At 42.7% G+C, this 60,948-nt stretch overlaps 1 protein-coding gene and 1 long non-coding RNA gene across 4 annotated transcripts; one reads left to right on the top strand and one right to left on the bottom strand.

Annotated features, from left to right (window-relative positions):
* Positions 1–6,870: 6,870 nt before the first annotated feature.
* Positions 6,871–27,857, bottom strand: LAPTM4A (lysosomal protein transmembrane 4 alpha). 3 transcript variants are annotated; one of them, XM_054546659.1, is made up of 8 exons: positions 27,732–27,857; positions 25,460–26,301; positions 15,139–15,259; positions 11,770–11,846; positions 11,548–11,670; positions 9,194–9,289; positions 8,545–8,643; positions 6,871–7,501 (listed from the first exon to the last, which is right to left on the bottom strand). In XM_054546659.1, the coding sequence occupies exons 2-8, from the start codon at positions 25,568–25,570 to the stop codon at positions 7,427–7,429; spliced, it is 702 nt and encodes a 233-aa protein (XP_054402634.1). In that variant the 5' UTR covers positions 25,571–26,301; positions 27,732–27,857; the 3' UTR covers positions 6,871–7,426.
* Positions 27,858–34,014: 6,157 nt separating this feature from the next.
* LOC129057747 (uncharacterized) lies at positions 34,015–46,974 on the top strand. The gene is made up of 5 exons (XR_008522495.1): positions 34,015–36,055; positions 40,453–40,592; positions 45,738–45,835; positions 46,374–46,446; positions 46,849–46,974. It is a non-coding gene; the product is annotated as an uncharacterized LOC129057747 (long non-coding RNA).
* The last annotated feature ends 13,974 nt before the right edge of the window (positions 46,975–60,948 follow it).

Below are 60,948 nucleotides of genomic sequence, written 5' to 3'. Positions count from 1 at the left end.
AATGTTCATTACCCGAAGAAAAAAAATGTTCCATACAGAGAAAGAAAGTCAAGGATGACAGTAAATTTCTCATTAGAAACAATGTGTTCAAGAAGACAGTGAAGCAATATCTTTAAAGTACTGAAAGAAAAAAAAATAAACCAAAAAAAGGTCCACTTAGAATTCTATATCCAGGGAAGATAGCTTTTGAAAAACAAAGGTAATTTTTTTTTTTTTTTTTTGAGACAGTGTCTTGCTTTGTTGCCCAGGCTGGAGTGCAGTGGAGCGATCTTGGCTCACTGCAACCTCTGCCTCCCGGGTTCAAGCAATTCTCCTGCCTCAGCCTCCTGAGTAGCTGGGATTACAGGCCCGCATCACCATGCCCGGCTAATTTTTGTATTTTTAGTAGAGACGGGGTTTCACCACGTTGGTCAGTCTGGTCTCAAACTCCTGACCTCGTGATCTGCCCACCTCAGCCTCCCAAAGTGAGTAAAAATATTTTTAGATATACAAAACCCAAAAGAACTTATCACCAGCAGAACCACACTGTAAAAAATGTTAGTCTTTCTGACAGAAGAAAAATTATACCAGATGGAAATATGGATCTACACAAAGGAATGACGAACACCAAAAATGGTAACTAAGAGGGTACCTATGCAGTTTTTTAAATTATCTTTTTACTTTTATCTTTAAAAGATCATGAACTGGCTGGATGTGGTGGCTCACACTTGTAATCTCAGCACTTTGGGAGACCAAGGAGGGAGGATTGCTTGAGGACAGGAAATTGGGGCTGCAGTGAGCTATAATTGCACCATTGCACTACATCTTGGGTGATAGAGAAAGACCCTGTCTCTTAAAAATAATAATAAAAGAGAATTAACTGTTTAACCAAAAGTGAGAGTCAAAGAAGGTCAGAGGAAGAAGGAATGTACAATCTCATTTGCAATCTGACTTACTGAATTCATATAATTGGTGGGAGGGCCAGGAATATAAATCAAGTTCTCTGATGCAACCTAACCAAATGATGACAGATATACTAGTCCCCGCTTATCTGTGATTTTACTCTCCAAAGTTTCAGTTATCTGTGGGGGACTACAGTCCAAAAATACTAAATGGAAAATTCCAGAAGTAAATAATCCATAGGCTTAAAAAATAATTTATAAGTTTTAAATTGCATGCCATTGTGAGTAGCATGATAAACTCTCACACTGTCCTGCTCTGTACTGCCCTGGATGTGACTCACTCTTTTGTCCAGTGCATCCACGCTGCCTGCATGTGTTACCCACCTATTGGGCACTTAGTAATCATCTTGGTTATCAGATCAACAGATCACAAAAAGGCAGGTACAGTATAAGATGTTTTGAGAGAGATACAGAGAGGGAAACCACATTCAGATAAGTTTTATTAAATTGTAATTGTTCTATTTTCTTATTATTGCTTTTAATCTCTTACTCTAATTTATAAATTAAACTTTATCATAGGTATGTATTATAGGAAAAAGCATAGTATATACAGGGTACTGTGCTATCCATGGTTTCGGGCACCCACTGGGGTTCTTAGAGTATATCCCCCACACATAAGGGGGGACTACTGTACAAAGCTCCTAACAGACAAGAAACAAAGTCACTCTTTTTCTGGTTTCCAGGTCAAATACTTTTCTTCTCCCTCTCCAGCCCTTCCTCCAGCTATTCCTTGCTCTCATACACCCTCATAATATTTGCACAGTGATTTATGGTCTGCCAACACTTCCAGGTCTGTTACCTCACTTGATCCTAAGAACAACTCCGAGTACATAGGTCAGTTATTTGCATCTTTCTGATTTTATAGATGCAAAAACTGAAGCTCAGATCCTAGTTAAATTTCCCAGGGTCAGAGTGTAATCGCTGGGTGAAGACACGAATTGAATTTCAACCTTCTGATGTCAAACTTTGTGTTCATTCCACCATCCCAGTGTTGCCTCTCGTGTGCCTGGAATTCCACATTATTTGGCAACACTCATCTTATTTCTAAATTATTTTCTCATAACCAAAGTCATGACATTTATAGAAAAAGCAACCTCAGAAAAGCAAAGGTACAGCTTTTTCTTTCAGTCAACTCTTGGGCTTATTTATAACACATTCCTTCTTTAAAAGCAGGAGTTCTGAAAATAGCACATCTATCCTTTGCCTATTAAGGGATAGTGGAACAATTAGGCTCAGAACAAAGCTAAGTCCACGATAACTGTGAACAAATTAGCCACAGACTGAAAAACAGCACGAGTCACCAAACAGAGGGAAGAAAATGTACAATTTACCAGTGAAAGATCTCTTGGTTTCCTATTGCCAGAAACTTTAAATGTAAGTGTAGTATGTGTACCGGTATGTACCCAATTATATTGAAAATGATCTATTAGTAGTATAAAATCTGTGGAGGGGAGAGAAATTCTTTCATTCAGAAAACATTTAATTCCCTCCCCTCAGCTTTTTGTGGGTCACTGTGCTAAATATAGATGGGAAAAGAGAGTAAGAGATCCTCATCTCCAACTTGTTCCTTAACAGGGACACAGGACACATGAGCTGTAGTGGGGTTGCATCCTAGGTACTGAAAAGGATTTTATTTCTTTTTTGATTATGAAGCTTGGTTTGGCTGGATATGAAATTCTTGGTTGGAATTTTTAAGAATGCTGAATATAGGTCTCCAATCTCTTCTGGCTTGTAGGGTTTCTGCTGAAAGGTCTGCTGTTAACCTGATGTAGCTGACCTGCCCCTTCTCTCTAGCTGCTTTTAACATTTTTTCTTTCACATTGACCTTGTATTTTTAGTAGAGACAGGGTTTTACCATATTGTCCAGGCAGGTCTCGAACTCCTGGCCTCAAGCAATCCACCCGCCTTGGCCTCCCAAAGTGCTGGGATTACAGGCATGAACCACTGTGTCCAGCCTGAGTTCTGAAATTGAATCAGTAATAATAATACTCCTACCAACTGGAAAAAGTCCCAAACAGATTCACAGCCAAATTCTACCAGACATATAAAGAGCTGGTACCAATCCTACAGAAACTATTCCAAAAACTTGAGAATTCCTCCCCAACTCATCCTATGAGGCCAGCATCATTCTCATACCAAAACCTGGCAGAGACACAACAAAAAAAGAAAACTTCAGGCCAATATCCCTGATGAACATAAATAAGGAGACCTGAAAATGTGGAATCGACTTTGGAACTGGGTAATAGGCAACAGAGTGTGTGCAGGGGAACTGCCTTCTATGAACCAAAACCCAACAACACATCAAAAACCCAATCCACTGTGATCAAGTGGGCTTTATTCCTAGGATCCAAGGTTGGTTCAATATATGGAAATCAATGCATGTAATTCATCACATAAATAGAACTAAAAACAAAACCACATGATCATCTCGATAGACACAGAAAATGCTTTCAATAAAATTCAACATCCCTTCATGGCAAAAAGTCTTAAAAAACTATGAGGCATCAAAGGAACATAACCTCAAAACAATAAGAATTATCTATGACAAATCCACAGCCAACATTACACTGAATTGGCAAAAGCTGGAAGCATTCTGCTTGAGAACTGGAACAAGACAAGGATGCCCACTCTCACCACTCCCATTCAACACAGTACTGGAAGTCCTAGTGAGAACAATCAGGCAAGAGAAAAAAATAAAAAGCATCCAAATAGGAAGAGAGGGAGTCAAAATATCCCTTTTCACAGAAAATGTGATTCTAAACTTAGAAAACCCCATAGTCTCTGCCTCAAAGCTCCTAGATAGAAACTTCAGCAGTCTCAGGATATAAAATCCATACACAAAAATCAGTAGCATTTCTATACAATAACATCCAAGCTGAGAGTCAAATCAAGAATGCAATCCCATTCACAATAGCCACAAAAGACTTAAGTAGCTAGGAATACAGCTAACCAGGAAGGTGAAAGATCTCTATAATGAGAATTACAAAACACTGCTGACAGAAATCAGAGACAACATAAACAACTGGAATCAAGATTCCATGCTCACAGACAGGAAGAATCAATACTGTTCAAATGGTCATACTGCCCAAAGCAGTTTACAGATTCAATGCTATTCCTATTAAACTACCAATGGCATTTTCACAGAATTAGAAAAAACTATTTTAAAATTCATATGGAAGCAAAAAAAAAGCCCGAATAGCCAAGGCAATCCTAAGCAAAAAGAACAAAGCTGAAGGCATCACACTATCCAACTTCAAACTATACTACAAGACTACAGTAATCAAAACAGCATGGTACTGGTACAAAAACAGACAGACCAATGGAACCAAATACAGAACCCAGAAATAAAGCCATACAACCTACAGCCATCTGATCTTCAATAAAGTTGACAAAAATAAGTAAAGGACTCTATTCAATAAATGGTGCTGGGATAACTGGTTAGCCAAATGCAGATTAGAACTGGACATCTTCACCATATATAAAAATAACTTAAGATGGATTAAAGACTTCTATTAGTCTGTTCTTGCACTGCTATAAAGAAATAGCTGAGACTGAATAATTTATAAAGAACAGAGGTTTAACCGGCTCACTCCACAGGCTGTACAGGAAGCATCAGCTTCTGGGGAGGCATTAGGGAGATTTCAATCATGGCAGAAGGCAAAGGGGGAGCCAGGCATCTTACGTTGCAGGAGCGGGAGCAAGAGAGAGAAGGGGGAGGTGCTACACACACAGATCTCACAATAACTCACTATCACGAGAACAGCAGCAAGAAGGATGATGTTAAACCATGAGAAACCACTCCCATGATCCAATCACCTCCCACCAGGCACCACCTCCAATGCTGGGGATTACAATTCAACATAAGATTCGGATGGGGACACAAATCCAAACCCATATCAAGACTTACATGTAAAACCTAACTGAAAAAACAAAACAAACAAAACCCCTAGAAGGACACCTAAGAAATACCATTCTGGATGTAGGTCCTGGCAAAGATTTCATGAGGAAGACACCAAAAGCAATGGCAACAAAAACAAAAATTGACAAATGGGACCTAATTAAACTAAAGAGCTTCTCTGCTCAGCTAAAGAAACTATCAACAGAGTAACCAGACAACCTACAGAATGGAAGAAAATATTTGCAAACTATGGATATGACAAAGGTCTAATATTCAGAATCTAAGGAACTTAAGCAAAAAACAAAACAACAACAATGAAACATTAAAAGTGGGCAAAGGAGGCCGGGTGTAGTGGCTCACACCTGTAATCTCAGCACTTTGGGAGGCTGAGGGTGGAACACTTGGCGTCAGGAGTTCCAGACCAGCCTGGCTAACACGGTGAAACCCCATCTCTACTAAAAATATGAAAATTAGCTGGGTATGGTGGCATGCACCTGTAGTCCCAGCTACACAGGAGGCTGAGTCATGAGAATCGCTTGAACCCAGGAGGTGGAGGTTGCAGAGAGCCAAGATCGTGCCACTGCACTCCAGCCTAGGTGACAGAGCGAGACACTGTCTAAAAAAAAAAAAAAAAATGGTACAGGACATGAACAGACACTTCTCAAAAGACATACACACGGCCAATAAGTAAATGAAAAAATGCTCAACATCACTCATCATTAGAGAAATGCTAATAATCAGAGAAATCCATCTCACCCCAGTCAGAAGGGCTATGATTAAAAAGTAAAAAGAAACAGATGCTGGCAAGGTTGCAGAGAAAAGGGAACACTTACACACTGTTGGTGGGAATGTAAATCAGTTCCACCACTGTGTAAAGCAGCATAAGGGATTTCTGAAACTGAAAGCATTCTACCACTCAAGCCAGCAATCCTATTAGCAGGTATACACCTAAAGGAATATACATCATCCTCCCATGAAGACACATGCACACATATGTTCATCACAGCACGATTCACAATAGCAAAAGCATGGAATCAACCTAAATACCCATCAACAGTGGACTGGATAATGAAAATGTGGTATATGTATACTACGGAATACTACAGTCATAAAAAAGAACAAGATCATGTCCTCTGCAGGAGCATGGATGGAGCTGGAGGCCGTTATCCTAGGCGAATTAATGCAGGAACAGAAATCCAAATACTCTCACTTACAAGTGGGAGCTAAACATTAAGTACACATGGACACAAAGAAGGGAGTAATAGATACCAGGGCCTACCTGAGAGTAGAGAGTGAGGATCAAAAAACTAGCTATCAGGTACTATGCTCACGACCTGGATGACAAAACACTGACAAAACCCCTGCAATACAATTTACCCATGTTACAAACCTGCACATGTACCCTCTGAACCTGAAAAGTTGGAAAGAAAAAAAAATAAGACATAAAAAAAAGATTGCTACAGCAATCACTTTTCAAACCACCGGTACTAATTTCTGTCCTGTGATTCAAGAAATATCTTCACCACAAATTTAGAGTTAATGGATTAAGAAAATGATTTTTAATTAAGCGTGCATCATTGTGCAGTTGTCCCTTGGTATCTATGGGGGATTGGTTGCAGGTTCTCCCTCCAGATACCCAAATCCACAGTTGCTCAAGTCCCTTATAATAAAATGGTATAGTATTTGCATATGACCCATGCATATCCTCCCATATTTTTAAAAGGATCTCTAGATTACTTATATCTAATATAATGTGAATGCTACATAAATTGTTATAGTGTATTTTTTAGAGAACAATGACAAGAATAAAAAGTCTGTACATGTTCAGTATAGATCCAACTATCCATTTTTCCCCCCAAATATTTTCAATCCACAGTCAATTAACTCCATGGATACAGAACCCACAGATACGAAGGGCCAACTGTATTCTCAAAGTTAAAAAAAAAAACCACTGGCACTCTGAATACACTGTAATGGAAAATGTCAGGGTTTATCTTAAAAAAAAGTAACAGATTAAAAAAAAGACAACCCTAAGTATTTAAAGAGATTTATTAAATCATCTTATCACAAAGATGGAAACATATACAAATTAGAAACATGCAACCATCATCTTCCACAGTCAAGTCAAAATGTCAAATATTTTTCTTGTCTCCGCAGATGAAAAATTCAGATCTTATACCCAACTACTTATTCACCCTGAATATTTAAGTCAGTCTTCCTGAAAGTACTCAGGGTAGCAAGTAACAAAATGCAAACTATTATATAAAGAAAGTGCAGTTAAAAAGGAAACTATGTGGCAAGTACCCTCTTTCCCTTCCCACCCCCCAATTAAAGGCAAACAATGGCACTTTGCTCTTGCTTAACCTAGATTGTCTTCAAAAACTATTAAAATGTAAAAGACTTAACAAAAAAACAAAAAGACATTTAACAGATGTCAAAAAGCTCCTTAGTGTTTGAAAATAAATGCTTAAACAAAAGACAACATATTTTATATCAAACAAGTTTGAAGAGCCCTGAATTGCAGCATTCTGTAAAATAAACAAGACAAAAAGCTGGTATAGGATTTATTGTCAAAGGCAGAATTTCTTCAGGCAGGTAAGTAAGGAGGTGGTGGTTCTTTTTCAGGCATTTTCACGGCCATTTCATAGGTTGGCAAAACGTACTAAAGAGAAAAAAAAAACTGTATCAGATTTAATTCTCCTTTAAAATCCTTTGTGAGATAATTCAGCTTTCAGACTTTATGCCCTAAATAGGGTTATACAAAACCATAAAGAAGAGCTGAATAAACTGTTAGCTAAAATGTTCCCAAGTAGATGCCTGAATAACCTGGAATTTTACCAAGATTGCTAGCGAAGGGGAGGGTGGAGAGAGGGAGGTGGGGAGAGACAGTTCTGCTTCTGGGACAAGGATTCCTAGACAGGCAGGCAGTGGGTGCCACTGCTCTGCCCTCGTTCCAGCGTGACTGGTAAAGTGCCAGTGCCAATTACACTTCAGGTGTTGAGGAGTTGGGTTAAACCATGCAATAGGAAACACCCAATAAGATGCTAGCTCCTGGATCCTGACTTTCATCAGAATCAGTTTGTAGTCAGAAGATCATGAACTTATATCATGTCTTCGAGGGTAACAGGCACACCTACGCAGTGGAGGAGTGGCATTCCAATCTAAGTGACTCCAAGTCTGAAAGCCTGGCCCTACATGGGCCACACACATATATTATATATGCTGAAAACCTGGGAAGGTAGTACAGCAGCAATTAGAGGGCTGTGAAAGGTAGGCTTCCCCAAAAGACCCATGAAACCACTGTATTCATCTCCCCAGACAGGTGAGCTCCCCCTTTGGATCATATGGATGTTTTCTGAAAACAACACAAGTTTCAGTCAATGGAACTCCCCATCCTTAGAAGCCCCAGGCTACATGACCTAACACAGCTGTTTCCTGTCTTGTCTCCCCTACAAACATGACACTAATGAGGACCTCTAACGAGTAAACCTAACAGCCAAACTGGATGAGACAAGCGACCCATGTACTCAGGATTCCAAGTGGAAAATGTTGAATCCTGTGGATTTTAACCTGTTCATAAAAGTACCCAGGGTTCATGCCCAAACCATACGTTACAGCATGAAAGAGAAAGTCAAGCTCCAGGTTCTTCTCTTGGAACAGTCAATAGTAACTGGTGACCTTTTACTCTATCCAACAGTAGCAAACCTGAGGAGGTGCTTCAAAGGCAGGGTACACAGCAATCTCCGGCACGTTTCGGTTGTTGATGTATTTATAGCAGTTCCAAACACAGTTAATTAGATAAGCCTGGAAGAATAAAAACAAAGTTGACATCTGCTAGAAACTCAACAGACTACCTGCTCTAAAATGCCGGTGACTTAGAATGCTTTCCCCACACATCCTCTGTGTAGAAGGGAGCTGACCTCTGTGTGGACCCAGCACAGGCCAGGCCCTTCCCTTACTTGCTCTCATTTAAGTGTCAGGAGTTCATCGCCAACATTTCAGAGAGAAACCAGAGATGGAGTTTCAATTCAGGTCAACCCACTGTGCTGCAGAAGAAATTCTGGGTTTCTGAACCTTGGGAATTTTAACAGATTTTCAACACAAATCATGAACCCCTTTTCAAAAACATAAAAAGTAGGTCCTTTCACTTAGAGAAGGATCCTGACAGTTACAACCATTCCTTGGAAACACAACAGAAACCATTCCCTAGAAGCTATCTCTGCTCGTGTGCCAGAATAAACACTGTCCCCACAAATCCTCAATCTCCTGTGACTTGTAAGGTGAAAGGCAGCAAAAAGGTTTAGATTCACAGTGTCAATCTCAGTCACCCCTAAAGATTTAGTCAGCAACGTACCTTAAAAATGATGAATAAGGCAAAGAACACAAGAACAATGAACAGGAGGCAGCTGGAGTCCAAGGCCAGGAGGTCATCTTTGTAGGGAAAATCAGGCTATTCAAAAAAAACACACACACATTTACAAGTCAGCCATCGCACTAGCACTTGCTGATAACCTGAAGAGCATCTGAAGAATACAAAGGCACCAAAGTCAAAAGTGATATTTTAATAAAAATGTACAAGCAGAATTTAATTCAAAGTGCTTTTAAATTTTAAGCCTTATCACCATTAATGCATGCTAACAATCACTTAGAGTACATTTGTTTGATAACCCACAATGCTCCGAAAAGTCTAAATTTAGCTCGCTTTCTGTTTACTTTTCACTATTTTCCATCTTTCTGGCCTTTGGAAAAACACTATCGCCTATATGGCAATGGAGATCTGTCCCTGTGTCACTTGCATCATTAACTCAGGAGATGCTCAGGTCTATATAAGTTCTACAGATAAACTGGGCCATTTTAATGCTACAAGGGGAAAATTATTTTTCTAAATGTCAATCGTTTGTCTCAACTCTCATTGGACAGGGGCAAAAATACACCCACTGGTTACAATGCCAGGCAAGACATAAGTTTTACTGCAGACATACTCTGTTCTACTGAAAAGCATCAGCTATATTCATTTAAATACTTATTTAGCCCTGACTGTGTATAAGGCAATGAGCTAAGTTCAGGGAGAAAGGTGTTATAAAAGAAGAATTTCAGATTTAAAAGCTAACCAACAGAGGAAATACCTTCCAGTCTGAGGCACTAAGTGAACAAAACAGAGGACAGAAAACACCAGGGTCTGTAAAAGGAATAATAAATTTTTATGTTCTTTTCTATAAAGCTAATTTAATTTTTTAAAATTATGCTTGTTTTTAATAGAAATGTCAACACGAAGGCCTAATTACATTTTCATTTAAAAAGCAACATAAAGAGAAATCCCAAAGGACTAAAAAAAATAGAAAAAAAAATTTTAAGAACCCACTACTCCCCAAACCCCAGCCAGGTTGTCTCCTTGGGAAAAAAGCTGTTTTTTTTTTATCTTCATCTATAAACAAAAAGAAAAACACAGAAGGTAGAGCTCATGAGGGAATGCTGTGCTAAGGGTTTTATTCAGAAGGCAGGGAGGCGCCACTTGAAATTTCTCCCCTGGAGATGACATGAGCAGAGAGCCACACAGAAGAAGTCGCTGACCGTGGCTGACCAGGCCAACAGGCCCTGCCCCTGGCCACCTCTCTCCAGCCTTCCCCACCCTCCCTCTGTGTGCCAGCCACCATGGCCAGCTTCTAGTGCCCTCACTATGCTGCTTCTTGCCTCAAGGTCTCTCTTTTATCTGGAACATTGTCTTCTATACTTTCTCTATCTTAATTCCTGTTCAAACTCCTGAGTACAATTCAAATCTCACTTCCCAGCCCAGGTTTAGTACCCATGTGATATCCACTCCCATAGTAACCTACAATGGTGTATCAGTAACTGCCAACTTCCTGATTCCTTCACCAGGAAGTAAGCTCCACTGATGCATCTCTATGACCTAGCAGAGTGCCTTGCACGGAAGAGCAACCAGCAAACGTTTTCTGAATAAATGAATGATGAATTTGGTGGTGCAGAAAATGGGCTAGGCAGGAAATCTGGTAGTGGGAAGAAAAGTTCTGAAAGACAGCACTTTAGAAATGAACTGAGGATACTCCTGCCAATTTTTATCTACCTAGATCCCATATCTCCTTCTGACCACCTCCATGAAGCCCTCCTTGGCCACTCAGCCCAGAGTTTTCTCTGCCCCTCTCCACATGACATTAATCGAAGTTCCTTATTTGCTGCTGCTGTGACAGCTCCCGCTTGTTATCACAGGTAACATCTTCATGTATCTTGACTCCCCAAATATTACAGTTTGCTCACTAAAGATGAGGCAGTTATCTTTATATCCACACCATTCATCAACAGCGCCTAACAAAGGGCTAAAAACATAGTAGGCACTGGAATACTTGCTACAGATGTCTGTAAAGACAAAAAGCTAGTCACTTAAAGAGTGCCATACACAGTCAAATTACTGTACCTTTGGATGCTCAAAAACAAAAGCTGAACTACTAGTTCCATAATATCCATTTCTAGGAACTCTTAATACTGAATTATCCAAATGTATGGTAAGAAATTACTCTATTTTCATCTTGCCAGTTTTGTCATAGTAGCTAAGAGAGCAGAAATACTTATTTTAAGACACTTTCAAAAGCAAGTGGAGTAGTTAAAAATAATACCTAAGGCTGATTCAGAATTTAAATGTAAACATTTTACTCAAAATGAAAAAAAATAAGTTTAATGAGCATACACACTTACTAATTGATCCAGATATTCTTTGATTCTTGGCAAATAGGTGAGAGAACTAATAGCAACCAGGCAACTGAGGACGAAGTCAAAAAGCCGGTAACAGAAGAATGGAATCAGCCAACCCACTTGATACTGGAGAAAAAATAACAACCATAACATTGTATCACATATAGGAAATTACTAAGCTGCCCTAAGGTCAAACTCTAAAAGCTGAAAATACAGTATACTTACAGAAATTGCTCCATAAACCAGCATTGAACTGATTATAAACATAAGAACAGAGACGGCAAAAAGAACACAGGCATTATCTAAGAAAACAAAAACAAAAATCTAATTAAGCTACTTACACAACAAAAAGAACAAAACTTCACTTAAAGCTAGCTTTAAAATATTAAATTTAAATATTTTCAAAATTGGCTATAAAAAGATCTAAGGCCAAGAGGGTTAAAAAAAAAAAAAAATCAAAGTCTCAGCATGAAGTAATGAACCTTGAGACATTCACACAAAGCACTTATTTGTTAAATCGCTACAACAACTCACTGACATGGGTTTAGGATGGCACATGAACCACATTCTCTGCTAGAGAAACAGGTCCCTGTGCCCTTATGAGCCCAGGAATCTGAAGATGTGCAAACAGATCATTATAATCCAATGTGTCAAGTGCTACAACAGAGGCAGAAACAATTTGCTTTGCCTGAAGCATCAGGAAAAAATATGAAGAAATGACACAAGATGGGTCTTATGAGTCTTAGCTGGAAGGAATGGCTGGCAATTGCTTAAAAGACAGATGTATTAAACTCAGAATGCTACATACATTACCTCTTGCTCTAGATAAATATAACCTGAATTCAAATTTCGCCATTAACCTCGCTTCCCCACCCAACCTCCCAAACACTAAAATTCATTGCTTCCTGCACCCTGGTGCCTATGTTAATACACACTACTTTCTTCTTTGTTCCTCAACTCTTCCTCAGGTTGTTCCAACTCTCCATTAATCCGTGTTCACTAATTTTTTCACAGTACAGCCAAGTAATCTCAAGCAATTCTAAACCGTGCCTGACTTACTGAGTTTCTTAGCACAAATCTGTAGTTGATTCTGTGACTCTGGACAGTTTTTTCTTTTTTTTTTTTTCTGAGAAAGAGTCTTGCTCTGTCGCCCAGGCTAGAGTGCAGTGGCGTGATCTCGGCTCACTGCAACCTCTACCTCCCAGGTTCATGCGATTCTCTTGCCTCAGCCTCCCAAGTAGCTGGAATTATAGGCAAGCACCACCACATCCAGCTAATTTCTGTATTTCTAGTAGAGATGAGGTTTCACCAAGTTGGCCAGGCTGGTCTAAACTCCCAACATCAGGTGATCTGTCTGGGCAGAGAATAAGAAACTGGGGGGGATGGGCACGGCAACCCACACCTGTAATCTCAGTAGTCTGAGAGACTAAGGTGGGAAAATCACTTGAGGCCAGGAGTTCAAGACCAGCCTGGGCAATATAGCAAGACCCCGTATGCACAAAAGATGTTTTAAAAATGAAAAAAGAAAAAAAATACTGAGGGCACTAATAATGATGAATGACTAGAACAACTGCTGAATATTCCCTATTGGGTAAATGTATATATAACCTTTTTTTTTTTCTTTGAGACAATCTCACTCTGTCACCCAGGCTGGAATGCAGTGGCACAATATCAGCTCACCGCAACCTCTGCCTCCCAGGTTCATGAGATTCTTTTGGCTCAGCCTCCAGAGTAGCTAGGATTGCAGGCCTGCACCACCACACCCAGCTAATTTTTGTATTTTTAAAAGAGACAGGATTTCACCATGTTAGCCAGGCTAGTCTCAAACTCCTGACCTCAAGTGATTCACCTGCCTCGGCCTCCCAAAGTGACGGGATTACAGGCATAAGCCACCATGCGCAGCATGTATATATAATCTTATCACTGGGCAGTAAAACATCATCAATATTTGGCACTAAACTAGGAATAGTCCTCTTTACTTTTTTCTTAGAGGATACAGGATTGATAAATGTTAAGAATTTAAAGGACTTCCCTGCTACAACATGCAAACTTCCACTTAGAAGAATTCAGGTAAAAACAAAATATGAAATTATGAAATTATGGAAAACAAAATATGAAATTAAACAGGTATTATCAAATTTGAAAGCAAAATAATCGGCTTTCAAGAGTCTGCTATGGGCTGGGCACAGTGGCTCATGCCTGTAATCTCAGCACTTTGGGAGGCTGAGGTGGGAGGGTCACTTGAAGCTGGGAGCTCAAGACCAGCCTGGTAAAGACAGGGAGACACGATCTCCACAAAAATTTAGCTACTCAGGCAGCTGAGGTGTGAGGATCACTTGAGCTCAGGAATTCTGGGTTACAGTGAGCTATTACTGTACCACTGCACTCCAGTTGGGACAACAAAGTAAGACCTTTTCTCTAAAAAACTTTTTTTAAACAAACAAATAATATAAATGTGATTTTAAAAATGAAGGGCGCTGGCCGGGCGCTGTCGCTCACGCCTATAATCCCAGCACTTTGGGAGGCTGAGGTGGGTGGATCACCTGAGGTCGGGAGTTCGAGACCAACCTGACCAACATGGAGATACTACTAAAAATACAAAAAATTAGCCAGGTGTGGTGGTGTGCGCCTGTAATCCCAGCTACTCAGGAGGCTGAGGCAGGAGAATCGCTTGAACCCGGGAGGCAGAGGTTGCAGTGAACTGAGATCGCACCATTGCACTCCAGCCTGGGCAATAAGTGCAAAACTGTCTCAAAAAAAAGGAATTTATCCCATTCATGAGGGTAGAGCCCTCATGGCCTAATCACCACCCAAGGGTCCTACCTCTTAATATCATCACCTTGGAGGTTAAGCTTCAGCATGTGAATTTTGGAGGGACACATATATTGTAACCATAGCAACTTTCTTCTCCTTTCTATTAGTAGCTACATTTAAAAAAAAAAGTCTTATGAAGCCTGCATGCTTATTTTAATTTCAAGGTACATTTTACACATTTCTCAAAAACCTAATAGTCCATTACATTTTCTGGCTAGAAATGCTCTATTGTAATCCTCACTGAATATCTCTGAAAAACCCATCAAAATACTTTCCTGCCTCAGCAAGAATGACTTAAATATAATTTAACTTGTTACCCTTATTATGTAACCATTTTAACTTTCTGGAATGTAACTTAAGCATAATCTAATCAATCCTCTAAATAACTAGTGTGTGTGGAGAGAGAGAGACATGTGCCAACAACATTTTGGTCAACAATGGACTGCATATATCATGATGGTTCCATAACACTGTAATAGTGTATTTACAGTATTACTATGTTTTTCTATCTTTAGATACACACCTATTTGCCACTGTATGACAACTGCCTACAGTATTCGGTACAGTAACCTGCTGTACAGGTTTTAGCCTAGGAGTCTCTACCACACAGCCTAGGTGTATAGTAGGCTACGCTATCTAGGTTTGTGTAAGTACACCCTATGATGTTCACACAATATCACCCAGTCACATTTCTCAGAATGTGTCCCCATCATTAAACAACACAGGACTGTATATAAAAATTAGCAGGGGAGTTTTTTTGTTTTTCTATTAAACACATACCAGCCATTCTCTCAGACGAATAGTAATTACCGATGACTTCATACTGAATGTTAACAGCTGGCATGGAGTTTGGATGAGTCACTTCCACAGTCAGCAAAATTGCCATCAATAGGTTTACTACCTGGAAAAGATAACATTCTATCAGTTACATTAATTACCATCACGATGCAATCTTAGCACAATCTCTAGATATCCTCTCATATTTAAGATTGTCTTAATTGAAGTAACAAAGATATAAAATAGTGGGAGACTACCTGTGAGATAAAACAATATGCAATTACCACTATGAGACTAATTTAAAAATAAATATTTTATAAAGTATAAGTAATATTAACCATTTCAGAGATAAGATGCTTAACCAATACACCAGAATAAAATTAAAACTAAAGAATCATTACAAATGGTTCATGTTCGAAGCTACCTATTTATTCATATACCAATCTCAGAATTTCTGGGTTTGAAGAAGTGACTATTCATCTGTTACATTTATTCATCAGATGCCCGAAACCCCTCCACAGCATCTCTCATCCGGCGACAGAGAACTCACTATTTCCTCTTGAGCTAGACTCAAATGCTTAAGAGACTTACCAAGATAATGAAAGTCACTTAACTCATCTACTAGTCTTACTTTTGTGTGTGTGTGCGTGTGTGATATAGAGTCTCACTCTGTTGCCCAGGCTGGAGTGCAGTGGTGCAATCTCAGCTCACTGAAGCCTCCCCTTCCTAGGCTCATGTGATCCTCCCACCTCAGCCAGCTGGTAGCTGGGTTTACAGGTGCCCACCACCATACGCGGGTGATTTTTGTATTTTTAGTAGAGACGGGGTTTCACTATGTTGGCCAGGCTGGTCTCTAATTCCTGACCTCAAGTGATACACCCAGCCCTAGCCTCCCAAAGTGTTGGTATTACAGGCGTGAGCCACCACGCCCGGCCTTAAATCTGCCTTTTGAGATAATGTGCTCTCCCTTCTAAATAAGTGCTCCAATACCTGAAAACAACCTCCAAATACTGTGTTCTCTAGAACAGACATGCAGATCTTTAAGCCATTCCTCTGACTAGCATGTTTCCTAGCTACCTATTTCCCTTTTGTTTTCCTCTTTACACATGCTCCAGTTTGATGGACATATATTAAAATGAGGTAAAGTCACCCTGGTCAGAACACAATGGGATCTCAGTTCTCATATTCTGGCTAACGAATTTCAATTAATGCAACCTGAAGTTGTACTGAGGTTTTTTGTTTTTGTTAGAAAGAAGATCTCACCATATTGCCTAGGCTGGTCTTGAACTCTTGGCCTCAAGTGATCCTCCTGCTTTAGCCTCCCAACATGCTGGGATTACAGGCATGAGCCACCGCACCCGGCCTGCATTGGCTTTATAAATTTTCTGAATATCACATGAGAGTAACTCCCTAAAACACCATGTTCTTTTTCACACTTGATTGTGCTAAGCTACCACCTGTACCTATACAGTTGGATTCAGAGGCCCAAGCATAGGCCTTAATATGCCTGTAATTGAGTTTCACCTTATTACATTCTTGCCTATGAAGATTTTCTGGATGTGGATTCTGACACACTACAGATTTACTACCTGTCCCAACTTCCTGAATTTAGGATCAGCATGTAATCAGTATTTCCATCTAAGTTACTAACAAAAGAGAACAGAGCTGAGGACAAAGCTGCAAGAGGCTGCCCCTTCCCATTAACCAGCAACTTCTGAATAAAATTGTTTAGCTATTCAGAGGAACATCCTGCTGAAATCCCATTATAATATCTGGTGAATTTTCCTAGTCTCCCAGGGTTGTAAATCCATTTTAAAAGGAAATGAGTTGTGCCTATAGTTGTTGGCCACTCCCTGCAGTATCCCAGGAGGCTTCACTGCATTTAAGTACTCAGAAAGAGTATTGTTAATGACTCAAGACAGAAATCTCACGTAGGATTGGAGTTAGGCTTCCTTACCTAGCATAGTAAAGTTCAGAGAATTTGCCCTCCTTCCCTTTGTGAAAATGTGAACATCTGGAATTTTCAAGGGTTAAGTTCCTATCAGTAGTATTTTATTTTTATTTATTTAGTTTTTGAGATGGAGTCTCGCTCTGTCGCCCAGGCTGGAATGCAGTAGCGCAATCTCTGCTCACTGCAGCCTCCACCTCCTGGGTTCAAGCAATTCTCCTGCCTCAGCCCCCCGGGGAGCTGGGACTTTCGCCCAGGCTGGAGTGCAGCGGCGCAATCTCGGCTCACTGCAGCTTCCACGTCTTGGGTTCAAGCAATTCTCACACCTCAGCCTCCCAAGTAGCTGGGACTTTTTTTTTTTTTTTGAGACCAAGCCTCGCTCTGTCACCCAGGCTGGAGTGCAGTGGCACGATCTCAGCTCACTGCAGCTTCCACCTCTGGGGTTCAGGCAATTCTCACACCTCAGCCTCCTGAGTAGCTGGGACTACAGGTGTGCACCATCAAGCCTGGCTAATTTTTGTATTTTTAGTAGAGGTGGGGTTTCGCCATGTTGGCCAGGCTAGTCTCAAACTCCTGACCTCTAGTGATCCACCAGCCTTGGCCTCCCAAAGTGCTGGGATTACAGGTGTGAGCCACTGTGTCGGCCAGCTATCAACAGTATTTTAAACAAACTATTATATACTTCTCTCCTGTTTCACCTTGAATGATAAACACACAGGAAATGCATTTTCCTTTTATCAGCTGAAGTCATTTCACTAACATCCGCTAGATAAGCAGATCAAGTTTTATTTTAGGGTAGGTGATCTAAACAATGCCACAATATGAAATTTGGAATCAACCAACATTTATTGAGGATATGCTTTATGACGTGTATTTACGTATATTACTTCACTTACTCCTCACAACAACCCGTGAAGTAAATATTACCAAAGCCTATGTGTAGATGGGGAAACTAAGATTCAGTAAAGCTATATAACTTGTGTTAAGCTTGCTGAGCTGACAGATGGGAGAATCAGGACACAAGTCTGGTTTTTAAGACATCCTCCTTCTCAGCACTACGTGATTATTAATAAATATTCCCCAGTAACTCCTATTTTAAGGTCTTTCCCAAAGAAACCATTATCTAAGGCTATAAAATGTTTAGACTTTACTCTCTCTGTTCAGCAGCATGCCTCTTTCCTTGCATTGTTTAGAGGCAAGGCATGGTATCTTTCAATTCTTGAGAGGACTTACCAGGAACAATCATTTTTGCAAGGTGGCTCTCCTCAGTTGAAGGCTGATTTTTTTTGTTGCCCACATTTGCTGCAATGGGTTTTGGCTAGCGTGTGTGGTGTATGAGTATGAGCTAATACAACTACGTGAATTAATTACTGAACAATCAGATATATCTACTAAAATGTTATATGTTCTGTGTATGGAAATCAGTTTGAAATCAATTAGGCAAACTCTTTGCTAAACACAGTATAGTCACAGTGAAAAAGCTCTCTGCGGTACAGAAATTCCTTTGTCAAGAAAAGCATGCAAACCCAATTACTAAATGAAGGGAATGACATGCCAAAAATATTTAGGAGTTCTATTTTCCGTTCTTAAATATTTTTATCACATGAAGGATTTCTAAAAATCTCACACCTATAGTCCCAGCTACTTGGGAGGCTGAGGTGGGAAGGATCTCCTGAGCTCTGGAGACCAACCTGGGCAACAATACTAAGTCTGTCTCTTAAAAAACAAAACAAAAGAACTCTTCGCTTTTCTTCTCTTCCATGGATAAGTCACACGCTCATCCACTATTATCTTCTTTTAGTATTAGAGACACTTCAAGTTTCATCTCACTGTGGGTCATACCACTAAATATTAAACAAAATAAATCATAGGGCTAATCAAAAGGACCACGAAATGGTGAAATAAATTTCAATGCTACTTCATTAAAAGCTTTTTCTAAATCTTCTTTGAGTTAATTACATTCCATTAGATCACATCATTTCATTAGAACCCCAACTTACATCTTAAAGTATTACACTGGAAAACCCATCCTTGTGACTTAAAAAAATTTTTTTTCTAGAGACGGAGTCTCACTATGTTGTCCATTCTGGTCTCAAACTCCTGGCCTCATGTGATCCTACTGCATTGGCTTCCTAAAGTGCTAGGATGACAGGCACGAGCCACCGCTCCTGGCATCCTTTGATCTTAAAGATATTCACCAATGAACGCCTACCTTGTGCTCATATGTAAGCCCTGGCAACTTACCTCTGATTAAAGTTGATATTTCTAAATTACCTGTTTAGCTTTTCAAAAAATACATAAAATTAACTGTAGTCTTACAATATAAAATTCCTCTGAAAATATCCAACTATGTACTAACTATTACAAATATTTATTCCTGATTCATTTTTTCCTTTCACTGTATTCAGGAAAGAAAGTTGATAAAAATGTAATTTAAAAAGAATGATTAAGCTGGGGACAGCGGTGTGTGCCTGTAGTCCCAGCTGGTCAGCTGCCTGAGGTGGGAGGATCATTTGAGTCCAGTTCAAGGCTGCAGTGTGCCATAATCGTGCCATTGCGCACCAGCACAGGCAACACAGCAAGACCCCATCTCTTTAAAAAAAAAAAAAAAAAAAAATTAAATTATTAACTTCTAAACTTGGCAATATGGAGAGGTATAGAATGCAGCAATATTTTAGCAGCATGGGCTGCGGATTCACCACTCAATGTGTTAACAGTACTGTAAATTTAATCAGTCAGACCAGGTGGTGTGCATTGTGTTTGAAAGCTTCTACATCTTATGTAAGTGTGTACAACAAGAAATCTGTTAGATTTGACTTGTTACAAAATAACTGTATCAGATTCATGGAAGCACAGGGTCTGAAGAGAGGAATTCTTTGTTTTCTTCTTTCACTGACATACCTATTCCAGAAGATTCTCTGGAGACTTTAAAAAAAAATCATTTTTCAGTTTTCCCACAGTAATTTGCCTAGAGCCAGTATCTACTGAGATAATAATTAAAACAGTGTGTCTGGTTTAAGGAGGCATCCAGATAAGGGCTTCCCATGCAGAAAAAGCACCCACAGGAGGGTCAATCTACAGAACTAAGCAAAGCTTGTTATCTGATAAAGACCAAAATTGACTATCTTTAAAACTTTTTTAGCCATAAAAAAGGATTAGTTCATGTCCTTTGCACAGACATGGATAAAGTTGGAAACCATCATTCTCAGCAAACTATTACAAGGACAGAAAACCAAACACCGCATGTTCTCACTCATAGGTGGGAACTGAACAATGAGAACACTTGGACACAGGGTGGGGAACATCACACACCCACACCAGGGCCTGTCGGGGGGTGGGGGGCTGGGGGAGGGATAGCATTAGGAGAAATAACTAATGTAAATGATGAGTTGACAGGTGCCGCAAACCAACATGGCACATGTATACCTATGCAACAAACCTGCACGTTGTGCACATGTACCCTAGAACTTAAAGTATAATTAAAAAAAAAAAAAAAGTTTTTTGTTGTTGTTTACTGTTACATGCAGATACAACTGAGTAGTCACAATATTTTCTGGAGACATTCATTCAACAAATGTGTAATGAACACCTCAAATGTTTTAATTAATAAGTTAGCCACCACACACATTTTATTTTGAGACAGGGTCTCATTCTGTCACCCAGGATGGAGAGCAGTTAGTGCGATCTAGGCTCACTGCAACCTCTGCCTCCCCGGCTCAAGTGATCCTCCCACTTCAGCCTCCCCTGTAACTGGGACTACAGGCATGCACCACCACACCATGCCCTGCTAATATATATATGTATGTATGTGTGTGTGTATATATATTTTTATATATTTTATATATATTTATATATTATATATTTATATAAATATATAAAAATATACAAAATTTTATATAAATATTTATATATAATTTATAAATATAATTTATATATATTATATATAAATTATATATATATTATATTTATATATTATATAGATATATATATTTATATATTATATAGATATATATATTTATATATTATATAGATATATATAATATTTATATATTATATAGATATATATTATATTTATATATTATATAGATATATATTTTTTATGGTAGAGAGGGGGTTTTGTCATGTTGCTTAGGCTGGTCTTGAACTCCTGGGCAATCCACCTGCCTTGGCCTCCCAAAATGCTGGGATTACAGGCGTGAGCCACTGCCCTTATAAAGACATCACCCTCTTCCCTCCAGAAGAACATCTTGCTGTAGAGAGAAAAATAAGAGAAAAGGACAATCCTACCAATGTGTACTGAGTACTATTTAATAAGTACATACAAGAAGGATCCAGAAACTTTTGCAGGTGCACCGGGAGAAAAACAGATCCCGCTGGCTAGGAAGTAAAGAAAGCTTGGCTGGGCACGGTAGCTCACGCCTGTAATCCCAGCACTTTGAGAGGCCGAGGCAGGCGGATCACGAGGTCAGGAAATCGAGACAATCCTGGCCAACATGGTGAAACCCCGTCTCTACTAAAATACAAAAAATTAGCCGGGCATGGTGGCGGGTGCCTGTAGTCCCAGCTATTTGGGAGGCTGGGGCAGGGGAATCGCTTGAACCTGGGAGGCGGAGATTGCAGTGAGCCGAGATCGCACCACTGTACTCCAGCCTGGTGACAGAGCAAGACTCTGTCTCAAAAAAGAAAAAAAAAAAAAGGAAAGTTTTACCATGAAAACATGTGAGCTAACCATTAAATTATCTGGACTTGGCAAAATGTTGTTAATGGTTGAAGCTGGGTGATGAATAAATGGGAGGTTTTCGTACTATTTCACTACTTTTGTATGTATGAAAATGTCCTTAATAAAATTTTTAGAAAGTGACTTGGGAGGATAGCAACATTTCAGGGAGAAGGAATAGCATATGCAAAGGCAGAGGCACAAAACTTCCTTAGTTTAAGGAAGGAAACTAACAAATATAAACAAGCTATGCTTACCTGAAGTCAGAGGTGAGGGCTGGAAAGGAATAGAGCTTAAGGAAAACTGTTTTTACTTCTCTCCCAGATACAGAACTTCAAACTGTTTATGGTTGAGACACTCATGAAAAATTAGCCATACATTAAGTCTAAGAGATAAAATTATTACAAATGCTCAAAATGTAGTCTTGTAGTGCACACCATTAACCACAAAGTATATCTACTACAGCACACTTTTAAGTCCATCTTCAATTATTCAATAAACATTTGAGTTTATACCTCATAAGAAACTTGTTTAAAATCAACTGGCTTCAAATTCTTCAATAAATGATAGAGAAAACCATTTCAGGAATGCCAGAATTTAAACATGAGCTCATTCTGAAATTTCCTGTTACTTAACCAGGTATGCTTCTTTTCTATCTAAAATACCAAAGGCTCACACTTCAGGGCTGGTACCTCCGGTGCATACAATAACTGGTTCTGGCTTTCTCTATGTCCCACAGCACTATTTTGTACCATATAATGAATATTTTAGTATATAGTGTTACAATACTTTAACACTAGACCAGTAGAAGCTGTGGCTAGAAAGCAATGAGACTGTATCAGATACAGTCACTGATAGCGAGGGAGAGGGGCTCCCCCAAGTTCCAAATGACACAGGGGGAATCATCATCTCAGAAGCCTGTCCCAGGTAATGTAAAAAGAAACATAAATATTCTCCCATGCAGACTGAATTATTGCCTCACCAGGAATCAAGGAAGAGAGTACCTCGACAAGGTAGGTAGGGAGGGAAGTGACATTTAATACTCACTCATTCCCATATTGTTTCTCTGTCTTAGTAAAGCAGCTTCTGAGAACAAAATGCACTACTTGGACAAGCCCTCTTTGCTTCGAAGTATTATACTACATTTTGGCTTAGGTGTTCTTGTATCATAAGTGTTACATGTCTCCCCAAGTTGGTAGAGACCGTCTTTACACTGCTATGGTATTCAAGCTACACTTTTGAAAGTCATCAACAAAACTATAATAAACAAAACCAATGGCCTTTTTCCAGTACTTATTCTGATTAGAATCTGATATTACTGATCATCTTCTCCTTCTCATCACTGTACCATGTTTTTCATATCTGTGCTCCAAGTTTTTTGTGATACCATAAATATCTTAAGGGCACATGCTGTGTTAGACAAGAAACATTTGAGAGTCTAGCACTTGGCAGGTAATAGGAAAACAGAAGGCAAATGACACATGGCCCCTGTGATTTATTCCTTTTGTATGTCCACCAAAGCCTTTTACACTGCAGGTGGTCAGTAAATCTCTTAATCAATTTAAGACAGGCCAAATGATTTAAGCAGTTTACAATAAAATGTTTTACACTAATCTGAGAAGTCTATGCAAAGTAAGAACAGCTATGGCATCTTTTTAAAATTGTGAAACTAAAGCATGGTCTTCAGAGATATGTGAACCCTTCTCACAAGGGCTTAAAGTAGGGAACAGATGTAAACTCCTCACTCCCTACTTTGTAAGAATAAACGCCCCTACTGAAGTTTTTCTCTCTGCATTTTGAGTTTCCTGTTTGTAGTTCCCACTTTATCCTGCTATTCTATTCATTTTCCAACTGAACCCACAGCATCAAAAAATCTGCCTGAGAAAAACTGAAAAGAAATACAGCCAATTACATTCGGATGGTTGAAACAGAAATGGTGGTATTCTCTTCTTGAGGAGTTAGGAATCCTTTGTTCTGTGAGTGGAGGGAAGAATCTGAGAAGAAACAGACTAAGACTGCAGGAGAGAGCCAGGCCGATGGATTCTCTTGTTTAAATAGGAAAGAAAGTCATCTTCTGGGGGTGAGGAAGACGGAATTAACAGGCTTGAGGATCCTCAAGGTTTGAATTATTCATTTAGGGAAACAGAAGACAGAGCTAAGGACAAACAAAAGAAATGAGACCCAGCCCCTCAGCAAAATGGAGAAGCTATAAAAGGAAGTTAGCAACATAATGCAGCTGATGGTCATTAACTATATGTTTAGTATTCCAAATCTGTTAAAATACAGAACGAAAGAGTCTCTGAGGGAAAATGTGATATAGTTCTATCAATAAGGCGGTATTTCTGAATATAAAAGTACAGGAAACATGAAAATAAACTCAGCACAAGCAAACCTACACATTCGTGTTGTTTTTTAAATGTACGTCAGAAACAAGACGGTAAAAAACAACAGGGCAGGTAGGAGTCATGTGGAGTCAGGCAGTCCCCCGGGGGTGGGCCACGAAACAGTATCTGCCTCATTTAAGATGATTCTCATCTGGCGTTTGTCCAAATGCTTACTAATGATTTCAAGTCAATGAGTGGGGAGAAGAATCAAGTACAGAGAAAACAGATTGTGTCTGGGATAACTCTCTTCCTCTTTTGCAGTTAAGTATCAAAAACTCCACAGTATCACCAACGTCACCCACACAACCACATTCGCGAAGCCATTAAAGTGGCCAAGTCGACCATGTAGGAAGTTTGTCACAGCTTCGGCAAAGTCATAATAACCTAAAACTACCTAAACTGAATCCCATATTTGGAAGTCATGGACAAGTTAGGTTTAATGTGCATGGATACTATAAATGGTGAATTACAAAAAAAATCACAAACTTATTACTAGTGAATCACCAGGCAACAACAGTGTCAACCTGGTTAGGACAGAATCACACAGATCTTGGAACCCAGGAGATACCAACGTAGGTGGCCAGGACGGAGAGCTCTCAATAAAGGTCTCTGTAAAAAGAGCCCGTCGGCTACGAAAAGCACCTACTGCGCAGGGAGGAGGCTGCACCAGGACAAAAGCTGGTCAGGCGTCAACTCAGGCAAAAGCTATCGCCCCCAAGCGATTCTGGAGATGCAAGAGAGGCACTGAAACAAAACAAAGTCCAAGAAAAGCGGACAACGGGGTTACCGCTGGATCTTTCGCTTTCCCAACGGGAAGACCAATGTCGAAACTAGACTGCATTTATCAAGGTCCGCTCGTAATTATTTCATTAGAGGAAAAAATCCCAGGGAGCACTGGATAGGAGGAAGGGAGGTGCTGCCTTTCAGATCGCAGAAATACAAGCACCAAAACAGAGGAATTCCCACCAAATCCTAGCACCCTCGTCCCTTCGCCTGCAAAGCCTCTGCTCTCTCAAGCCCGCTTTTCTCCTCAAATTCTTGCCAAAGAACAATCTCCCCATGCTTACCACCGCCCCCCGCTCCCCCGACTCCGATTCCTGAACAAGGTTACTTTCCCAAAGTCCCTGGACTTCATCCAGAGTTGGCGCGCCCTAAAAAGCAGCGCCCCTCCAAGTCCCCGCCCCACCCAACACCCCGTTTCCAGTCCCACCCCCTCCGCACCAGGCCCCGCTCCCCAGACCCCCCGGACATGCGCGCCACGCCCGCCCGCCTTACCATGTACCAGGTCCCCAGGATGATCGTCCCGGTGCGGACATGGCAACAGCCGCAGCACCGGGTGCTGTAGAACCGGTCACTGCGGTTCCGCTTGAAACTCATGGACACCATCGTAACAGGCGGGCCTCTTTCTTGGCCGGGCCCCTGACAAACGTTCTCCACCCGCAGGCAAACCCAAACGGCTCTTTCACGGCCTCCAAAACCCAACGACGCGTCTTCAAGCCCGCCCCCGGCTCGGGCCCCTGCCAGCTTCTTAGCGCCTGCGCACTGAGCGCAGCGACTTCGGCTTACCCACCCCTCTTCCTCCACACAGGCCAATGGGGAGCGGAAGGCTGGATGAATCGGACTTCTGATTGGAAGAACTTGGGAATTGACAAGACCTCACGCCCAATTAGAAGTGCAACTCGCCTCGGCGAGTCTCCGCCTGTTACGTGACGGCAAGGGCTGGTTCTTGGGCCTAGGATGGTTGGGGATAGGTATGGCCCCGTCGTTTACTATCCCCGAGATGAGACCCGCAAGAAAAGAGGCATTTAATGGGAAAAGGGAGACACGAGATAGCGCGGATGGCAGAAAGCGGGGACAAGGGGCTTTTCTGAGCAATGTGTGCCACGTACTGGATGGGAAGCGTCACAGGCTGATAACGTGACCTTTGCGCGCAGCTCAATTATTGCGCGGACTGGGGGCGGGGCCTGCGGGAAAGGGACGGAGCCAAGCCCAGCCTTGAGCCATCCTCGCCCCTGTGGCGGAAATGGGAGGCTGCCTGGAGGAGAGGAGGGATTGGATTTACACCCTCTTTTCCCTCCGAAGCGTCCTTGGTGGGGGCGAAGAAAGACCATCCAACCCTGCCAAAGGCAAAAGGATTAAAGATAAATGAAAGCAAGATAATGTAGAAGAACTACTTCGCTGCTGGATTTTTAGAGATGAGTGATTTTTTTTTTTGTAGGGAGAAATTATGAAACACATTGAAATGGACAAAAAATTACTGAATGTCTTCAATGAAAAAACGGTCATAGTTTGGCACACCGTCCCGGGCACTCTGTTGCTAGAGGGGCTGTCTGCTTTTCTTTGTGGTGCTCTGCACAACTCTGTAAGACCCCTCAGATTGTTATCTTACCCCTCTTTGGGAAAAGCCATTTTGCATCGATTTGTAAATTCATTCCCCAGTCCTAATTCAACAATATAGGTGGATGCTTTAAATTCTGCTTAGAGCTGGTTCTAACAGCTAACTGGTCCCCTGGTTAATGAGTAAATTTTTTACACGTGTTCATTTTGTATTTGTGTGAGACCTGTGACTTTACCGTTAAAAAATGTATTTATCATTTAATGCTTTGGTAAACACACTTCTTTTCGGAGAATAGAAAGGGCTTCCCTTCTGCCAGGGCATATTCTTAGCCAGAGACCACACTGAATTCAGAGTAAAGGTTATTTCTTTGGCATGGCTTCTCTGAACACTGCCTGAAATTATCTATGTATTTGTTGATTATCTCCCCAATAAAATACAAATTTTAGGAGAGCAGAGACTATCTGTTCACCACTGAAGGAGTTGTCCATGGAGCTTACTTTCAAACCATCTGGGAAGCAGTAGTTAAGCCCGCCCACGCTAAAGGATGGGGTGTGGCTGGCTATTTAACTCAGAATGAATTATGACATTTTTCTACTTATGTAGGGAGTAGATTATCTTAACCCCGCCCCACAATTACATATCCTTTATTTTGTTCTAGGTGCAGATCCAATCACTTTATTTTGAATCATTTCATTCCTACAACTCACTGAGATAGGTACTTTTATGTTATTTAACTCTACAGACAAGTTAAATTACATATGCAAGATTGCAAGTTCAGTGTCACAACTGAGATTAAAACCTGTTGTGCCAATAGTTTCCAAACTTTGCTGCACATTGGCATCACCTGAGGATCTTTACTAACCACTGATGCCTGCTTACTATTCCAGACCTTCTGATTTAACTGGCATGGGTGAGACCTGGGCATTGAAATTTTTAAAAGCTCTCCAGGTGATCCTAATGTGCAGCACTGTTACTCTGTCTTGATATGAAATGTGGCAGACAGAAATAAATACAATACAATAAAAAGGAATACAAAGATAAGATCAAGGGAGCCGGGCGCGGTGGCTCACGCCTGTAATCCCAGCAGTTTGGGAGGCTGAAGCAGGCGGATCACCTGAGGTCAGGAGTTCAAAACCACACTGACCAACATGGAGAAACTCCGTCTCTACTAAAAATACAAAAAAATTATTTGGGCGTGGTGGCACATACCTGTAATCCCACCTACTTGGGAGGCTGAGGCAGGAGAATCGCTTGAACCCAGGAGGTGGAGGTTGCGGTGAGCCAAGATCTCGCCATTGCACTCCAGCCTGGGCAACAAGAGCAAAACTCTGTCTCAAAAAAAAAAAAAAAAAAATCAGGGGAAATTATCCGATTTCTCTAAAAGCCTAAATCAATTCAAAATCGGGTGTACCTAACATGGCATCAGATCAGCTCGTAAGGGCTGCTCTCCCTGTAGTGGGACTACCCCAGGCAAGGAACCAGGGAGGTGTAAATCATTAGAGACCTGCAACATAAACCCATCTGATAGCAATAATGTAAGCATACCCTGAGAATGACCCTGTATGGTAGATGCACCTGAATGTGTGCTCTGCGCTCAGGAATCTGGGAGTGGCCAACTTGGAGATTTTTTCTGTGTCTATGATAAACATCTTAAACCCCCACCCCCACCCACCGACCCATCCTTTGGAACATGGGCCATACAGGGGATTAGGGCCCTGAGTTTTGGGTTAAATGCAGGTTGCCAGGTAGAGGTCGTTAGTGGGAGGGTGTTCAGTGAAAATGCTGTATAAACTGCATGATGTTTACAGGCAGTTGCGGTTTTCCTGCCCTTGGGCCGTGCAATTATGTTGTCCAGGCCCGCTGCCAGTGGACAGTAGGAAGGAAGATGTGTTGTCCACCCCACTGCCACTGGACCACTTCTATACATAGCTGGTCCTTCTGTCCAGCCAGCTGGCACTGGACTGTTTCCCCTCTGTCACCACCGGACTGTAAGCTCCTAATACAAACCCATGTCTCATTTACTGGCTCTCCAGTCTCTTCTTGGCCTCTTGAACCTGGTACCTTCTCTATTGAGGTTAGTAGGAGTTTGGCACAACAATAGCATACATAACTGGATTAGAGGGGTGAAATACGGTTATGGAGTTTTGTCTAGATAATTTTTATCTAATATATACAGACCACCTTTTTTGAGAAAATTGTAAGGTACTATTGGCAAAACAACCCATCTTCTGGGGACGGGGAAAGGAAAGTTAACATTTTTAGGAGAAAATAGCTTAGGAAAACTCACAACGAAAGAAATTAGAGTGAGGTTGAAGCTCTTTAGCTAACAGTTTAATCTGTTTTTCTCTTTTAAATGTGTTAGTCTATTCACATTACTTTAGCTTATTTTTATTGAGGATCTATTCTATTTCATGTGATGATATGAGAATGAACAACACAATTTATACCTACTGTGTAGCCACAAAAATCTAAAATAAAAATAGTATTAAAAAAAAAGAATGAACAAGGCAGATATTGCGCCTTTCCGTGGAGTGTTTATAGTCTATGGGGGAAAAAGTCAATGAGCATTTTCAGTCTTCATCCCATCTCCTAAAGCATTTATATGTTAACTCTTCCTTAGAGCTAGAAATTCTTTCTTGGCTTCTGATTAACCACCCACTATTTTTTTCTGTGTACTTCTCAGGCAGCTCCTTCTTATTTTTCTTTGTAGTTCCCTCCTCTACTGTCCATCCCCCTAAATATTGGTGTTCTTGAGGGCTGTGTGTCAGGCTTTTTTCTTTTCTCCTTTTATCTTTTCCCAGCTGTCACTTATTTACAAGATGATTTCCCCATGTATTCGTCCGTTTTCACACTGCTATAAAGAACTACCTGCGACTGGGTAATTTATAAAGAAAAGAGGTTTAATTGATTCACAGTTCATCTTTATAGAAATAGTTTAGCTTCCTGGCCAGGTATGTGGCTCACACCTGTAATCCCAGCATTTTGAGAGGCCAAGGCAGGCAGATCACTTGAGCTCAGGAGTTTGAGACAAGCCTAGGCAACATGGCAAACCCCATCTATACAAAAAATACAAAAATTAGCTGGGCATGGTGGCTCATGTCTTTAGTCCCAGCTGCTCGGGAGGCTTGAGGCACAAGAATCACTTGAACCCAGGAGGCAGAGGTGAGCCAACATCGCACCACTACACTCCAGTCTAGGTGACAGAGTGAGACTCTGTCTCAAAAACAAAAACAAACAAAAAAAGTCCCTAATTGCGTAAGTTTCTAGCCCCACAAAAGCCGATCCACTCCGTGACCCATCCAAGAGGAAAGACCTGAAGATAATGGCATTGGTAGTTTGCCGACCCTTCAGATGGATTAAAGTGAAGCTCAGAGTTGACAAATCTCACCAATATCATCAGAGTTTACAGCCAATCTTTCAATTCCCCGCTTCTAATGGAGAACAGATAATGTAGGGATACCAGGCTCTAAGTAAATCCCCCAGCATGGAAGACAGAGGCCAGACAATTAGAAAATAGGATCTAGGAGAAAATGTCAAGAGAACTTAGAAAAGAAAAAAAAGACAGTGAGCATACATCAAGAATAAGGTGCCATAACAATTATACAGGACAAAAAATTCTTAGAAATTAACAGCATGGGAGCAGAAATGAAAAACTAAAGATTAGAAAATAAAGTTGAGAAAATTTCCCAGAAGCAAATCAAAAGACAAAGACACGTAAAATAAGAAAGAAAAAAATTAAAATTAGAGGATTAGTCCAAGATATCCAGTATCTGAATAATAGGAATTTCTGAAAGAGAGAGGAAGTCATCATCATAATAACATTTCCTAGATCTGAAAGAATGAATTTCCAAAACAGAAAGTATCTGCTGAGTGACTATATTTTTGGAATAAAATAGATCCATGTAAAGGCACATCCGAGTGAAATTTCAAGACAGTGGGGACAAAGAGAAGATTCTATGAGCTTCCAGGAAGAGAGAAGAAAAAACAAACCATATAGAAAAATTCATAGTCAAATAGCCTTGGGCTTCTCAACAACTCTGGACTCTAGAACACAATAGAGATTTTATTTCAAAATTCTGAGTAGAAAATGTTTACAATTTATAATTCTACACACAGCCAAACTGTCAAGTATAAGGATATAATAAACACATTTTCAGATAAGTCTCAAAAAATTTACATCCTACACATCTTTTCCTCAGCCACCAGATGTTATGCTCCATCAAAATGAAATGAGATGAGTACATAACAGAGGAAAATGTGGGATGCAGAAAACAGGAGGTCCAACATAAGTGAGATGTGGATGAAGACTCCAGAGAATAATAGAGATTTCAGTATGAAGACTGTACATTAGGTGTAGAGGTCAACCATTTCAGATTGGAGCACAATCATCATTTTTGCCTTCTGTAATCCTAATGAGTTTTTATCTTAATGAAGCTACTTGAGGATGTACTCCACCAAAAAAAGGAGAAAACCAAGAGGAAGAGATGAGAACCAAAAAACCAGAAATCAAACTTAGGACAAAAGCTGAGGAAATTTCATAAGATGAAAGCAAAAGGAAGTCTCAGGATGATAGCTGTGCAGGGGGCCTAGAAAGCCACCAGTACTAACAGAAGAGAATGAAGGTATCAGGGAGCAAGAAAGAAATTAGCACTGATAGGCTACCTAATCGGGTAGATCTGGCAGGAAAACTACAATGAAAGGCATTGGAAAAGTGTGGCAAAACTGAGCAAATGACAAGCACAAAGAAAATTAAGCAATTCAGTGAACAAGGCCATTAGTATAAGTTCAAGAAAAACAAAAATTTAGAAAAGCAATGTAATCAGAGTGTACCACAGTGTGTATCTGTGAATAGTAATTACATGGGCATAATCAAATAAACATTGAATATTGGGTATTTTATAAAACATTGAGATATGTATATTTTGGGAGGGTTGGGAGGAAGGGGAACAGATGACAGTCCAAGAGTGATCGGTCTTCATCTACCACAATGGAAGCCAATAATTAATGTCAAAAGTTGATTTATAGTCATTATGGAAAAACAGTATGGCAGTTTCTCAAAAAACTAAAAATAGAACTACCATATGACCCAGCAACCCCACTACTGGGTATTTATCCAAAGGGAAGGAAATTAGTATATTGAAGAGATACCTGCACCCTCATGTTCATTGCAGCTCTATTCACAATAGTCAAGACACAGAACCAACTTAAGTGTACATCAACAGATGAATGGATAAGGAAAATGTGGTATATATACACAATCAAATACTGTTCAGCCATAAAAAAGAATGAAATCCTGTCAACTGAAGCAACATACCTGAACCTGGAGGACATTATGTTACGTGAAATAAATCAGGTACATAAAGATAAACACCACATGCTGTCACTCATATGTGGAAGCTAAAAATGGAGCTCATAGAGGCAGAGAGTAGAATAAAGATTATTAGAGACTGAGAAGAGAAGGAGGGAGAGAAGGATGGGGAGAGGCTGGTTAACAAATACACAAGTACTGTACAGCTAGATAGGAGGAATAAATTCTAGTGTTCTGCAGCACTGTGAGGTGAATATGGTTACCAAGAATGTACTGCATATTTTCAATAATCTAGAAGAGAAGATTTTGAATGTGCACAACGCAAAGAAATGATAAATATTCAAGGTGATAGATATGCTAACTTTCCTGATCTGATCATTGCTCATTACACACGTGTCAAAATTTTGCTCTGTATCCTGTGAATTTATATAATAGTGTCAACTAAAAATAAAATGGAAAAAAGTTAATTAATTAAAATATAGCAGTGCTGGGCTCATGGCTAACACCTGTAATCCTAGCACTTTGGGAGGCCAAGGCAGGGGAACTGAACTAGCCGCTTTTTCATGGAGCACCATTTTGTTTTAAAGAACGACTGACAGGCAAATATTAATATTCAGACATGAGTATTTGGCAGTCATTTTCTTGAAAATGAATGAAGTAAGCCTGCCTGTCCCTTCAAGGAAAGCAACTAGAGTATTTGTGGGCAATGATTAAACTAGAGCTTTCAAGAGGAAAATTAGAGATTTGGAAGAAATTGTGTCCATCACCATGAGCTTGACAGTGATAATTCAAGACTTTTATGATGAGATTCGAGGTGAAATAAACTAACGTGATTTTTGTTGTTGTCTAATATTGTCAATATTTGACTATCTGCATAATTAAATGAGCCATTTGCCAAAGAACCAAGGCATAATCTTATAAAATCATGCATAAATAAAAGAGCCAGTCAAATGCAAGATAGACCAGTGATTTCTAATGTAACAGTTTGAAAAGTTTACTGGTAGGTTTCAGATTCCACACTGCAACTGACCTTTTAAGGAATTACCATTGACTATGTTTTTGTATAGAATCAAAAAAGAATAGCCACAATTATCTAAAAAGGTTCATAAAATACTCCTCACTTTTCCAACTACGTATCTGTAAGACTGGATTTTCTTCTTATATTTCAACAAAAAGAACATATCGCAACAGATTGAGTTCAGAAGCAAATATGAGAATCCACATGTATCTATTCTATTCTGTTTTATCCACATTTATTCTATCTATTCTATCAAGCCAAACATTAAGCAGAATTGCAAAATATTAAATAATGCCAATCTTCTTGCAAGTTTTTTTATATTTTGAAAAATGTAGTTATTTTTTATAAAAATATGTTTTCTATATTAACCAATAATGGACTTATTGAAGTCACTTTAAAATCAATTTAGAAATATTTTTAAGTTGCCTCTATTTTCCTTTCTAGTAAAGGATGTATCAGTAGTTACCTTAGATAAACAAAAGCTCTTCAGTGTCGTCTATAATTTTTAAGAGTATGAAGAGGTTTTAGACCAAAAAGTAAGTTTGGAAACCACTAACTTGAGCCTTCTGATTGCCCTTGTGGACAATGGTTACAAATATTCAGAATATTAAGAGCTGCCACCTGAAGATTTTTTAATAGAAGCGAAAAGCAGATTTAGGATTTTCAAATTCTTTTTTCTTTTCATTAAAAAAAATTAAAATAGAGACGATGTCTCACTATGTTGCCCAGGCTGGTCTCGAACTCCTGATCTCAATTGATCCACCCACCTCAGCCTCCCAAGATGCTGGGATTACAGGCATGAGCCACCATGCCCGGCCTCAAAATTCTTAATACCATAGGTGTTAAGTCCCTTCAGGCTGCTATAACAAATTACCATAAACCGAGCAGCTTATAAACAGCAGAAATTTATTTCTCATGGTTCTGGAGACTGGGAAGTCCAAGATCAAGGTGTCAGTAGATTTGGAGTCTGATCAAGGCCTGCTTTCCAGTTCACAGATGGCATCTTCTTGCTGTGTCCTCACATAGTTGAAGGGGTGAGAGGGTTTTTATATAAGGGCACTAATCCCATTCATGAGGGTTCCACTCTCATGATATAATCACCTCCCAAAGGCTCCACCTCCTAATACCATCACCTTGGGGTTAGAATTTGAATTTGAATTTGGGAGGGACACAAACATTCAGACCATAGCGCTGAGTTCAAACAATTCTCCATTAACTTCCATTTAGATTATTGGCTAATTAGTATTTGCTTAACAAAAAGCTCCTTGTCTGAATCTCAGTTTCTTCACTGGTAAAAGGGAAATAAGATTTCTTTCTTAATCAAGCTTTAATGTTCTTACTGTAATGAAAGCAGAGGGCAATCATGCCTTGAAATATTTCCACCACAATTTAATTATTCATCTCTAGTCCCTTGCAGGATTTCGTGTCTGCTGATATTGGTAATTATCTCCTCTAGTCAAATTAAGTGTGTGGTTTTTATTTTTAATTGCTCCAGGGTATCAGAAGAATTAATTAGTAAGTGTTGGCCAACTACCTTGAAGATGAAAAGCCTATGTAATTATCACCATGGGAAAAGTGCTTTCCATGCACTTTGCTGCTGAATTCACTACTTAGGATCATGGGATTAAATGTTAACCTTAAGGACTTCTGGTGTGAATGTGGTAACATAGATTCAGCATCTTCCTTTTTTCTTTTTTAAATGCTACAAAATCAACAAAAAATGTAAACTTATCTTCAGCAAATTTGGGAGCAGATGTAATCCATAGCCTTCAAAATATGAATCAGGGCTGCTGAGAGCAGCTAAGATTAGACAGAAGCCATATAGGAGAAACTGGCAAAGAGCTATGAGGTTCAAGCTGCAGCAGAATCCAGAAAGCATCAGTAAACATGATTCCTACAGTGAGGGACTCACCATGTAGTGCAAATGTGTGGCATCTTGTCAATGGATTTGGATGAGCAGACCTAGTGGCACCCAAGTCCTCCTGGAACCTGGTTTATTTCAGAGGAGGAGCAAAAAGATATTGGCTACACAATTTAAAAAGAGAAACCATCTGCATTGTTTTGCTAGGGCTACCATAGCAAAAGACCACAAACTGGGTGGCTTAAACAAGAAATGGATTGTCTCATAGTTCTGGCAACCTTCCTGATCAAGGTGTCTGCTGGGTTCCTTTCTTTTGAGGGGTGTGAGGAGGATCTGTTCCTTTCCTTTTGTGTAGCTTAAAAGGAGTATAGTTTTTTTTTTTCTTCAACTTTTATCTTAAGTTCTGGGGTACGTGTGCAAGATGTGCGGGTTTGTTACATAGGTCAATGTGTGCCATGGTGGTTTGCTGCACAGATAACCCATCGCCTAGGTATTAAGCCCATCATCCATTAGCTATTCTTCCTGATGCTCTCCCTCCCCCCAATGCCCCCCGCCCCCAACAGGCCCCAGTGTGTGTTGTTTCCTCCCTGTGTTCATGTGTTCTCATTGCTTAACTCCCACTTTAAGTGAGAACATGCTGTGTTTGGTTTTCTGTTCCTGTGTTAATTTGCTGAGGATAATGGCTTCCAGTTCCATCTCTGTCCCTGCAAAGGACATGATCTCATTAAAAGGAGTATATTTTAATCAAAGTATTTATCAGCATTGGATTCTAGACTTTCCTTTAAAAGAAGGGCAAACTAAAACAAAGCTATAGACTCCAAGAAATGGGTGTGATTCGGCTGTTTCTAAGTTAATCCAAGAAGTAAATGTAACTCCATAAAAGCTCAACCTGACAAAACATTCATAGTGAAAGTGGAGTCAGATTCCTCCGAGCTGTGACAGCCAGCGCCATCTCATGAGATGGGAGGTGGATTCCGGGAAACCATCCAGGGAAGCTGGACTGATGTTTTAGTCCATGTGGGTTTCTATAGTGGAATACAATAGACCCGGTGACTAATAAACAACAGACATTTATTTCTCACAGTTCCCTCTGGAAAGGCATCAAGGGAGGCACTTGGGAAGGCTGGCACTTTCCTTTTGCCCTTCACATCACATGATTGATTGGAAAAATGGGAAGTGACAAGTGGCATCAACAAGCAGGGCAAAGAGCTAGCCCAGTCAACCTGCGATGGGCCCCATCCAAGGGGCACAGAGGGACAGAGGGCCAGAAGGCTGAAGACTGGCTGGGGTGCAGCGATGCTACAGAACACCCCATGGGACTTGGCATGAATAGGAAGCGTGGCCAGGTCAGTGGGCCTCCCCTGTGATGCTCCTTTATCCAGCCCTTCACCAGGCCTGTCCCTGGGTCTCATGCCCTCTGCCATTGGCTAGAAAACTCAGCCAGTGGCTGCCACCTGAGAAAGGAAGAAGAGGGATGTGGGCATAGACCAGCCACCTTCCTTGCCCTGCCCTGCCCAGCCCAGCCCACAGGGATCTGCTCTTCCTCTGAGCTCCCCGGCCTGGGCCATGGTGTTGCACAACTGCAGAGGGTGCCATTCACATTCCCTGTGCGGGCAGAGTCCACGCCTGCTGCTGGGCAAGAGCACATCCGGCTGGTTTTGTTCAGTATCTGGGTGTGAATTTGTCTTACTACCTTGGCTAGACCAAACTCCTGGAGGGATGGGACATGTTTCTAAATCTTTTTATATACCAAACCACCTAACACTAGCCCAGCTTGATAAATCTTTGCTGATGGATGGGCAACCCAGACATGGAGTCATCTGCCCTGAATTGCAGAAAACCGGACCATTGAAGCTCACAAGAACATGTATTCTAGAGAGCTCTGCAAACCTGCTTCTGCCCAGCTTTGGCATCTGGGGTTAGCATTAGCCGTTTAGAAATGTGACCTTTTATGACACAGGGCGTCTCCCAGCAGTGGCGTGATGTGACCAGGGCGGCTTTCTGCCTCTGCTACTTGTGTCAGTTTCTTCCTCCCTAAAAGGGTTCAGTAATGAGTGGGGATTTCACGAGCCATAGGCAGAACTGACTCTGCAGAGCCCGGAGTGGGGTTTGGATTAACCACAGTCATCACCACTGTTTATGCAGCTTTGCAGCCGGCCAAGGCTCAAATTTCTCCCAGAGGCCCACGATATTTCTCCGTGTGATTCTTTTGAAGCATGAGGCCTCAAACCCATACTTAAATACTTCTCCTCTAACGTAAGCTTTGGCATAGCTAGATGATACTTCACTGAGCCTCCCAAGCCTGCCTACCTTCCATCTGGCCACTAACACTCAGTAAGAAAACTTTGAACACTTTCAGACACTTTCAGGGCAGACTTGTCTAAGTGCTGAGCTGCCCTGCTGGAATCAACTGGAAATGAATGTTAAAAAAAGAAAAAAAAGAAAGAAAGAAAAACATTGAAATGAGAAATAGAGGATATGGTATGGCTGTGTCCCCACCCAAAACTCATCTTGAATTCCCACATGCTGTGGGAGGGACCCAGTGGGAGGTAATTGAATCATGGGGGCGGGGCTTTCCCATGCTATTCTTGTCATAGTGAGTAAGTCTCATGAGATCTGATGGTGTTATAAAGGGGAGTTTCCCTGCACAAGTTCTCTTCTCTTGTCTGCTGCCATGTGAGACTGCCTTTTACCTTCTGCCGTGATTGTGAGGCCTCCACAGCCAGGTGGAACTGAAAGTCGATTAAACCTCTTTCTTCTGTAAATTGCCCAGTCTCGGGTATGTCTTTATCAGCAGCATGAAAACAAACTAACACAGGGGACTAGAATTTTTCATCATTAGCTTGTGGGATGGCCATGAACAGATTATTTCTCTGTGCTCCATGTTGCCATTTGTGAAATACAGGAGAGGAACAAGAGGAGGGTGTCCCTGCCCCACTGCCCACAGGACACCTGTCCTGAGCCATATGTCCCTCTGGGGGTAAGAACTAGGGAGGGCGGGATGGGGGAGGCCTGTGCAGAGACTCCAGTTTTTTCCTGGCTGAGGCTGAGGTGTCACCTGTGGACACAGCTCAGAGGTAGTTAGGTTTTTCAGTGTAGAGACTGAGCTTGGAATTGTTCTCACAGCACAGTCTCCAAGCCCTCTGGTTCCTAAACTAATTACCCAGATTAATGAATTGGTTCTTTGATTCCAAGAACACTTTGTGGCAAAGACATGAATTCAAAATGTCTGGGGGTGAGAGAGGTAGCTTTTGTTTGTATGTATGTATGTATGTAAGTATTTTGAAACGGAGTCTTGCTCTGTCGCCAGGCTGGAGTGCAGTGGCGCAATCTCGGCTCACTGCAACCACTGCCTCCCGGGTTCAAGCGATTCTCCTGGAGAGGCAGCTTTTAGTGTCTCTAGCTTGTTAGGAGGGCAGGAGGGCTGCGCGGGCAGAGGGCATTGAGCACTTTCCTAGGAGGTGTGGGTCTGAGTTCAGTTCCAGTTCCACCCTCAACTCACAGAGTGAGCTTGAGTCAGTTCTTCCACCTCTTAGGGCCTCAGTCTCCCCATCTGTGCAATGCAGGGGTAGACTAGGGAAGCCCCAGGCTCACTTCCAGGTCTGAGGTTTGAGGGTCTTCTCCATTAGGCTGTTTTCTTTCCTTCCTCATCCCCTCACTCTTCTAATTTTTTTCCCCAGTCTTGCAGATGGGAGACCAATATTCTTTTTCTGGTTGATCTTGGCTATTTCATTGATGCAGGCCATAGGTTTCCTAATGGACAATGAGAGAGTTTGAATAGGAGTGTCTACAGGTTCACCCAGCTCTGGGGCTCTGGGCTTCCTGAAATTCCATGGTGTAAAGGTGTACAGCCGGGTGGTGCCTGACGGCCTGGGCTGGGGGCCCTCCCTTCACCCCTTCATTGTAGGGGACTTACCTTCACCCTTACATCGTAGGGAACTTACCTCTCAGGTGCCCCAGTTGCTGCCTCACCTACTGATCCACCAGATTTCTCAAGAGGACCTCGAAAATGGCTTAGGCAGAGGCCCACAGGCAGAATCTGTTGTGATGGCTTTTTAAAGTGTCACCCTGATTTAGTACCAGTCTCCATTTATTCAATTAAACACTAATCTAAGTGTTGCTGTGAAGGTATTTTGTAGACATGATTAAAGTCCATTATCAGTTGATTTAAGTAAAATGGATTATTCTAGATCATCTGGGGAATATAATTTCTTCTTCCCTGCAGAAGAAGAAACTCTACCTGTAACAGCAGCTTCAGCCACACCCCAAAGTCCCAGCCTGCCCTTCCCCGCTGCCTGCCCTGTGAATTTCAGACTCACCCAGCCAGCCCCCACAACTGTGGAAGCCAATTCCTTGCAAGAATCTCTTAGTGCATACCTCTTACTGGGGTCTGTTTCTCTGGTTGAACCCTGACCAATATTCTGTTGGATCAGACATAGTGGGTAAAGCACACCTCTGGTCTGATCTCCAGGCTCCATATTATTTCTGAAAAATATGAAACACATCTCCCCAGTTCTCTAGTCCAGGCCGTCATGATCTTGACCATATGTGTCAAACATTTCCTAACTGGGCGGAATACATTTGCCCCTACTATCCCTGCCACATTCAGTACAAGGTCAAATGAGGCTTCTGAGCGATTTTGCCTTTGGTGGGTTTTTAATACCTCACAAGTACTTGATCTTGGGATTCTATGTACACTGAGTTTACCCCACATTGCTTTTAATGGTAGGATCTTCTAAATACATATTACTGAGAGTGAAATATTCTATCACCCCTCACCATTCAATTTAATAGCTACTGATGAACATCTAAAATCAAGACAAATAACCAAGCATAACCAAGTATGTGAGTCTCCAGGGAACTTAAAGATCCTGTGCGTGTAAGCGACAGCAACCTTGCACAATAGGAGAGTGGGCAGAGTCCTGGGCTGAAAAGGGGATCTCAGCGAGTGAAATCAAAGAAACCAGAATGCTTGGCCTTTTTGTTTTCAAGATCTCAGCTTTTCAGCATCTCTCTCTTCATCCTAAAAATACAGATTTGCCAAACACCCGGACTATAATGTTTAAAAATAATAAATAATGCAGTTTCCGTTGACATATGTCCCTACTGGGTGCGCAGATGATGGGCACGATATGTTAACCTCTGGTGTTTAGCTCATAAAATGGAGAATATTGTCCTCTGAAGTCTAAGAGAAACATAACAAGCCCAGCAGACCCTTCTGCCAGGGGTTGAGGAACTAGATGTGGGCTGGCTGGGGAAGGAGGGAGTTCCAGACACCAAGAACAATGGATGTCAGTGACAACTACATAGAAGAGGTCAAAGTTTGCCCTAGTCTTCTGCTTCCGGACAATCCCAGGCCACCGAGTTTGGGGCTTGCTGAATTACAGAGAGCATGAGAATCTGGAAGAGGCCCCAGCCTCTCTGGCATGCAGCCATGAAAGAGGGCTGGGCCAGCATGTTGGGGAACCAGCTCAGCCCTTGCCTGCAGGGTGTAGCTTTCCTCTCTTCTCTCGGTGCATCCATTTTCTTCTGGCCTCTGACCTGTGCTGACAGTAAGAGCTTCATAAAGCCGCTTTCTGTTGCTCATCCCAGCACCCAGCCCTGGACCTGGGCAGCTGCCAAGGGCCTGTATGGGCCTGGCAGGTGGGCATCTGCTCAGGCTGCCAGGTGGTGAGGAGTGCCCAGCCTCTTTGCTGGCATCTTGCCAAGCACTGTGGTACTGATTCATCTTTCTCTTTCACAGCTTAGGGCCAGGCAAGAAGCATTCAGTTCAGAGCAGGGAAGAGCATGGGGCCCTTGGACATCCTCAGGCATCTTGCAGAGCAAGCCTCTTCTCTGGAGACTTTGCAGCAGGTCCTAGCTTTGCCTGCTCTACCCATCAAGGTAACCACAGCCTGGTGTGTCTGGAAAACTGCTAGTTCAGCATGGTGCAGCTCGGATGGCCTTGGGGTGTGGTGGGCCGTGAAACTGAAGGGCAGTGTGGGAGTCGGGGGCACACTCACAATATAAATTTGCAACTGTGATGATATTTTGGAAAAATATTAATGTGCTTTTTCTCTTTCACTTTTCTGAATATCTGACATTCTCTCTATCTGCCTAAGGCATTCATTTACATGGAGAGATTAAGATTGTTCTAAAATACCTACCGAAACAACAAAAACATTATTATTCACCTTTTGACTTTCAAAATAAGAGTTTTATAGTTTTTTGATATATAATTGAAATACAATAAACTGTATATATTGAAAGTGTACAATCTGATGAGTTTCAACATATGTGAAATGGCCATCACAATCAAAATAATGAACATATCCTTACCTCCAAAAGTTTCCTGGCTCCCCAACTCAGTTCTCAGGCAAGCACTGATTTGCTCTCTGTTACTACAGATTAATTTGCATTTTCTAGAATTTTATATAATAGAATCATACAGTATTTACACATTTTGTCTGGTTTCTTTCACTCTGCATAATTATTTTCAGACTCATTTTTATTGCTGCAGGAATTGATATTGCCCTCCTTTTTATTGCTGTGTAAAATTCCATTGTATGATACAGTGCAATTTGTTTATTTACCAGTTGATGGACCTTTGGCTGTTTCCAGTTTTTGGCTGCTACAAATAAAGCTGCTATGAACGTTTGTGTGCATGTCTTTGTGTGGACATATGCTTTCATTTCTCTTGGGAAAATTACCTAGGAGTGTAATGTCGGAGTCATCTCATAGATGTATTTTTATTGTTTTAAGAAATTGGCTGTTTCACAAAGTAGTTGCACCATTTTATACTCCCACCAACAGGGTGAGTTCCAGTTGCTCCATATCTTCACCAACACTTAATATGGCCAGTCTATAGTTTTAAGCATTCTGGTAGGTGCATATAAGGTAATACGGTTTGGATCTGTGTCCCTGCCCAAATCTCATGTTGAATTGTAGTATTGGAAGTGGGGCCTAGTGGGAAATGATCATGGGGCTGGTTTCCAGTGGTTAACACCATCTCCTTGATGCTGTCTTGTGATAGAGTTCTCGTGAGGTCTGATTGTTTAAAAGTGTGTAGCACCTCCCCCTGCTTCCTCCTGCCCCAGCCATGTAAGATGTGCCTGCTTCCCCTTCGCCTTCCGCCATGATTGTAAGTTTCCTGAGGCCTCTCCAGAAGCAGATGCTGCCATGCTTCCTGTACAGCCTGCAGAACTGTCAGCCAATTAAACATAGTTTCTTTATAAATTACTCAATCTCAGGCGTTTCTTTATAGCAATGTGAGAATGGACTAATACATGAGGATAGTTTATTTTGATTGCAATTTGCACTTTCCTAATGACTAATGACACTAAGATTTGTAGCAAGCATACCCAAGCTAGCCTGGCTATTGCTTGGAGAGAAGATTTTCTAAATTCCTTTGTATTGAAGCAAAATAGCACAGTGGTTAAAATATGGGCTGGGCGTGTGCATGATGACATATTTATTCATTGCAGCATTGTTTGTAATAGCAGGAAAATGAAAAAACCTGTGTCCATTAATGGACCATGTCAGATAGACTATGGTGTTATATTAGTCAGGATTTTTCAGAGAAATAGACCCATAGAAAGTGTGTATGTGTGTGTTGTGTATTTTTGAAGAAATTTATTTTAAGAGATTGGCTCACATGATTGTGGAAGTTTGCCAAGCCAAAAATCTAATGGGGGAGGCCAGTGGGCTGGAAACGCAGGAAAGAGTTGCAGTTTGACTTTAAAGGCACTGAGCCTGGAGATACATGAAAGAGCTGATATTGCAATTCAAGTCTGAAAGTAGTCTGTGGCAGAATTCCCTCTTGATTGGGGAAGGTCAACTTTTTGTTCTACTGAGACCTTCAGGTAATTGGATGAGGCCCATTTATGTTGTGAAAGGCAATCTACTTACTCAAAGTTCACTGATTTAAATGTAAGTTTCATCCAAAAGCATCCTCACAGAAACATCCAAAATAATGTCTGACCAAGTAGCTGGGCAACCTGTGGGCCAGCCAAATTGACATAAAAATAACCAGGGCAGGCCAGGCACGGTGGCTCACACCTGTAATCCCAGCACTTTGGGAGGCCAAGGCAGGCGGATCACAAGGTCAAGAGATCGAGACCATCCTAGCCAACATGGTGAAACCCGATCTGTACTAAAAATACAAAAATTAGCCAGGTGTGGTAGCACATGCCTGTAATCTCAGCTACTCGGGAGGCAGGAGAATCGCTTGAACCCAAGAGGCAGAGGTTGCAGTGAGCCGGGATTGTGCCACTGCACTCCAGCCTGGTGACAGAGCGAGACTCTGTCTCAAAATAAATAAATAAAATAAAAAATAACCGGGGCCGGGCGTGGTGGCTCACGCCTGTAATCCCAGCACTTTGGGAGGCCAAGGCTGGCAGATTACAAGGTCAGGAGATCGAGACCAGCCTGACTAACATGGTGACACCCCATCTCTACTAAAAATACAAAAAATTAGCCAGTCATGGTGGTATGCACCTGTAACCCCAGCTACTCAGGAGGCTAAGGCAGGAGAATTGCTTGAACCCAGGAGGCAAAGTTTGCAGTGAGCCACAAACCTGCCACTGCACTCCAGCCTGGGCAAAAGAGAGAAACTCCATCTCAAAATAAATAAATAAATAAATAAATAAATAAATAACCATCATGGGTATGAGTGGACTACTATGCAGCCATTAAAAAGAAAGGTAGCTCTGCCAGGCATGGTGGCTCACGCCTGTATTCCCAGCACTTTGGGAGGCCAAGATGGGTGGATAACCTGACGTGAGGAGTTCAAAACCAGCCTGGCCAACATGGTGAAACCCCATCTCTACTAAAAACACAAAAATTAGCCAGGCGTGGTGGCAGGTGCCTGTAATTCCAGCTACTTGGGAGGCTGAGGCAGAAGATTTGCTTGAACCTGGGAGGCGGAGTTTGCAGTGAGCTGAGATTGCACCACTGCACTCCAGCCTGGGAGATAGAGCAAGACTTCATCTCAAAAAAAAAAAAAAAAAAATAGAAAGGTAGCTCTAAATGTACTAAGAAGCATAATATATATCTCCAAGATAAATTATTAAATTTAAAAAGCCAGATATAAAACAGTATATAAAATATGCTACCATTAAAAAAAATTTTTTTTAAATAATACAGTCATGCATTGCTTAACGATGGGCACACATTCTGAGACATGTGTCATTAGGCAATTTCACTGTTCCACGAACATCATAGGATATACTCACACAAACTTAGATGGTGTAACCTACTACACACCTGGCTATATAGTATAGACTACGCTCCTAGGCTATAAACCCATACAGCATGTTACTGTACTGAATAATGTAGGCAACTGTAACATAATAGTAAGTATTTGTGTATCTAAACGTAGCTAAACATAGAAAAGGTACAGTAAAAATATGGTATAAAAGACAAAAGATGCTACATCTGTATAGGACACTTAACATGGATGGAGGTTACAAGATGAAAGTTGCTCTGGGTGTCAGTGAGAGAGTGCTGAGTGAATGGGAAGGCCTAGGACATTATGCCACTGTAGACTTTATAAACACTGTACGCCAGCAGACCCCAACCTTCCTGGCACCAAGGACCAGTTTCGTGGAAGACAATTTTTCCACAGACAGGAGGTGGGGTGATAGTTTGGGGATGAAACTGTTCTACCTCAGATCATCAGGCATTAGTTAGATTCTCATAAGGAGATAACAACAACAACAAAAAAGAAGCAAACAAACAAATATTCTCATAAGGAGTGCACAACCTAGAACCCTCGCATGCACAGTTCATAATAGGGTTCGTGCTCCTATGAGAACCTAATGCTCCTGCTGATATGACAGGAGGCGGAGCTCAGACAGTCATGATTGCTCACCTGCCTCTCACCTTCTGCTGCGTGGCCCGGTTCCTAAGAGGCCATGGACCAGTACTGGTCTGAGACCTGGGGGTTGAGGACCCATGCTGTACACTATACTAAATTTATTTTTAAAAATCACGTTATAATGTTATGACAGCTACGATATCAGGAGGATAGAATTTTTCAGCTCCATTATAATCTCATGGGATCACTGGTATATATATACATATATATATATGTGGTATATCATTGACTAAAACATCACTATGCATTTGTATATATAAACTACTATATATGGAATTATCGTGGTTGTAAGAAAATGGTATGGGAGCTAGGCACGGTGGCTCACGCCTGTAATACCAGCACTTTGGTAGGCCGAGGTGGGCAGATCATGAGGTCAGGAGTTCGAGGCCAGCTTGGCCAACATGGTGAAACCCTATCTGTACAAAAAACAAAACAAACAAACAAACAAAAACCAAAAATTAGTTAGGTGTGGTGGTGGGTGCCTGTAACCCCAGCTACTCTGGAGGCTGAGGCAGGAGAATCGCTTGAAACCAGAAGGCAAAGGTTGCAGTGAGCTGAGATCACACCACTGCACTCCAGCCTGGGCGAAAGAGCAAAACTGTCTCACAGAAAAAAAAAAAGAAGAAGAAGAAGAAAGAAAAGAAAACAGTATGGGAAACTGAGAGGCTAGGGAATAGGGAAGAATGGCAGCTTATTTTTTCTTTCACTCTGTACTTTTTGTGTTTTTAAAACTTTATGGCATATGCAGAAGAAACCTTGGCTTTACATCCCAGCTCCATCGGCTAGAGATGTATCCCAGCCTTCCCACTTCAGGGCTGCAAGCACAGGAATGGCCGTTTTAGAGCAAGTGGGGGTGGACAGGGATGGAGGCCAGAGATGTGCTCCTGAGTAGCCTGGACAGGATCCAGGAGTATGGTTCACCCGTTTGTAGTGGTGTGGACAGCCTGTGCCAGGGACTAGGAAAGATAGGGCTGGAGCTCCAAGGGGGTACGGAGGGGCTGTGAGAGCCAGAAGGGGGCTGAGTCAGCCAAGCAGCACCACCGGCTCCACCACGCAGAGCTTTTTCTTTGTGGTGAAGTCTAGGCCGCTCACTTCTTAGCCCCAGGCTGGGGAAGATGACATAGGTTCCCAGACAGTGAGCCTTACCCAGTGAAATTTCTTTCTGGCTGCAGGGTACATGCAGATCTGACCTTTTGGGTTTGCAGATCTGTGTAGAAAGATAACCTTCTCACAGGAGGCTTGCAAAGGAAATTCCTGCAAACGAGGACAGGTAATAATACCTTTGCTTTCCCAGTTCTTTAAGATTCTGACTCCACAATAACAGGGCTTTGCTTCCAAAAAAAAAAAAAAAAAAAAAAGGCCAACATGTGTTGCAATTTCAGCCAACATATGTTGCAAACTCAGGCTCAGCATCTGGTAGTAGTTAAGGGCAGACTGACATTCACTGTGTATGTAATTCAAATTCCTCCAGCCCTCTGTCCTCTTTCCCAGGCTCCTAGCAGCCTCCTCCCCTTCTCCCACTTCCCCTGACTCTCCCCCAAACTCTAGACGGGCTTGTTCCTCTGCTTCCCAGTCTCACCAGGACCACCCCACCCATTCTTTGGAGGTTGTTTTCAAAGCAGTGAGCAGAAAGAATCCGAGGCCACATGCCACTCACTCACTCACTCAACCCGGGGCACATTGTAAGGGACTGGGTTTCTGTTTGCTTTGTCGGCGTTTCTTGTTTTGGGAGTCGGAGGGAGTAGAAAGGAAAGGGAAATTATTTAGTGGATTTTTTTTTTCCTCCTTTTCCTTTTCTTTCTTTCCAGAAAACTAGCATTTCATGGTTCAGGACCCAGTGAACAATCAACTGCTGACTCTCACCAATATCAAAGGGAAAAAGTTAGTAAAGGAGTTCGTCCCACTGCTTTAGCTGTCTAAAAATGTAACGGGCTTCCCCTTCCCCAACATAACCTGTAACTAAAATCTTGTTTATTTTCTGAACTTTTCAAAGAGGTTTAAGTACATTTTTGTGTATTTTTGAGAAAAGTACAGCTTATCCTATCACTGTCTTCCATCATATTTTTAAGCACCACATTACAAAAGACAAACATCACCAAGGCCCCTTAGAGCATCCAATATATAAAACTGCCAACGGGCTGGCCACAGTGCCTCATCCCTGTAATCCCAATACTTTGGGAGGCCAAGGTGAAAGGATTACTTGAGGCCAGGAGTTTGAGACCAGCCTGGGCAACATAGCGAGACCCTGTCTCTACAAAAAATAATTTTTTTTTAATTGGCTAGGTGTGGTGACTCATACCTGTAGTCTCAGCTACTTGGGAGGCTGAGGCAGGAGGATTGCTTGAGCCCAAGAGTTTGAGGCTGCAATGAACTATGATCATGCCACTGCACTCCAGCCTGGGAAACAAAGTGAGTCCTTGTTTCTGAAAAAAAATAAACTGCCAATGGTGGCTTGTATGCTTGTATACCTGCCATCCTCACGTAACAGAGGAGCAGTCCCCCAGATGGTCCCCCCCCATGCCATGCCCCCTTCCAGAGCTTTCTCTCTTAAGGCAGAAATGGTGTCTGCTGTGCATTCTGGTCTGGTATGTGGACATATGCCCCTAGTTTCCAATTCAGACTGAAATTATTTACACCACATGCTCAAGCTGAAAGGATTACCCAAGGCATGATCCTTGAGTGCCTCTGTCCCCACATTTCCCACCTCCCTCAGCATGCACTACTTCCAAAATATGCTTTACAATTGTCCCCCTCTCCATCTCCACTGCCACCTCTCTAATCCTAGCTACCATCCTCTGTCACTTGGAATATGCAATACCTCCCTACTTTATCCCTCTGCTTTTCCTTGTGTAGAAAAAGTCATTGAAAAGTTCTCTCTATACCTTTTTCTTCTTTGGTTCGCTCTCCCATCCCTCCCATCATTTTTCAAGCAGGTAGACAAACTTGATAATCCCATGTTTCTAGAATTCTAGAAAGGCTATAAGGCAGCCTAACAACGTCTCAGTTTTTGCAGAAGCCTGAATCAGAGATGACTTTTGGCAAGGTGTCCTGGGGGGTGTGGGGAGAGAGTGTGTGTGTCTGGACACAGCAGCAGGGACAGAGATGAGATTTTTTCTGGATTGAGAATAGAGGGAGTTCCTTAATCCCCGAGAGCAGGGAGGAGCTCAGTCAAGTTTCCAAGGAAGAGGCCTTAGGAGGTGCCCAGATCAGAGAGCTTGGCAGGCTGAGGTGCTAAGGTGAGGCAGGAAATTAAAGAAAAATAAAATTAAGAAGAAAGAGAAATAAGTTTTCCTGTATTAGGCTGACTTGTCCCAGAGGCAGCAACAGGCACAGCCCAGACCCAGGAAAAGTCTTGATAATATTATCTAATGTGCTCTGGAGACTCTCCCAGCCCTCCCTCAACATAGGGAAAAGAAAAACAAAATTTCCTTTGTTTTATGGAATGAGTTTATAGATTGCTGTTGTCTGTAACTAGTGACTTCAAGTATTCTGTTATATCTAAGAAGTACAACAAAGGTCATGAGAAGCCTGAGTAGGCCTGAACTACAGCTGCCTGGGCACCACAGTGAAGGTTATAAGATAAGCTCGTGCCCAGGCAAACCTAGATAACGGACATCTGGGTTGCTTGGCAACAGTCCTGTGTAATCCTGTCTTTGTCCTGCCTCTGTGTCCCTGCTTTCACACCACTGTAAGCTGGATTCAAGCTAGCCCACCCCCTTTTGTGAAGTGTGTATAAAAGTCAGGTGCTGTCTTTGTTCTGGGCCCAGTCTTTTGGATGTGAGTCAGCTGGGCCTGAGTGCACTCAATAAAGATTCTCCTGTTTCAACGCAAGGTCTCTCTCGTCCTCCTGAGTCCCACAACAAAGGAAGCAGACTTTACCTGCAGAGAGTCACTAAAGGGGGCATGCTAGTCTTGGACAGTCAGAGCACCTGTTGTAATCATGCCAACTAGAGGTCCTCACCATGTTTCTTGAGTGTCAAATAAGGATTCCCTTGTGATCCTGAAAGGAAAACTGGTCTCAAATATGACCTTTCAGGAAGGGAGGGGCTTAAGGCAAAATTAGGCTGAGCTACTGGAAATAAAGTGGTGTTTCCTGAAGACCTAAATGTGGACCAGGATTTATACTCACTATTCACTTAAGGTGACCAGTGGTCCCAGTTTGCTCAGAACTAAGAGATTTCTCAGGACATAGGACTTTTAGTGCTAAAATTGAGAACGTTCTAGGCAATCTGGGATGAATTGTTTACCCCACCCTATTTAAAGTTCTTTCTACAAAATGATAAACTTAAAAATGAAGTCAGGTCATGACTGTCTCTCACCATGGCCTTAGGGCTCCATGGTGATCCGGATCCTGCCTCGTACCTCATCCAGCTCTGCCTGGTTCCTTCCTATCCAGCCACCCTGCCTCCATCCTGCCTCCAACCGACCTAGTTTATTCCTGTCTCTTAACCCATCACCTGGGAGTGCAGTGGTGTGATCTTGGCTCACTCCAACGTCCACCTCCTGGGCTCAAGCAATCCTCCTGCTTCAACCCCCCAGGTAGCTGGGACTACAGGCACATGCCATCATGCTTGGCTAATTTTTGTATTTTTTGTAGAGACAGGGTCTCGCCATGTCGCCCAGGCTGGTCTCGCACTCCTGAGCTCAAGCAATCCTCCTGCCTTGGCCTCCCAAAGTGCTAAGATTACCAGCACGAGCCTCCACACCCAGCCTAAAATAGATTTTTAAGACAAAAACATTACCAGGGATAAAGAGGATAACATAATGGCAAAAGGTTCAATTCATTGGGAAGATGTAACAATTGCAAAGCCGTATAGCACCTCTTTAAATAGCCTCAAAATGAGAGACCTCCAGAGGCTGAGAGCAGCAAACGTATTTCCACAAGGGCACCTCCCAACACTCCTGGGTTCCGTTAGCACAGAATGGGTTCTTTGGCAACCCAGGATTAAGCCCTGTGGCCGCAGTGAAAAGAATCCCAGGAGAAAACTCAGAAATAAAATGTTAGAAGTAAGACTTCAGGTTGAAATCACTAGAAACCCCCAGGAAGTAAAGGAGGAAAATGAAACCGAGGAACCAGAAAAACCATCCAACCAGTTCATTAATACTTGGAGTGACCAGGAGATCCAGAGTTTCCTAAAATAATTTCTGACATTTGAAGAAATCTCTTGAATTTGAAGAGTCGAGGAAGAATCATGAACAGTCTAAAGTGATTGTCCAGCATCTCAAGCAGACGGGTACATAGTGGAGCTGGGACGTGACAAGTTTGCAGGACTTTTACTGGACTACCCATGAGGCCAACCTGAGGCCAAGGAGCCAGTGCCAGCCCTGTCCTGATGGAGAGGCCCTACACGGGATTCTGGGATACAGATGGAAGGATGTCTTTTCAGTTCCTCCCTCTGCAGATGCAATTGTTCTTCCAACTGCCTAGTACCAGCCCGGGGCCTGTGCCATCCCTGTTCACTTTGAGGGGCTGCTGTAGGCTCCCTCACCCATGAGCTGCATGTGGGATCATTGGGTGCCCAGATGAGAACCCTGAAACATGAGTCCCCCACGGTCAGCTCCATGCTTGTTTCCTGACTTCTTCCCTGCAGCCTGCGGCCTGCAGCCTCTAGCAGTATTGGCCACCCTCTTCTGATTCTGATCCAGATTCTGAACTGAGAGACAATTAGAATCTGGATCCCAATTCCCTCTGAAAGCAACAGAATAACATGCTACACATGGATGCATGACACTTTGCCAAGCCCAATGTAATGAGAATAAAGTGTGAATAAAATAAATAGCTTCAAAATATAAAAAGCAAAGATGAAAAAATTACAGGGAGAAATCCATAATAGTGAGAGATTTGGCATGCCTCCATCATATATTAATATGTCAAGCACAAAAGAAAATAGATTTGAGAAAAGTAATTAATGGAAGTGATTTAACATACATACATAGTATTGGGAGATCATTCTTCACTAGTCTTTCATACCTCTGCACATCTTGTGAGTGCAGCTTTTGTTCTGGATTATCTGTTCAAGTATGTACAATGAATAGCCTTGGACTATAGAGACAGTGCCTCCCTCTGGAGTGAACAGCAAGTTTGTTCACTGCCCAGTCTAATAAAGACACTGCCTCCCTCTAGGTCAAAGTTTGAGGAGGTTTGTTTGCAGCTCATTATAAAAAACTGGAACTTCCTAGTCTTGAGGTTCCTCAGCTGTGAAATGCACACACTGCATCCACCTGGGCCTCTTCGTATTAGCCTCATGGGACTTACAGGGCAAGGAGAATCCACACAAGCATGAAGCTCATGCTGCTTGCTAATAAATCCTTTGTCTCTGATCCAGGAGTCTCATGTCTTCTGTCAGTATCTATGAAACTGTGGCAAGCTAAGTTACTAGATTGCAAGTGGGATCAAATATCAGACCCTTCACGGTTCTTGACACATTGAAGGTTGCACCCAGCAGTAGACAATATACCATCTTCTTATGCACTGCATGAAGCAGATACTAATTACCCAGCACGATGCCTGCCACGTGAGAGACACCGAGAAAATGTCAGTTCTCATTTCTCTCCAGCACTCCTGCTCTTCTTATTTCCTTGAGCACTCAGCAGCCTCAGGGAAGGAATGAAGCAGGTAAACAGAAATCCGAGGCTAGTGTTAAAACGGTCTAGGCAATGGTTCTGTCCATCCTAGCATAAAATAGGAGCACAGGGAGCTATAGTGATGTAGAACAACGTCCCCCCTATGCCGTGTTGGCCCTATGCTGGGTGACTTCATTATTTGATCTGGAGCAAGACCATTCGTAGGAAAGCAAATTCTGTATGTTTATATTCAAATGTCAAAACACTTTCCAAAGGTTCTATAAAAATTAAATCTAGATAATTAACCATCTTCCCATAGCTCAGAGCAGTGAGTGAGACATGGTCTCTGTCTTTGAAGAGCTCCCTGTCATATCAAGGCTTGGCAGTGAGGTGGGGAGATTGAGTTTGGTAGGTAAACCACTAACACAATGTACCATATCTCCAAACGCCAAGGGAGCATGATCCATGATTAATTCTACCGAGGGAAGAAGGTGGCACAGAGGAGGTGATGTGTCTGAGGGCTGACCTGGTCTGGAATAATTTTGTCAGGAGGAAAGTGAGCTAACTCAGCTTCCAGGTTGCAGTGGCCCAAGGTGTGAAGTTCCCATGATTGTTCAGCATCTCAGGGCAGATGGGGCCAAAGAAGGGGTGGCAAATGGCATATAACCAGTACCCTCAATTTGAGAGAGCGGGGAGGGTTGGGAGGAGAAGCTGCTGGTGAGCGAGAGAACTCAGAAATCACTGTGGGGAGAGATATCAGGTGATCTCCAGGTATCTTTTCTCCCACTGATGTGTGAGTTCTCTCGCTCACCAGTAGCTTCTTCAGGGTCTTTCCTCAAGCCCAGAAGGCTGAGAGGGGTCCTTGCTACCCTTTGAAAAAGGATGAGACCTGCTCATCAAGGAACACTACAGACACCTAAAAGGGTCCAAGCAATATTTCTGATGCATTTCAGGGAGAAGGCTGGGCATGGGGGTGGCTGCTTCAGTCATGGTCAGTGGGACCCTTCCAGCTCTCCACAAGGTCTGTAGCCACACACAGCTGCCCTTGTCCTCAGAGCTGTGGTCCAACTGAAATCATGCCCTGTACCCAGGTCCTATGTCCCCTGACATATGGCCATAGAGAGACAGCTTATTGCTAAAAAACTGCCCAGTAGGGAGAACTCAGAAGATCTATATGGCATGGTTCCTGGACACTGTATAGCAGATGTTAAAGTGTGTTGCCCTGAACGTCAGCCTCAAAAGCATCTTAAAGCATCCCCGGTTCCCTCAAAGTCCTATATGGTCCTATAATTCTTGCCTTTCTTGAAATACTTTCTCAGTTTGCCAAAGAGTCCCTCATTGATCTACACCACACCTCAGACTTGCAGAGAAAACAGCTCTTAAAATCTAGTATAGGGTGGATCTGATCTTCCTAACAAGCTGCTATCCATTGAGCAGAGAGAAGCAAAACACTTTTAGTCCATGGAAGAGACTTCACTTGCTGCATTAGGTTAAATTAATCCTCTACATGATGTTCTGGCTCCTAGGTGCTCAGCCTCTGACGGGGTTCCTCCATCAGCTTGGTCTCAGCTTTCCTTCCCTTTCTCTTGCCTCTCTGCAGAATGGCATCTGGAATGGGGTGTGGAGGTGGGGCTTCTGTCCCTGTGACCGAGGAATAGGCACTTGGATTTGCAAGGTGGTTCTGATCTTCCCCAGTCTCCAATGGGTTACCTCCGGCCTGCCCTGGCCTGGCTCCATGGGGACATGGGGAGCCTTGGAGGTCTGAGGTTAGCAGGGGCTCTGGCCTTTATGTGGCCAGGTGTTTATTTTGCAAAGCCCAGATGAGGCCTGTGCTGGGTGGTCTGTGCTGGATACCACACCCAACCATATGCCAAACCAGGAGTCGGCTGGACCCAGTGACAGGCCCGGGGTCTTCAGAGGTCCCTTGTCAACTGGAGTAGGGGTGTCTGAGGTACCATTCTAGCCTTCCTAAGTGGGCCCCATCACCCCCCTCCACCTTCCACAGTACTCCCGAAAACCCCTGGGTTTCTGGCCAGGGCATCCTCGAGCTGGTGAATGGGTGATGGCCCAGGGAAAACCAGCAACAGAATAACATGATCTACCAGGTTGTGGCCCTGGAGGAGAAATCTTGGCACTTCTAAGAAGTAGAAGGTGCCAGAGAGCTGCGCGCAGGTCTGAATGCTGTCTGGAGGAAGAGGCCCCCTGCCCCAGAAACACCCTGTCCCAGCCCCACCTCCCAGTGCAGGGTAACATGACAAACAGATGAAGTTTGTACTTAATGCATCAGCAAAGCTGCATCACATGCACAAAACAAGGAGGAGACGGGGCTTGAAGGCTGAAACAAAATCATCAAAATGGTCACTTCAGTGAGGGCGGGGCCTGCTGCCGCTGCAGCACTCAGAACCGCAGTGGACATGGGAGGACTTGTTGCGTGCAGGTCAGAAAGAGGTCGCTGACTCCGCTTGCTTCACAATTGGGCTTAGGGTCCTGCTCAGGGCCTTTGAAGGTTCAAATCTGGCCCCTGGCAATAAACTCTTCCTTCTTGGAAACTCACTCAGTGACAGCACCGGTTCTCTCCATCCTGTGACCTTTGTCAGATGGTTAACCCAGTTTAGCTCCTACTCCATGGACTGTTCTGAGAACTGCCGTTGGCTAGCCCATGGGGGTTGTGGGAGGGAGACAGACACATACAACTCACTGTAATTACAATGCTTATGAGTTTTGGAATACCTCTTACATGGCAAAATGTTTACATAGATTATCTCCATTCCTCTTAACAGTCCTGGGGTGGGGGGAGCGGGGAGTATATTTCCTCCAAGTTATCGATGGGAAACTGAAGCGCAGAGCCATCAAGGCCACCCAAGCAGGAAGTGGCTGTGAGGCTGGCTGCCTTCTTGCAGAGCCTGAGCGGCTCCACTGCCCTGCACCACCTCCAGCTATAATGCTGCGGGCGGTGTAAGCCTCTCTTCAAAGGCATTGAAGCCTGTGGGGGAGGTTTAGTCGGGTCCAGCTGTTGTTCCCAGGCACTGTCTGGCCTGAGCTCTGCTCCATGCAGAGAGCCAATGCCTCTTGATTCCCACAAGGGGCTCCCCTCAGGGCTTCCAGGTATTATGCATTGAAGGAGGAGGGTGCATGACAGCAGATGTGGGCACCTGGGGCTAGGGGCCCTGGCAAGGCTCACACCCAGTGAGGGCAGGGCCTGCAGCTGCTGCAACACCAAGAACCTCTGTGGAAATAGGAGGGCTTGTCGTTTGTGGGTCAGAAGCAGCAGGAAACCTGCCAGAGGTTCCGCTGAAAAGGTTTAATGAAGGGACCCTTACAGAATGTGGGCAGGCTTAGAGGGATTAAGCCTGCATTGCCAGATTCAGCAAATAAAAATATGTTGTCCAGTTAAATTTGCATTTCAAATAAGCAATGAATAATTTTTTCAGGATAAATACTTATAAGTATACCTAAAGCAATAATATTTGAGACATACTTATACTAAAAAAGTATTCATTATTGACCAGGCATGGTGGCTCATGCCTGTAATCCCAGCACTTTGAGAGGCTGAGGCAGGTGGATCGCCTGAGGTCAGGAGTTCGAGACCAGCCTGACCAACATGGAGAAACCCCGTCTCTACTAAAAATACAAAAAGTTAGCTGGGCGTGGTGGCACATGCTTGTAATCCCAGCTACTAGGGTGGCTGAGGCAGGAGAATCACTTGAACGTGGGAGGTGGAGGTTGCAATGAGCCGAGATTGTGCCACTGCACTCCAGCCTGGGCAACAAGAGCGAAACTCCATCTCAAAAAAAAAAAAAAAAAAAAAAAAAAAGTCCTCATTATTTATCTGAAAAGCAAATTTAACAGGGCATTCTATTTTTTTTTTTTTTCTGGCAACACAAGATTAAGGACATCCAAGAACTAGCTGCAGCAGGAAACTAGGCCAGGAGAGGCAATGGGAAGGAACTACCTGGCAGGAACTTGGCAGAGCTGAAGCTCCCCATAGATTGAGGAATGCAGCCGGCACCTGAGCTCAGCAAGGTTGGTGGCAGGGCGGGGGTCAGTGGGGAAAGTAAATACTCCTACCTCATTCTCTCCCCACCCTTTGATTGCCTGCTGTGCTTCTCCTTAGCAAGAGAGTCTACTACGGTTTGAATGTGTCTCCCAAAAGATCATGCATTGGAAATGTAGCCCTCTGCCCTCAAGGATGGATTAATGCCATCATAGGAGTGGCTCCGCTATAAAAAGCAAGCTCTCTCTGGCTCTCTTGCTCTTGCCCTCTTGCCATGTGATGCCTTCTATCATGTTGTGATGCACCAAGAAGGCCCTCACAGATGCTGGTGCCATGCTCTTGGACTTCCTGGCCTCCAGAACCATGAGGTGAATACACTTCTTTTCTGTTTGTTTTTCTTTTCTTTTCTTTTTTTTTTTTTTTTTGAGATGAAGTCTCACTCTGTCACTCAGGCTGGAGTGCAATGGCGCGATCTCAGCTCACTGCAACCTCTGCCTCCCGGTGTCAGGCCTCTGAGCCCAAGCTAAGCCGTCATATCCCCTGTGACCTGCACATATACATCCAGGTGGCTCGAAGCAAGTGAAGAATCACAAAAGAAGTGAAAATGGCCGGTTCCAGCCTTAACTGATGACATTCCACCATTGTGATTTGTTCCTGCCCCACCTTAACTGAGCGATTAACCTTGTGAAATTCCTTCTCCTGGCTCAGAACCTCCCCCACTGGGCACCTTGTGACCTCCGCCCCTGCCCGTAAGAGAAAAACCCCCTTTGACTGTAATTTTCCAGTATCCACCCAAATCCTATAAAACAGCCCCACCCCTATCTCCCTTCACTGACTCTCTTTTCGGACTCAGCCTGCCTGCACCCAGGTGACTAAAAAGCTTTTTGCTCACACAAAGCCTGTTTGGTGGTCTCTTCACACGGACGCATGTGAAATTTGGTGCTGTGGCTCAGATCGGGGGACCTCCCTTGGGAGATCAATCCCCTGTCCTCCTGCTCTTTTTCCGTAGGAAAGATCCAACTATGACCTCTTGTCCTCAGACCAACCAGCCCAAAGAACACCTCACCAATTTTAAATCGGGTAAGCAGCCTCTCTTTACTCTCTTCTCCAACCTCTCTCACTATCCCTCAACCTCTTTCTCCTTTCAATCTTGATGCCACACTTCAATCTCTCCCTTCTCTTAATTTCAGTTGCTTTCTTTTTCTGGTAGAGACAGAGGAGATGCATTTTATCCATGAACCCAAAACTCTGGTGCCAGTCACGGACTTGGGAAGACAGTCTTCTCTTGGTGTTTAATCAACATGGGGACACCTGCTTGATTATTCACCCACGTTTCAGAGGTGTCTGATCACCGCAGGGACTCCTGCCTTGATCCTTCACCCTTAGTGGCAAGCACCACTTTCCTGGGGGGGCAAGCACCCCCCAAACCTTCTCTCCGTGTCTGCCCTCTCTTTTCTCTGGGCTTGCCTCCTTCACTATAGGCAACCTTCCACGCTCCATTCCTCCTTCTTCTCTCTTAGCCTGTGTTCTCAAGAACTTAAAACCTCTTCAACTCACACCTGACCTAAAACCCAAATGCCTTATTTTCTTCTGCAATGCTGCTTGACCCCAATACAAACTTGACAATGGTTCCAAATAGCCAGAAAACAGCACTTTCGATTTTCCATCCTACAAGATCTAGATAATTCTTGTTGTAAAATGGGCAAACGGTCTGAGGTGCCTGACATCTAGGCATTCTTTTACACATCGGTCCCTCCCTAGTCTCTGTTCCCAATGTGACTCGTCCCAAATCCTCCTTCTTTCTCTCCCACCTGTTCCCTCAGTCCCAACCCCAAGCGTCACTGAGTCTTTTCAGTCTTCCTTTTCTTCCAACCCATCTGACCTGTCCCCTCATCCTCAGACTGCTCCTTAGGTCACTCCCCGCCAGGCTGAATCAGACTCCAATTCTTCCTCAGCTTCTGCTCCTCCACCCTATAATCCTTCTATCACCTCCTCTCCCCACACCCAGTCTGGCTTACAGTTTCATTCTGCAACTAGCCCTCCCCCACCTGCCCAACAATTTCCTCTTAAAGAGGTGGCTGGAGCTAAAGGCATAGTCAAGGTTAATGTTCCTTTTTCTTTATCCAACCTCTCCCAAATCAGTTAGCGTTTAGGCTCTTTTTCATCAAATATAAAAACCCAGCCCAGTTCATGGCCCATTTGGCAACAACCCTTAGACACTTTATGGCCCTAGACCCTGAAGAGTCAGAAGGCCGTCTTATTCTCAACATGCATTTTATTACCCAATCTGCTCCCAACATTAAATAAAGCTCCAAAAATTAAATTCCGGCCCTCAAACCCCACAACAGGACTTAATTAACCTCATCTTTGAGGTGTACAATAATAGAGAAGAGTTGCAATTACTTGCCTCTGCTGTGAGAGAAACCCCAGCCACATCTCCAGCACACAAGAACTTCAAAATGCCAAGCCACAGCAGTCAGGTGTTCCTTCAGGACCTTCTCCATCAGGATCTTGCTTCAAGTGCCAGAAATCTGGCCACTGGGCCAAGGAATGCCCATAGCCCGGGATTCCTCCTAAGCTGTGTCCCATCTGTGCAGGACCCCACTGAAAATCAGATGGTCCAACTCACCCAGCAGCCACTCCCAGAGCCGCTGGAACTCTGGCCCAAGGCTGTCTGACTGACTCCTTCCCAGATCTTCCCAGCTTAGCAGCTGAAGACTGATGCTTCCCGATTGCCTTGGAAGCTTCCTGGACCATCACAGATGCTTTCGGTAACTCTTACAGTAGAGGGTAAGTCTGTCCCCTTCTTAATCAATATGGAGGCTACCAACTCCACATTACCTTCTTTTCAAAGGCCTGTTTCCTTTGCCTCCATAACTGTTGCGGGTATTGACAGCCAGGCTTCTAAACCTCTTAAAACTCCCAAACTCTGGTGCCAACTCGGACAATATGCTTTTATGCACTCCTTTTTAGTTGTCTCCACCTGCCCAGTTCCCTTATTAGGTCTAGGCATTTTAACTAAATTATCTGCTTCCCTGACTATTCCTAGGCTACAGCCACACCTCATTGCCACCCTTTTCCCCAGTTCAAAGCCTCCTTCATATCCTCTCCTTGTATCTCCCCACCTTAATCCACAAGTATAGGACACCTCTACTCCCTCCTTTGTGACCGATCATGCATCCCTTACCATCCTATTAAAACCTAATCACCCTTACCCCACTCAATGCCAATATCCCATCCCACAGCACGCTTTGAAAGGATTAAAGCCTGTTATCACTTGCCAGTTATAGCATGGCCTTTTAAAGCCTATAAACTCTCCTTACAATTCCCCCATTTTACCTGTTCAAAAACCGGACAGGTCTTACAGGTTAGTTCAGGATCTGTGCTTTATCAACCAAATTGTTTTGCGTATCCACTCTGTGGTGCCAAACCCATATACTCTCCTATCCTCAATACCTTCCTCCACAACCCCTCCACAACCCATTATTCTGTTCTGGATCTCAAACACGCTTTCTTTACTATTCCTTTGCGCCCTTCATCCCAGCCTCTCTTTGCTTTCACTTGGACTGACTCTGACACCCTTCAGGCTCAGCAAATTACCTGGGCTGTACTGCTGCAAGGCTTCATGGACAGCCCCCATTACTTCAGTCAAGCCCAAATTTCTTCCTCATCCATTAGCTACCTTGGCATAATTCTTCATAAAAACACACGTGCTCTCCCTGCCGATCGTGTCCGACTGAGCTCTCAAACCCCAACCCCTTCTACAAAACAATAACTCCTTTCTTCCTGGGCATGGTTGGATACTTTTGCCTTTGGATACCTGGTTTTGCCATCCTAACAAAACCATTATATAAACTCACAAAAGGAAACCTAGCTGACCCCATAGATCCTAAATCCTTTCCCCACTCCTGTTTCCATTCGTTGAAGACAGCTTTAGAGACTGCTCACACATTAGCTCTCCCTGACTCATCCCAACCCTTTTTTCATTACACACAGCCAAAGTGCAGGGCTGTGCAGTCAAAATTCTTACACAAGGAGCGGGACCACACCCTGTGGCCTTTTTATACTTTCTGCCCCCCTCCACTACCTCTTGGCAAGCTGAACTCATTGACTTAACCCAAGCCCTCACTCTTGCAAAAGGACTATGTGTTAATATTTATACTGACTCTAAATATGCCTTCCATACCCTGCACCACCATGCTGTTATATGGTCAAAAGAGTTTTTCTCATTACGCAAGGGTCCTCCATCATTAATTCCTCTTTAATAAAAACTCTTCTCAAGGCTGCTTTACTTCCAAAGGAAGCTGGAGTCATTCACTGCAAGGGCCATCAAAAGGCATCAGATCCCATTGCTCAGGGCAATACTTATGCTGATAAGGTAGCTAAAGAAGCAGCTAGCGTTCCAACTTCTGTCCCTTACTGCCAGTTTTTCTCCTTCTCATCAGTCACTCCCACCTACTCCCCTGCTGAAACTGCCACCTATCAATCTCTTCCCACACAAGGCAAATGGTTCCTAGACCAAGGAAAATATCTCCTTCCAGCCTCACAGACCCACTCTATTCTGTCATCATTTCATAGCCTCTTCCATGTAGGTTACAAGCCACTAGCCCATCTCTTAGAACCTCTCATTTCCTTTCCATTGTGGAAATCTGTCCTCAAGGAAATCACTTCTAAGTGTTCCATCTGCTATTCTACTAGTCCTCAGTTATTGTTCAGGCCCCCTCCCTTCCCTGCTCCTGCCCAGAACTGGCAAATTGACTTTACTCATATGCCCCGAGTCAAGAAACTAAAATACCTCTTGGTCTGGGTAGACACTTTCATTGGATGAATAGATGCCTTTCGCACAAGGTCTGAGAAGGCCACCACCATCATTTCTTCCCTTCTGTGAGACATAATTCCTCAGTTTGGCCTTCCCACCTCTATACAGTCCAATAACAGACTGGCCTTTAATAGTCAAATCACCCAAGCAGTTTCTCAGACTCTTGGTATTCAGTGGAAACTTCATACCCCTTTCCGTCCTCAATCTTCAGGAAAGGTAAAATGGACTAATGGTGTTTTCCCAAAAACTCGCCAACCAAGCAAGTAATTACACTGAACCCCCTCGGGCACTCTTTAATTGGATGTCCTAGGTCCTCCCAACTCTTAGTCCTTTAATACCTATTTTTCTCCTTCTTTTATTCGGACCTCGTATCTTCTGTTTAGTTTCTCAATTCATCCAAAACCGTATCAAGGCCATCACCAATTGTTCTATATGACAAATGCTCCTTCTAACAACCCCACAATATCACCCCTTACCACAAAATCTTCCTTCAACTTAATCTCTCCCACTCTAGGTTCCCATGCCGCCCCTAATCCCACCCTGAGAAATATCGCCCATTATCTCTCCATACAACCTCCAAAGATTTTCGCTGCCCCAACACTTCAATACTATTTTATCTTATTTTTCTTATTAATATAAGAAGGCAGGAATGTCAGACCTCTTAGCCCAAGCTAAGCCATCATATCCCCTGTGACCTGCACATATACATCCAGGTGGCCCGAAGCAAGTGAAGAATCACAAAAGAAGTGAAAATGGCTGGTTCCCGCCTTAACTGATGACATTCCACCATTGTGATTTGTTCCTGCCCCACTTTAACTGAGAGATTAACCTTGTGAAATTCCTTCTCCTGGCTCAAAATCTCCCTCACTGAGCACTCTGTGACCCCCACCCCTGCCTGTAAGAGAAAAACCCCCTTTGACTGTAATTTTCCACTATCCACCCAAATCCTATAAAACAGCCCCACCCCATCTCCCTTCACTGACTCTCTTTTCAGACTCAGCCCGCC

The sequence above is a fragment of the Pongo abelii genome, chromosome 12 (assembly GCF_028885655.2).
Source record: "Pongo abelii isolate AG06213 chromosome 12, NHGRI_mPonAbe1-v2.0_pri, whole genome shotgun sequence".
NCBI lineage: Eukaryota > Metazoa > Chordata > Mammalia > Primates > Hominidae > Pongo > Pongo abelii.
Note: the sequence above shows the minus strand (reverse complement) of the source record. Positions and strands in the feature narration are given on the sequence as shown.

What these genes read in the sequence shown, in the direction of transcription:
- LAPTM4A (XM_054546659.1), bottom strand. Translation starts at nt 25,570, where the DNA reads ATGGTGTCCATGAGTTTCAAGCGGAACCGCAGTGACCGGTTCTACAGC. An exon ending in AAGAATATCTGGATCAATTA is followed by an intron (nt 9,290 to 11,547) that starts GTAAGTGTGTAT and finishes TTTTTTGAATAG; the next exon opens with CCTGATTTTCCCTACAAAGA. An exon ending in CCTTTGAAGCACCTCCTCAG is followed by an intron (nt 7,502 to 8,544) that starts GTTTGCTACTGT and finishes TTTTCTCTTTAG; the next exon opens with TACGTTTTGCCAACCTATGA.